The sequence below is a fragment of the Spea bombifrons genome, chromosome 11, assembly GCF_027358695.1.
Source record: "Spea bombifrons isolate aSpeBom1 chromosome 11, aSpeBom1.2.pri, whole genome shotgun sequence".
Taxonomy (NCBI): domain Eukaryota; kingdom Metazoa; phylum Chordata; class Amphibia; order Anura; family Pelobatidae; genus Spea; species Spea bombifrons.
Window position 1 is genome coordinate 5514909 of NC_071097.1, and position 68175 is coordinate 5583083.

General features: G+C 49.3%; 13 protein-coding genes across 13 annotated transcripts; 6 read left to right on the top strand and 7 right to left on the bottom strand.

Moving 5' to 3' along the window:
- Window positions 1–18056: 18056 nt before the first annotated feature.
- LOC128468935 (histone H2A type 2-B-like) lies at window positions 18057–18489 on the bottom strand. The gene has a single exon (XM_053450747.1). The coding sequence runs from the start codon at window positions 18447–18449 to the stop codon at window positions 18057–18059; it is 393 nt and encodes a 130-aa protein (XP_053306722.1). The 5' UTR covers window positions 18450–18489.
- A 245-nt stretch (window positions 18490–18734) lies between these two features.
- Window positions 18735–19191, top strand: LOC128468964 (histone H2B 1.1-like). The gene has a single exon (XM_053450771.1). The coding sequence runs from the start codon at window positions 18802–18804 to the stop codon at window positions 19180–19182; it is 381 nt and encodes a 126-aa protein (XP_053306746.1). The 5' UTR covers window positions 18735–18801; the 3' UTR covers window positions 19183–19191.
- A 1882-nt stretch (window positions 19192–21073) lies between these two features.
- Window positions 21074–21423, bottom strand: LOC128469022 (histone H4). The gene has a single exon (XM_053450821.1). The coding sequence runs from the start codon at window positions 21392–21394 to the stop codon at window positions 21083–21085; it is 312 nt and encodes a 103-aa protein (XP_053306796.1). The 5' UTR covers window positions 21395–21423; the 3' UTR covers window positions 21074–21082.
- Window positions 21424–22053: 630 nt separating this feature from the next.
- On the top strand, window positions 22054–22473 carry LOC128469048 (histone H3). The gene has a single exon (XM_053450844.1). It carries the CDS (start codon window positions 22063–22065, stop codon window positions 22471–22473), a length of 411 nt encoding a protein of 136 aa, XP_053306819.1. The 5' UTR covers window positions 22054–22062.
- Window positions 22474–22866: 393 nt separating this feature from the next.
- On the bottom strand, window positions 22867–23688 carry LOC128468850 (histone H1B-like). The gene has a single exon (XM_053450673.1). The coding sequence runs from the start codon at window positions 23643–23645 to the stop codon at window positions 22953–22955; it is 693 nt and encodes a 230-aa protein (XP_053306648.1). The 5' UTR covers window positions 23646–23688; the 3' UTR covers window positions 22867–22952.
- Window positions 23689–24756: 1068 nt separating this feature from the next.
- Window positions 24757–25100, top strand: LOC128469011 (histone H4). Its single transcript, XM_053450812.1, has one exon. It carries the CDS (start codon window positions 24789–24791, stop codon window positions 25098–25100), a length of 312 nt encoding a protein of 103 aa, XP_053306787.1. The 5' UTR covers window positions 24757–24788.
- Window positions 25101–25834: 734 nt separating this feature from the next.
- LOC128468874 (histone H2B 1.1-like) lies at window positions 25835–26319 on the bottom strand. The gene has a single exon (XM_053450693.1). It carries the CDS (start codon window positions 26282–26284, stop codon window positions 25847–25849), a length of 438 nt encoding a protein of 145 aa, XP_053306668.1. The 5' UTR covers window positions 26285–26319; the 3' UTR covers window positions 25835–25846.
- A 240-nt stretch (window positions 26320–26559) lies between these two features.
- Window positions 26560–27086, top strand: LOC128468932 (histone H2A type 2-B-like). The gene has a single exon (XM_053450744.1). The coding sequence runs from the start codon at window positions 26580–26582 to the stop codon at window positions 26970–26972; it is 393 nt and encodes a 130-aa protein (XP_053306719.1). The 5' UTR covers window positions 26560–26579; the 3' UTR covers window positions 26973–27086.
- A 32789-nt stretch (window positions 27087–59875) lies between these two features.
- On the bottom strand, window positions 59876–60395 carry LOC128468923 (histone H2A type 2-B-like). The gene has a single exon (XM_053450736.1). It carries the CDS (start codon window positions 60373–60375, stop codon window positions 59983–59985), a length of 393 nt encoding a protein of 130 aa, XP_053306711.1. The 5' UTR covers window positions 60376–60395; the 3' UTR covers window positions 59876–59982.
- A 286-nt stretch (window positions 60396–60681) lies between these two features.
- On the top strand, window positions 60682–61158 carry LOC128468960 (histone H2B 1.1-like). The gene has a single exon (XM_053450767.1). It carries the CDS (start codon window positions 60727–60729, stop codon window positions 61105–61107), a length of 381 nt encoding a protein of 126 aa, XP_053306742.1. The 5' UTR covers window positions 60682–60726; the 3' UTR covers window positions 61108–61158.
- Window positions 61159–62038: 880 nt separating this feature from the next.
- Window positions 62039–62382, bottom strand: LOC128469008 (histone H4). The gene has a single exon (XM_053450809.1). It carries the CDS (start codon window positions 62348–62350, stop codon window positions 62039–62041), a length of 312 nt encoding a protein of 103 aa, XP_053306784.1. The 5' UTR covers window positions 62351–62382.
- A 648-nt stretch (window positions 62383–63030) lies between these two features.
- LOC128468892 (histone H3) lies at window positions 63031–63441 on the top strand. The gene has a single exon (XM_053450708.1). The coding sequence runs from the start codon at window positions 63031–63033 to the stop codon at window positions 63439–63441; it is 411 nt and encodes a 136-aa protein (XP_053306683.1).
- Window positions 63442–63848: 407 nt separating this feature from the next.
- Window positions 63849–64627, bottom strand: LOC128468854 (histone H1B-like). The gene has a single exon (XM_053450676.1). It carries the CDS (start codon window positions 64625–64627, stop codon window positions 63935–63937), a length of 693 nt encoding a protein of 230 aa, XP_053306651.1. The 3' UTR covers window positions 63849–63934.
- Window positions 64628–68175: the final 3548 nt, after the last annotated feature.

A 68175-nucleotide genomic window follows, 5' to 3' on the forward strand; every position in this document is an offset into this window, starting at 1 on the left:
GTCTCTTCGGAGGGAGGTGGCTTGGTTTGTTGGGCTTGTAGCCGGGTGGTTACAGGGTATGCTTCCGCAGGCTTGGAAGGGCCAAATGTGGAGGTGAGATGGCCTAAGTCGTTGCCCAGTAGAATTTCCTCTGGAAGCCCAGTCATGAGTCCAGATGCACCTGAGCCGTGGGGATTTGATATACTTTGCCCCCTGTGACTTGTACTGCCACAAATTTTCCAGTTGTTACCGGGTACTGGTACCCTCTGGGGATCCACCATGGTTAAGGTGGCTCCGGAATCACGGAGCCCCCTGGCCGCTTTTCCATTGAGTAACACAGGCTGGCAGTGATGATGGCGGTTGACCCCCGCAATGGCTTGTACGATGTCAGCCTCGTGTAAAATTCCCCAGTCTTCTTCCTGACCAACACCTTGAACCACTTTGCGCCGGGGCCTTCCTCGATATGGTCCGGATGGCTGGGTGTGAGGTTCGTCTTACCAGGAGGAATCCGAAATGCATGACTGGAACACACTTGCTCAGAAACAGAACACACACAAGGGGCCTGGTGAGGTTAACAGGGCACTTGGCAGTGAACTGTAAGCACGAGTGGTCAGAGAGAAGCCGTTTAGCAGACCAGGGTCGGGACGTCAGAGATACACAGGAACCGTTTAGATAGCCAGGGTCAGGAAGCCAGAGGTACACGTAGTCGGTATGGATAGCCAGGGTCAGGATGCCAGAGGTACACAACGTTGCAGGGAGAGCCAGAGTCAGGAAGCCAGAGATAACACGAGAGCAGTTTAGCAGACCAGGGTCGGATACCGGGATAACGAGAGAAGTAAATATACACACTGGAGGAGCTCACGATATACAGAAGGGATCAGAATAACTGAGCACTGGACACACTGAGAGAGAAGTTTAAATAGCCCCGGGGGGGCGTTCCCCGATGTCTGGGACGTGATCGCGTCCTGCGTAGCCATAGCGACGCAGCGGAATCCAGTCGGCGGTCAGCATCATAAATATGCATGAAGTGGCCGCACGCGCGAGCGGCTGCTTCATACTCCAGCGAACGGTGCCGGCGTTTCAGCCGGGAGGGAGAAGAGGACGTCCGGGAGCCACTTAAGGTAGGTGCCTTACAAGATTCCCCCGCGAGACGCGACCTCCGGGTGCGTGGACGACCTGGCTTGAGGGGATGTAATTTGTGAAATCTTTGAACACACATCGGAGCGTGGACCTGACTCACAGGTTCCCAGGTATTCTCTTCCGGGCTATACCCCTTCCATTGTATCAGGTATTCGAGATGTCCTCGATGGATCCTGGAATCGACAATTCTTTGTACCACGTATTCTTCAACTCCATCGATGACAACTGGAGCCGGAGGAGGAGGTATCCGGTTAGGAAAAGGATTGGCTACCCAAGGTTTGATCAGTGACACATGGAATACCGGATGGACCCGACAGGTAGAGGGGAGTTTCAGCTGCACTGTCACTGGGTTGATGATCTTTGTGATGCTGTATGGGCCAATGAACTTAGGTCCCAGTTTCTTGGAGGGGATCTATAAGCGCAAATGACTTGTGGATAGCCAGACTTTATCGCCGCAGTGGTAAGTAGGGGGACTGGAACGATGGCGATCCGTATATAATTTGTAGGCTTTACGGGCTTTGATTAAATTTTGCTTCAGGACCCGAAATTGCCTTGTTAAAGTGGTGACTCGATCTGAAATTCCGGAAATCGTGGGTGCGGTTGGCAGACCTGGAATCATAATGGGGTGGTACCAATAGTTCGCATAGAATGGTGACATCTTTATAGATCGTTGTTTTTGATTGTTGTAGGTAAATTCTGCGGAAGGGAGGAACTGGAGCCAATCATTCTGAAGGTGCGTGGTGTAACATCTTAGATAATGTTCTAATATTTGATTTAGACGTTCAGTCTGACCGTTGGTTTGTGGATGAAACGCTGTGGACAAGGTGGGACGAATGTGTAGATTGCGGCAGAACACCTTCCAGAAACGAGACGTGAATTGTACTCCACGGTCTGAAGTGATGGTGTGTGGTAATCCATGAAGCCGGAACACAGTATCCAGGAACAAGGTGGCCGTGGTGGAAGCGGAAGGGATGCCAATGGTGGGAATAAAATGTGCCATTTTGGTGAATCTATCAATCACCACCATGATTGTGTCGTGTTTCTTTGAGGGTGGTAAATCTACAATAAAGTCCATAGAGATTTCAGACCAGGGAACCGAAGGAGTGGGTAATGGGCGGAGAAGGCCCATTGGCCTTCTGCGTAAGGTCTTGGTACGAGCGCAGGTGGTACATGAACGGACAAACAAGGTCACATCTTGATCCAGCAAAGGCCACCAGAATTGGCGACGAACAAGGTCTGTGGTCTTCTTAATGCCCCCATGTCCGGAGAGGAGAGAATCATGGCAGGTTTGTAGAACTTTTAAACGAGCCGGAGTCAGAACGAATATCTTATCACGGTAGTATAATAGGTTTTGGGTACGACGAATAGGGGGGTTTGTTCTTGGGACTATGGCTCTGCGGGATAAAGAGCGAATAAAGTCCATAAGAGATGGTTGAAGGGTGAGGAAGAGGCTGGAGGGAAGAATAGTGTCCGGTTGGGTCTCTGGACAACTCGATACAGGAGGTAACCGAGACAATGCATCTGCTTTGGTATTGCGAGACCCAGGGCGGTACGTGATATGTAGATTGAATCTTGTGAAGAAGAGAGCCCACCGAGCTTGTCTAGGACAGAGTCGCCGTGCGGAGCGAAGATATTCAAGATTCCGGTGGTCGGTATATACCGTTACTGGATGTTGAGTCCCTTCCAGCAGATGACGCCAGGTGTCCAGAGCCTGTTTTATGGCCAGTAATTCTCTGTCCCCCACGCCATAGTTCATCTCAGCTGGAGTGAGTTTACGCGAGTAGTAAGCCACCGGATGCAATCTTTGTTTCTCCCCATGTCTCTGGGACAGGACTGCTCCTACCGCTAGATCCGAAGCATCCACCTCCAAATGGAAAGGTTCAGCCACCTTGGGTTGAATGAGGATGGGAGCGGTGGTAAAATGTAGACTTGGGCACCAGGGGGCTCTTCGTGTTCGTCTTCGTGCTCGTCTTCGGGGGGAAAAAAACCTTCGTATTCCGCGAATATTCGCCCGTTCCTGTCTTCTCTTCGGGCGAATATTCGCGGACATTCTTCGTGCTCGTTTAATCTTCGTTTCCTTCCCGGTTGCCTAGCAGGGGTTAATACGGGGTTAACAACACATCGGAGCAGCAGCAGCTGCCGTGAAGGAACGTGTGTGCAACTCTATTGGTCGTTTCGGCAGGGGGCTGGTCTGGCATCAACTAGTGAATCGCAGAACGCACTTCATTCGTTGATGGCAGGCGAGCCCCCTGCCGAAACGACCAATAGAGTTGCACACACGTACTGAGGTGTACTGTACACAAAATGACCTAGAGACAAATGCTCCAAGGAACTTGGCCTCCGTTTATCATACACAGTCACACATCCATAGATGTTTAATAAAAGAATAGGGATTATTTTACATTTTTAAATCGATTTTGGACCACTTGTAATACATGCCTAACATTTGCTACCTATTTACAATGGCATACTTTGCAACAACCCAACTTTTACTGGACAGGACTGGAAAAAAGCAGGACTGTCCACCAAAATCTTGGGTGTGTTGGCAGGTATGCGGATGGAAAAATGTTGGACAAGAACTAAAAAATAGCTTAGGGTTAATGTACGGTTATGTTTAAGATTAGTAGCAGTGCACTGCTTTGGTTAAAGATGTATTATGTCTAAATAATAATTTAATTTTAATTTTAATGGGTTTTAAAAAAAAATTAGGGGTTTATTTAAATGTATTTTAAAGTTAGATTTATTATTTAGTACTTTATTATATTTATTTAATGTTTATACTAGTGCTACCTACCGAGCTATAACTACCAACTTGTATTTGCATACCTAGTTTAGCTAAATTAGATGGGACAGGACTGGAAAAAAGCAGGACTGTCCCTGAAAAAGTTGGGTCTGTTGGCAGGTATGTGGATGGAAAAATGTTATAGTATGAAGTGTGAGTTATAGTGTTAATGCTAGTGAGTGTAGAAATGAAGGCCAGGACAAATAACAAGAGGAAAGGTCCTTGTGATTTGTGCATTGTACGTGTGTGTGTTATGTGTGTTATGTGTGTTGTCACTGTGTTATATGTGTTATGTGTGTTGTCACTGTGTTATTTGTGTTATTGTGTGTGTTATGTTTGGTTGGTTGGTTGTGTATCAGAAGGAAAATAATGAAATGGAAATGGAAAAGGAAATGGGAAAGGCGAATGAGTGGGCAATTGGCGACCCGCTCACCTGTTTCACCCCAGGGCAAAGCACCCAAACACTGTCAGTCCTAGGCGTTTGGCAGCAGACTTCCAGAGCTCAGACACTAGGCCCTAGCGTAAGCTGGGCACTCCGGCGGAGGTAGCAGGTGTTGCCACACCGCAAATAGACGCAGCCAGGGGGGAGAAACTCCCCTTACCACTAGGGACATTTTGGGCATGACTCTAGCCAGGAAGCGAACTGGCACAGAAGAGATGCTGGCACCACCACCACCAGCAGCAGCATTGAAAAATGGGAAAGGCGAATGAGTGGGCAATTGGCGACCCACTCACCTGTTTCACCCCAGGGCAAAGCACCCAAACACTGTCAGTCTTAGACGTTTGGCAGCAGACTTCCAGAGATCAGACACAAGGCCCTAGCGTAAGCTGGCTACATTGGCGGAGGTAGCAGGCGTTGCCACACCGCAGCAAGTGCAACCATGGGGGAGAAACTGCCCTTACCACTAGGGACATTTGAGGCATGACACTAGCCAGGAAGCGAACTGGCAGAGAAGAGATGCTGGCACCACCACCAGCAGCAGCATTGGGAAAGGCGAATGAGTGGGCAATTGGCGACCCGCTCACCTGTTTCACCCCAGGGCAAAGCATCCAAACACTGTCAGTCCTTGGCGTTTGGGAGCAGACTTCCAGAACTCAGACACAAGGCCCTAGTGTAAATTGGCTACACCGGCGGAGGTAGCAGGCATTGCCACACCGCAATACAATTGTAACTGTGTTCTACAACAATGAATGAAAAAATATAAAAACAGGGTACTTAGCTTTTTAACCCTCTATTCATTCCTCGGAACACATATGTGGTAGCTTCCCCAAGGACTCTTCCTTCAAAAAGCCCCTTATAACAGGTATATGGATAAAACAGAACAAATTCTGGGGATACAGATTTTAAAAATACTCTGTAAAAAGAATAAAAACCACAAATGGTGCAATAACGTTTAAAAGGTTTAAAACAGCCCCCACTAGTTGTGCCACACTCACAAGATTGTAGTAGGAACTGCGCCTTAAAGATAGCCTGTATCTTAGGAATCCTGAAGATTTACTGGAACTTTTTAAAACCACCTCAAAGTTTTAAAAACCGGTCATCTGCTGGATACAAACGGATGATAGGCAGGCAAGGGTATCTTCCAAAAGCTCTTTATTTAAAATAGCCCATTAAAAATGCTTAATGTTTTAAGAAACTAAGTCCAACGCGTTTCGTCATACGTTGACTTCATCAGGGACTAGTTATAATACATCAAGAAGCATAAGTTAACAAAATATAAACTAAAAACCCTTGCCCGCCCTCTCCTTAAATCATCCAATCTGTTCTTCTATTGGTCTAAAGTCTTCACGCCTCCTTTGTTTCAATTAGATGAACACAAATTTTCTTGTTTCCAGGTAGTAACCCTTTGCGTTCCAAAATATGTTCCAAGGTAGTGTCCATTATTTCTGAATGCCGTCTTTTTTATTGCAAAGTCCAGTTTAAATAGTTAATTGTTTGCACAATACTAAAATCTAAAATAAAGGAGAAAGAAATAATAATATACATCCTATAATACATATGCATGTTATTTATAGCTTTTGCAAATATCCAGATGCGGAAATTTAACTGAATTACCTAACCATCCCTGGATATTTTAGGGTTAACCACTATTAGTTCTTGACATAGAAAATTCATTGCTTCATTCAGAAATAAGTATCTACACTATTATAATGTATATACATATATAAAAAATATAAACCAAGTTTGTATGTAGATGTTGCATATAGATGTTACATGTTAATATAGTCCTGTATTTAATAGTGAGTTACCAGTAAAGTAATTAGTGTGAGTGAAAATGTAAATAATGTGTTGTGTACAACTATATTAATATTATGTGTGTGAGTTACATTGTGGTTACCATTGGTGCGTGAATATATAATAATTAATTGTATATATTCTAAATTAATATAATATATATACTAATATATATACTATTTATAAATAATTATAAAAAAAAAAAAAGAGAATAAGTATGTATACCTATGTGTTAAATACGTGCTGTACTAAGTGTTAATGTATATGTTATATGTGAATTAAAAAATGTGAATAAATATTTTATTTGTATGTTGTATGATATATAAATACATAAATATAATTAAATAAATATAAATTGTGTATTGTGCTGGGTGTATATTATATCGTTTAAAATAAAATGTGATATTTCGTAACTATTTACATTACGTTTTATTAAACTAAATTATTTAGAACTATATAGATGTTGTATAACACAGTGTATATAATTACTATTGATATACAAAAAGTGTATGTTTGTTTATATTTATATGTGTATACTTAATTAAGTTTTTACAAAAAACTTACTATGTCAATCTCCGCGTTTAAACCCCTTGGTTCCATGGTCTCCAATTTATGGATCCAGTATGACTCTCGTTGTATTAATTTTTTATTCCTATCTCCTCCCCTCCAATGTGCCTTGACTATTTCAATACCAATAAAAACGAAGTCTTTAAAATTGAATTTGGGACAACTTGCACAATGTACTGGTACAGAGTGGTTATTAACTTTTTTTCTGATATTGTTAAGGTGTTCCAAAATTCTTACTTTTAACTTTCTTTTTGTTTTTCCTATATATTGTTTACCACAGGGGCATTGCAGTAAATACACTACAAATTCTGTATTGCAATCTATATGAGATTTTATCACACAATTCTCCCCTGTGGAAGTACTTGTAAAGCTTTTAATTATTTGGACACCTTTCAGATTACAAGCTTTACATCTACAACAATAGTTAAAACCATCTCGGTGCAAATTATTCTCCTTTTTTTCTCCTTTGTCACATAACTGGGTGCTAAAATATTTTTTAGGTTTCTTGTTTTCCTAAAAACAATTGGGGGTTTCTCTGGTAAAATGGTTCCTAAAATAGGATCCCTCAACAGGATTGGCCAATGTTTTTTTAAATTTTTTTCTACTTTGTTATATTCTGTGTTGAATTCAGTGATAAAGGCATAACCAAATTTAGAGTTATGGTCTTGTTTGATTTTATTTGAGGTTAAGAGTAAATTTCTATCTTTCTTTGCCATCCTTCTAATATCTTTATCGATTGAATTTTTATTGTAACCTTTTTCAATCAATTTTGTTTTAATATGATTGGCCTGTCTTCTATACCTCTGCCACACCGCAGCAAGTGCAACCAGGGGGAGAAACTACCCTCTCCATTAGGGACATTTGAGGCATGATTTCAGCCAGAACTGGCAAAAGATGCTGGCACCACCACCAGCAGCACCGTTGGAAAAGGAAAAAGGTGAATGAGTGGGCAATTGACGACCCGCTCACCTGTTTCACCCCAGGGCAAAGCATGAAAGTCTGTCAGTCCATGGCGTTTGGGAGCGGACTTCCAGAACTCAGACACTAGGCCCTAGCGTAAATTGGCTACACCGGCGGAGGTAGCAGACGTTGCCACACCACAAACACGTGCAACCAGGGGGAGAAACTACCTTAAACATTACAGAGAAAAAAAATTTACTTTCCAAGCTAAGAGCTGGGTAACCCAACTTGGGCAGATTGAATTTAAGGAAGGCAATCTGCTCCATCAGATGAGGTGCCATGCGTGAGCGCTGTGGACTCAGTATGTTTCCAGTCATAGAAAACACGCGCTCACTTTGAACAGTGGTTGGCGGACATGATAGTAGCTGTTGCACAACCCATGAGAGTGCAGGCCACACACTCTTCTTTTCATCCCAGTAGCTAAGAGGATCAACATTAGGCGCAGAAGGAACTTCACAGAGGTAAAGTTTGACCATTTCAGCAGCACTACTCTCCTTTCTGCTGCTAGCTCTGTCAGATGGTCCAACTATACTCCCAAGTGCCTCTTCCCAAAACGCAGCTGCTCCACTCAGCTGTATTGTGCTGCTTGTGGCACTGCTGCTGATGCTGCTGCTAGGAGTAACAGACCACATCATCTCTTCCTCCTCCTGCACCTCTCCCTCCTCGGACAGCATTCCCATTTTACGCTGCCAGTCACGCACCTTGTTGACCAATTGCTCCCGGTAGCTACTGAGAACATTAAATTTCAAAGCTAGCTTTCCCTTAATTCTTGGATCGAAAAGGCACGCAAGCATCATTTCGGGACTCTCTTCCATTCGTTTGCGAAGGTGTACTTTTAGCAGATCCTTCAGCTTCCTGACTATGGCTGCTACGTCAGGATGTAGAGTGCCACCTTGAACAGCCTCACGGTTTTCAAGGAACACATCCATCTTGCTGCCTAGCTGGGAGAACACTGGGGTTACCTGGGCCAGACTGGCAGTGTTTGAGCTTAAATTTTCTGTGGCATCCCTGAATGGTTTAAGGACTGCCACTAGCTGGGCGATCACTGTCCAATCCTCCCTATTCAATGGAGAGGTAATCCCAATATTGTGCTCTGAGGCAAGATTATGGATTGCCCTCTGCTGCTCCAAAATCCTCTCGAGCATGTCTAACGTGGAGTTCCACCGTGTACTGACATCCTGACGTAGGCAGTGTACGGGAAGACCCGACCTCTCTAGCTCTTCCCTCAAAAGTTGGCTAGCCTTAACACTATGGTGAAAGTGCCCAGCGATCTTTCTGCAGCGGGACAGAACTACTGCTGCCACATTAGTTCCTTCTGACATTGCTGCCTTCACTACAAGATGGATGATGTGGGCTGCACAGCGCACACCAACAATATGACCATCTCGCAGCGCTTTCACCATATTGGCACCTCCGTCAGTTACCACAAAACCAACTTCAACATTGGTGCCCGCCTCTGCTCCCACCCAAAGGCTAAACATTTTCCTCATCGCATGCAGAAAGTGTGCTTTTCATCCATCACTTCTGCATGGAGAAGGAAAGATCGGTAGCCTGCTGCAGCAGCTTCCTTAGACACACCGGGCTGCCACCAGTGTGCTGTCAAAGAAAGAAAGGCATGCTGGCCGCTAGGTGCACTCCACAAATCTGTAGTGAAATGAACAGACTGACCAGCAGCCTTGGAAAGCTCCTCTTTCACTGCTGCAACACAGGACCGATACAATGAGGGGACAATGTTCCTGCTGAAAGTGGAACGTGACGGAACTGTATATTGTGGAGCCACAGCCGCCATCAATTGTTTGAAAGGCTTCCCTTCGATCATAGAGAAGGATGCCCCTCCAACAGCAATGAACTGACCAATCAGTCGCGTTACTTTATTGGCCTGATGTTTGGGCATTGACCTTTTGGATTGGAATGCCACAAATTGTTCCAGGGTGGGCTGGACATGCAGTGCTCCAACCTGCCTTGGTCTCTGGCTGCCAGCACTAGCTGCTGCTGCTGCTGCTGCTGCTGCTATTGGCTCAGAAGAAGAAGCTGTTGGGGTTTTTCCACGGCCACCAGCTATGCTTCCTGCACTAAGTTTTGCTTCTGCATCTTTCCCCAATAGCACAGCGTTGTGTTGAGTGCTGAGGTGATGCTTCATGCTAGCACTGGTAAAATGGCCAGACACTTTCCCTCTGCTTATTAGCTTCCCACAATGTTTGCACTTTCCATAGCGCCCTTCTTCAACATTTTCAAAGTGCTCCCAAATTGGGGCGCGCATAGCCTTGGAGTGTGCCTTGGGTGCTGCTCCTACTGCTCGGGGTGGATGAACAGAGGCAGAACCAGTGGTGGTGGGACTGGTGGTAACAGTACTGGCCATAATTGTTTTAGCTTTAGATTTGCTAGGTTTTGCTGCTGCTGCTGGTGGTGGTGGTGGTGATGATCGTAGCAGAGAAGGTGGAGGCTCAGGGGAAAATTGTGCACTAGTCATTTGGACACTGCTCCCTGAGGAATCCGATTCCTGACCACTCATCTCCTCTACTTCCTCTGGCTCATAGTCTAGCTCTTCATTAGCCAGATCGAATGGAATTCCTGCTAGGCTGGAGCTAAGACTGATATCGTCGTGAGACTCGTGACTAGTAGTAGTGCGAGCAGGAAGAATAGACTCTGCACTTTGCCTCTCAGTCTCAGGCTCCTCTGCTACCTCGCTAGGTGGAGTTCCACTATGTGAAGCCCTCTCTCTAACTGTCTTTACAAAAATTTTGTAAGGACTTGGTGGCTTGCTAGAGGTACTAGGAGGACATGGCGTGGCGGTACCAGTGGGAACAGTAGGCGTAGCACTAGTGGTGGTAGAGGTGGGGGTGGGGGTGGTTTTCCCTACAAAGGAATGATATCGCTTTGGTTTGGGACCCCTCTGAGTCTTGCTGCTAATTTGGCTCTGCTTGGTACCTTGCATGCTGCTTGTGGATGGGGAAGATGCTGCTTGGGGCAAAAGGCACTTCTTTTTAGTCACTGGGCTGGTACTACTTGTGCTACCCTTTAACTGTGAACGTGCTTCTGGTGCTTTAGGCTTTCCGTAAAAAACCATAGAGCTTGTGGGCCTAGCCGCACTACTACTGCCTGCTTTTGGTGCCTTTCCTTTACTTGATGATCCTTCAAGCAATGCTTCCCCAAATGATAAGCGAGAGCTTGGCCTACTTGGCCGACTAGACTGACGCAAAGGCTGCATCTTAGAACTGGTGCTGGTGGTGGTGGTGGTGGTAGATGGAGCTTGTCCCTCCTTAGTCCCAAAAGGAGGATCCATTTCAAATTTTGTGTTGTGTGTGTAGTGTAGTGTAGTGTTTAAAAAAGTATAAAAAAAATAAATAAAAAAAAAAAAAAAAAAAAGGAAAAACGAATTAAAGACAAAAAAATTAGAGGAAGTTCTCTTCAGTGCTACTGCTTAAAAAGTAAAACTATGCACTACTGCACTGTGCTGTACTGTGCACTGGGTGCACTGTCAACTCAACAGCATTTACACTACAGTTGATGACAAATTAAACAAAAAAAAAATAATCAAATTATTATTATTAATTATATTAAGTAGCACTGAAGTGAGGATGAAGTACACTGTGAGAAATGGCAGGCTAAGGCTTACCAGTCTCACACAGAACAGAACAATCTCTCTGTAACGCTCGGATGCAGCACAGCAGTGTTGCCAAAGCAGTCACAGCGAAAAATGAATGGATCTCTCAGGCAAGCTCTGGTCTTATAAAGGTGCCTTCAGAATTCAAAAAACAGCAGCACAGGCATTGGACGAGACCCTTAGCGTGACATCACAAGAGTGAGCTGATTGGACAGACGAGACCAGCTCACTCCTGTTTGATATTTTGGCGGCTGCGCGGCAAAAATGAAGACGATCACGAAGAATCGAAGATGTTGTGAGTCTTCGTCTTCTCCTACGTTTTGCTGGCACTGTATTCTCTTCGGCGTGTCTTCGGAACGAACAAAAAAACGGCCTCTTCGTGCTCGTTTCATGTTCGCCCGAAGACGAATGCGCAAGTCTAGTAACCAGCTTGTTTACTTCTTCTGCTGGAAAGAAGAAGGATTCTGTCAGGACCCGGGCGAGCAGGTCTGGTAGGAGTCCATGTGCAGGGGATACGGGGAACTCTGTCTGTACCCCTTTATGCATGGTGACCGAGAGATAGGTACAGACAGAATAGCAGGACTGGAAAGGCAGAGAGACAGGAGCTAAGGCAGGTACAGGCTCGGGAGTTGAGGCAGAGAAACGGGAGCTGAGGCAGTGAGACGGGAGCTGAGGCAGGTACAGGCTCGGGAGCTGAGGCAGGTACAGGTAGGTACAGATACAGGCTCAGGTTCAGGCACAGGCGAGGCCCACTGGCAGGGCGGAGGAGAACGGAGGCCCACTGGCAGGGCGGACGAGAACGGAGGCCCACTGGCAGGGCGGACGGGAACGGAGTAGTACCGGGCCAGGCACGTGTACCGGTTCGTGCACAGGTACAGGCTTAAGCTCAGGTAGTGGATCATGCACGAGTACCGGCTCAGGCACTGAATTCTGAATTCGTCAGGGGCTAGGAATTCCCCCTGTACCCATAGTCCCTCTGACAAGTGTGGACTATTACCAGGACAGGACTGGATGGAGGCAGGAATGGGGAAAGGTGCAAAGGTCCTCTGATCGTGCAGCAGTTGCTCGTACCGCTTGAGGTTTCTCCTGTGCACGATCATCCCATCGGACGCCATGACGTCATCGGGAGCCCCAAGGGGGTGTCTTGCAGTTTTGGGTTTACTGTTCTTACTCCTGTGATTGATGGGAGTGGTAGTCCCAACCGCAAAAACAGCCGTGTTTTTAATCTCGGGTGTGTAAACCATATCAGCCTCAGATGAAGCGTAATCCATGCCTGACCAGATCAGGGTCGTCCGACATGGCCTGGAGATCCTCTGACATGGCTTCAGATGTCGTGGGTTCCTCTGGTGCTGTGACATAAGAAGTCTCTGGTTCACCGGGCTGAGGAGACGGGGTGTGCTCCAGCTGTGACAGGTTGCTGGTGTCATATACAGGTTCCTGGGCACGGGGATTGTCAGTGTGGGTTGCAGGTGGCTTAGCAGGTTTCCACGGACAATATGTTATCCTATGACCAGCCTCTCCACAATAATAGCATAGGTTGTCCTCTCGTCTTTTCTGTTTTTCCTCCTTGGTGAGTGGTTCACGCTTGAAGCTCTTCTTTGGAGCTTTCTTACTTGCGGTCACAGTCTTTGGCTTCGGTTTGGTGCCATCACATTCCAACACAGTCCGTACAGAATTACAGATCTGGAGAAGACACTCCGCCAGTACTTCCAGAACTGCGGTTATCCCCGCGGACTCCTTGGTATGGCCTTGGCATTGTGTCAGGACCCGGGCGAGCAGGTCTGGTAGGAGTCCATGTGCAGGGGATACGGGGAATAGCAGGACTGGAAAGGCAGAGAGACAGGAGCTGAGGCAGGTACAGGCTCGGGAGTTGAGGCAGAGAAACGGGAGCTGAGGCAGGTACAGGCTCGGGAGCTGAGGCAGGTACAGGTAGGTACAGATAAAGGCTCAGGTTCAGGCACAGGTTCAGGCACAGGCGAGGCCCACTGGCAGGGGGCGGACGAGAACGGAGGCCCACTGGCAGGGGGCGGACGAGAACGGAGGCCCACTGGCAGGGGGCGGACGAGAACGGAGGCCCACTGGCAGGGGGCGGACGAGAACGGAGGCCCACTGGCAGGGGGCGGACGAGAACGGAGGCCCACTGGCAGGGGGCGGACGAGAACGGAGGCCCACTAGCAGGGCGGACGGGAACGGAGTAGTACCGGGCCAGACACGTGTACAGGTTCGTGCACTGGTACAGGCTTAAGCTCAGGTAGTGGATCATGCACGAGTACCGGCTCAGGCACGGGCACAGGCACAAACGGGCACAGGCACGGGTTCAGGCTCAGGGCAAAGCAGTCCTTCAACGTTAATGCCAAGGCCCTGACGGAAGGGCAGGACAGGTCTTACAAAGACAGGGCTATACTCAGTCAATGAGGCGCAGCTGTACCGGTTAATGAGCTCCAGAGCACTCCAGAGGGAGGAGGGTGGCCACTAGAGGAAGCAGATGGAACAACCACCTGTATGATACAGCCAGGTTTCAGGCAGCAGAGAGTGGATCCTAACAGATTCTTCCTATATTTCCCCATCCTCTAGGGATTCGGGATCTTACATCTGCCATTCCTTTTCAGAATCTAAAGTGTAAGGATCCTGACCACAGGGCCGGAACCCAGGCCGAGGGTCGGGGCCCACAGATCTAGGCTGAGGTAAAGAAAACATAACAGAGGTTTTAATCTGCTGAAAAGTGGACTGAAGCTCAGCCTTCATCCATTCCTTGAATTCTGAAATGGACTCCTCTCTGGCTTTGAGACAGGATGAGCAAAATTTCCTAGAGGCGTCAGACATTGTTGCCTTGCAGTTTTTACAGGCAAAATGTTTCGTCTTAGATGCAGCCTTCCTAGGAGCTGGTGATTCTTCAGGGAGGTCTGGCTTATCTAGCGACATCCTAATAATAAAGGATAGGAGACGGTTAAAACAAAAAGAAAAAGCAAACGCAGACAAATTCCCATAGACTCATAACCTACTTGGGTTAAGAGGCAGAAAATACCAGAACAGAAAATCTCAGGAAGCCAGGACTCTTCATCAGAAGAAAACTGCAAACTAAAAGCAGTACAAGCTAATAAAAAACCTTACCAAACCGAGGGAAAAAGGTCCTGAAAACCACCAAAAAACCTTCTCGGACCTGAGAGCTGCTTACAGATCTGCCCCCTTCCTGATCTCAGATGCCTCCTGGCAGACTGAGATGAAACCGGAAGCACGCCACCGCAAAGATCAGACGCTTCCTGGCTGAAATCGTCGGCAGACTGAATCAAAGTCCCGGCGTTCTGCTTCTAGTTAGCCCGCCCAAGGGCTGCTAAACGTAAGTAGGCTAGAGTCCTGAGTGAAGGAGCCTTTCCCTGCTCAGGTAAACAGGTTCCTACCGAGGACCGGATCGGAGAGGGCTAAAACGGCCGAAAAACGCTTGCCCGCTACCCAAAGCAGGACTGCAGCGCTGGACAGGAGAGCTCTGCCACGAGCTATGAAAACAACAAATGGGGGATGTACCTACCCGGATAGGGCAGGAAAGAACTGTGGGTAAAGGGGGGGTTCTGGGGGTTTAAATCTTCCCTGCCCTATTCGGATAGGCGGAGCTATCTCCTATGCTACCAGGAGTAACAAGGGAAATATATCCTCACTGTCCTGGACTATACCACCCGTTACCCCCCTAGATTTGCTTAGAGAGCACTGGCAGGGACCGAAGGGCCGACCATAGTAGAGTACGTGTTGGCCTTCTGGGATAGATTGAAGAACCACACGGACATGGTCCGGGAAAACCTTCAAGTGGCGCAAGGTTGGCAGAAACGGTGGTACGACCGGACCGCCCCGGAGCCGCGCCTTTGAAGTAGGGCAGAAGGTCCTAGCGCTTAAACCATCCCGTCAGGATAAGCTGCAGGTGGTGTGGCAGGGATCGTATCGGGTGGTGAAGCAACTGTGCAACACCACCTACATGGTAGCTAAATGTGCAGACGGAAGGATCCAGCGAACCTTCCGTGTGAACATGTTGAAAGCCTACCAGGAGCGCCCCGAGGAAGTAGCAGTTATTTGCACCCCGGCGATAGATGACCCTGAGGGATTACCGTTGCCCCAGGTAGCGTCAGGGACGAGGGAACTTGGCGTGATATAGTTAGCAGTGCAGTTAGGGGAATCCCAGAAGGCCCAAGTTCGCCAGCTGTTAGACCAGAGAGGCGGCTTACTCTCTGCCCTCCCCGGATGCACCACCGCGTGGAGACTCCAGGGCAGACCCCGTTATGCCAAGCGGCGCACTGAGTTCCTGAGTCTGTACGAGAAATCCCTTCATCCCGTTAATGGAGATTAGGGAGATGCTCGATCTGAGAGTGATTGAGCCGTCTGAGAGCCCCTTGGGTTTTCTGGTAGTCCTAGTGGCTAAGAGAGATGGGACGACACGGTTCTGTGTAGTCTACCGCAGGCTCAATGACCGGACTGTGACTGACACGTACCCCATGCCCCGTGTAGATGATTTGTTACACCGCATCTCTCGTGGTAAGAGAGATCGGCCTTCATCACCCCATTGGGACTATACCAATTTAGGGTAATGCAGTTTGGGATGAAGAACGCTCCGGCGACGTTCCAAAGGATGGTAGATCGACTCGTCGATGGCCTCCAGGAATATGCTTGCGCGTTGCAATCGGAGTTAGCCACCTAACCAAAGAAACAGCCCTAAGCCGACCCGTTGGGGTCTAGCCGGGTCTGTCACTGGAAACAAAGGGGGGAGTAATGTGATGGTTCCTAGAGTCACCCTACCCCTCAGTTAATGTTATCCAGTGACATGAAACTCTTTAATGTGTTATTAATAAAAATGTATATTATTGCCTTATTTTGTAAAAGTTTGCACACGGCACACTAAGGTCTGAGAGATAATCTAATAAAGATAATGTGTGCTCTTTATCTCCCAGACATAGTGGTGCCGGTGTCCTGTTGTATTGCTCCTCCCCCCTCGTGGTGTCCCTACCTATAAAAGGCGACACCTGTCCCATAATAAACAGTTATTCCTTTTCTTGTACCTAAAGACTAGTCTTGCCTGGTTATTTGGGTACCGGATAGCGATATCCCTTTACTTTGCTTGGGGATATTGCCTACAGATTGCGGGGAATTATTGTCCTGAAGGGAGAAGTCACTCTTGGTGGAGAATGAGAACCTGAGGTCCCTGGTCGGTCCGTCACACCGACACTAGCGGAGCAGGGCTCACGAGCTGGTCCGGTGACCCTAGCTTCACGGCACCGCAGCCCGCCGAGGCGTAGCTGAGTACAGTGCCGTAATTGTCCTGAAAATGTCCTGAAAATGACAATTAGTGATCCAGCGGGTCCCTGAAGCATTAGACAAAACTAACGTTCCAGGGAAGTAATAGACTTTATTGGGGAAACACACAGGCTTATATACAGGTTAGGTGATAAAAAGGTCATAAATCAGGCACACATCTTCCCTCCCTGCCCAGACGGTCCGGCGCCACGCTTAGGCAACCAAGCCCCGCAATATCCGTAGGGACCCCGAGCGGCAGCAAATCGAAGTTTCCCCGGGACAGCCGGCGTTTGTACGATAGCTGCACGGCCTGATCGCCACGTCTCTAGCGGCTCCAGTGACAAGGGATCCCCAGTCTCTGCGGGGGTGTCTGGGCTACGAGAGCCGAAGTCCATGGGTAGGGCAGGTGATACATGGATGAGGTAGGACGGGAAGGGGAGCCAAGCGGCAGTAGGTTGAAGCTTCCCCCGGGATGGACCGCGGGACAGCCGGCGTGGGTCCGATAGCCGCGCTGGGGCAGTTATGGTTAATGAGGGTCTTTAGGGTTAATTTAGGGGCAGTAATGGTTAATGGGGTGTTTAGGGTTAATTTAATGCTGAGGACTGAGGGTTAATTTAATAAACTTAACTAAAGGTGCAGTTAGAGGTAAAGCAATCTAAAGGTGGACAATCTAAGGGGAGTCTAAATCCTGGGGGCAGTGAAGATTATTAATGTATTTATTTATAAAAGTATGGTGTCAGTGATATTCTCTGAATGGTTTGAATCTCTGAACGATTCTCTTCTTTCAGTGACATCGCTAGAGTAGGCAGCCAGGCAGGAGGGTTCATTGACCCTAATGAAAGGGGCGGGGCCAATCGTTAGTTTGACTGCAGGGAAGTACTGGGCAAAAGATTCGGATCATGAATCGGATCATTTCAATGACCGACTCGAAATGATCCGATTCACTTTACTGATCCGAACTTCGCATCACTACTTTGGGGTATATGAAGGGTTAATTCCTTCTTAGCAATTAAGCTTTCAGAGGCAAGGGAGATGTCTACAGTGGAGCTACTCACGGCTCTCTCTCAGTGATTATCAAATTCATTAATACGCTCCCCAGACCATTGCCAGCTACACGATCATCACACAGCTGAGAGATTCCCCGGCTTCTGCACATTAATTTGCGGTAAACCACAATTTCCTATGCAATGCTGCCACCGTGTGGTAGCACTTGCCCACCCACCTTTCTTGAGAACCATATTTATCCGTGTAAGTGCTGGCAGCTTTGCCTCGAATTTTAGCCCTGAAACGGGGTATGGTGTATAATGTAGTTTGTATGAATGGTGTTTAGCCACCGTGAAGCTCAGCAACTAAACATCGGGCTGAAAAACTGCAGTGGAAAGCAGTTGCCTTTAGGGAAGCTTGCAGCAAGTTTATAGCAAGACAGATATAGCTTGTTCCAGAGATTATGGGTGGCTCTGAAAAGAGCCTTTGATGGTGTTGGCTAATTGCCCTGCGATTACCGATTACCGCACTCACTTGCTCTTGGCAGGCTTGTGGCTCTCGGTCTTCTTGGGCAAGAGCACCGCCTGGATGTTGGGTAGAACACCTCCCTGAGCAATGGTGACCCCTCCGAGCAGCTTATTGAGCTCCTCGTCGTTACGAACGGCAAGTTGCAGGTGGCGAGGAATGATACGGGTCTTTTTGTTGTCGCGTGCAGCGTTACCAGCCAGCTCCAATATCTCAGCAGTCAGATACTCCAACACCGCTGCCAGATACACGGGTGCGCCGGCTCCTACTCTCTCGGCATAATTACCCTTGCGAAGAAGCCTATGCACACGGCCGACAGGAAACTGCAAACCGGCACGGGAAGACCGTGTCTTCGCCTTGGCACGAACCTTTCCACCTTGTTTTCCCCTGCCAGACATGCTTTCGCTCGACAAATAATCACGCGGATACTTGGCTAAGTAATACGCTACAAAGAAACGCCGCTCACTTACCCAGCTATTTGTAGCTTCCCCCCGTGACGCTATTCGTCACTGATTGGTTCCTTTTCAAAACAGCCAATCGGGTGGAAATAGTCTGAGACACCAATCGGTGTAGGCACTGCGGTTCATGGGCGGCCGCATCTGCACACGTGACAACCTCATCGAATCGGAAGCGAGACAGCAGAACGGCCTTATTTGCATGCGGTGCCTATAAAGGGAAGGGCCCGGCACAGTAACAGTTCAGTGTTCGTTACGTTCTCTTGTGTTCCGTGTTGAAAGGAAAGCAGACGCGATGCCTGATCCAGCGAAATCTGCCCCTGCTCCGAAGAAAGGCTCTAAGAAAGCCGTTACGAAGACCCAGAAAAAAGATGGGAAGAAGCGCAAGAAGAGCAGAAAGGAAAGCTACGCGATCTATGTCTACAAGGTACTAAAGCAGGTGCATCCAGACACTGGCATTTCCTCCAAGGCCATGGGCATCATGAACTCGTTTGTCAGTGATATCTTTGAGCGCATTGCCGGGGAAGCTTCACGCCTAGCCCATTACAACAAGCGCTCCACTATCACTTCTCGGGAGATTCAGACTGCTGTACGCCTCCTCCTTCCTGGAGAGCTGGCCAAGCACGCTGTGTCAGAGGGCACCAAGGCTGTTACCAAGTACACCAGCGCCAAGTAAAGTTCTTTGTTCTCTCTTTAAACAAAGGCTCTTTTGAGAGCCACCCACACGGTCTGTCTCAGAGCTATGTGAATGATCTAGCCCCTTTTGTCGGACTATTAGCTCTCCAGGTTATCTGTGGTATTGTGCCCATCAACCAGACTGCCTGGGAAGAGAAGCCCAAGGTGAAGGGGCTCCTGTGATGGCAACGACCTGTATCCCGACTGGGTATTCCAGCTAATCGCTGATTTCTCTTGCTGGGATCTAAGGGATTAACCCCTTCACCGCCAGACAAAACTAGCTTTGCAGAGAGAAGGGGCTGCTTTACCACTGCGGCTAGCCGAAGCTGAGCTACACAGTGGGGCTATTGCCCTGAAAAGGAAAATGCGTGATCCTAGCAGAGGACACAGCTCTTCAGAAACCTCGGTGGCGCTGTAGTATACGGAAGTATAGCAATGCAGCGCTCTACCGCCCTGAAAAGGGCAGCGCCGAGTCTTACCCCATGTTGTGGTCGTGGCCTGTTTTATGCAAAATTATGCTAATATTTAAATACACAATTTAGACAAAACACATCTAACAATACAACAATAAATTTGATTCAGGAATACAGTTAAATTATGTAAAGACGAATACCAACAGATGTTATGATATATAATGATATACTTTATTAATACCTCTAGCGGTAAAAACAATATATCGAAAAAAGGTTACCATAACATAGTTACAGACAGTCAACAATTATATTCTAATAACATTGTAATAACATATGTACTTAACTTCAGAGAGTATCAGCATATCAAATGACTCCTTTGGTGCTCAGTTTCCAAAATGGCTCTAGATACCAGGATCATATAGAAGACTTTAAAGGATTTTTTCAGTAGTAGTTTTCTAATTCTTAGTTACAATACTAGGCACTAAACTAGTCCTAGCTTCTTGGCGCTTAACTAGCCCAAGATGGAAGAGCAGCTTTCTATTTCATACTTTTCTCTGGCAAACTTTCACAGCTCCCTTAGCTTCTGCCATGCTGCTTCCTTCTTGTCCTTCCAGTCTCCTCTCCTCCTCCCCCGTCTTCCTGGAGTTCCTGATATCCCATTGTTCCTGGTATAGCCCACATGGCTTTTCATGTAGGTAGCCATTATCTATGGTCTTACATAAACAATAGATGTACACATCACTCACTCTCTAGTGCTACCTGCTGGTAGAGGCAATGCACTTCTTAAACAATAGAAGTATAAACAATAGAACTAATTGATATTGTAATATATGCCACAGTTAGGGGAGTGGTTTATCCAAAGGGAGATACAGATGTTGCGTCTGTGACGTGAATCACTAATAATGGACGACGCAATCCATGTCCACAACACCCCACTAAGACATGATTCGGTAGTGCGGACATGTGGCACACGGACAGGATAAGACATGAGGGGACGACAAAGTCATAATAAAAAACACACACATACTGAGACATACAGAGTAAGAGAACTACACCACAGATTGACCTTCTAACCCTGGGCCGGCCCCCCTTCAAGCCAGCCATGGGCCAGCCCCCCTTCAAGCCAGCCATGGGCCAGCCCCCCTTCAAGCCAGCCATGGGCCAGCCCCCCTTCAAGCCAGCCATGGGCCAGCCCCCCTTCAAGCCAGCCATGGGCCAGCCCCCCTTCAAGCCAGCCATGGGCCAGCCTTTGGAGGACACCAGCTGCTGATCCCAGCACATGTTCTGCAAACGGGCCCAACTCCCAGCACTCCGATCCTGCCAGTAGCTCAATTTATAGCCAGACCCAGCCACTGTTAAGCTGGTTATTTCAAGGCGTGCATAGAAAAACGCGGGCAGACACGGGGACAACATGATCATAGCCTAAAAGAGCGTGTGGGTGGCTCTGAAAAGAGCCGTTGGGTGTTTCAGTGTGACGAGTCAACAAGCTTAACCTCCGAAACCGTACAGAGTACGGCCTTGGCGTTTCAAGGCATACACCACGTCCATAGCGGTAACGGTTTTCCTCTTGGCATGCTCAGTATAAGTGACTGCGTCACGAATCACATTCTCCAAAAACACTTTGAGCACACCACGAGTCTCCTCATAGATGAGCCCAGAGATACGCTTTACACCTCCTCTGCGAGCCAAACGGCGGATAGCAGGCTTAGTGATCCCCTGGATGTTATCCCGAAGCACCTTCCTGTGCCTCTTTGCGCCACCTTTCCCGAGTCCCTTACCTCCTTTACCACGGCCAGACATGATCACGTTTACTCCACGAGTTCCACAGCACAATACTCGCCTACGGCCGGCCGGCTTTCTTTTATGCGTACTGGACGGACCTGATGGGGAACTGCACCATTCTGCCTTGCTTTTTTAATATATGCTTTTCGTTGGTTGGCTGGAGAAGCTTCCAAGCATGCCTCAGCCACCGATTGGCTATTTAGGAATATCAAAAACCTTAATGCTTTTGCCTCCCTCACCTCCACGTGATCGCTTTCGACGATCCCTCATTTACCACTAGGTGGCAGCATATCGCTGTAAATAAACGCCAAACGGAGACCAAGATAAAGGCGGGCTTTTAGCTTTTGCCGTATCGCTGTTAACGGTCAGCCAGTACACAGGTTCACTAGGTAGGAGGCTGACCAAAAGAGAGGAGAAGAAATAAATAAAAAAGAACGGCAGCTAACGAATAAATGAACGATTCGAGCATGTAATTAAAATAAATATATAAAAAGATAACGCTCCACACCGAAGTCTCTTGATCAAAGGCGGGCTTTTTCAAACCATCGTCCTAGCCTATGAAAAAGAGGGGCGTGATTAAGCGTATCCAATCACATTTACGGCTACTCTATAAAGGGGTTGAGTTGGCCACAGAATCGTTACAGTTCTGTTGTATTCGTCAGTGAATCAGTTCTGCACGCATCAGCATGGCTCGCACCAAGCAGACAGCCCGTAAGTCCACCGGAGGAAAAGCTCCTCGGAAGCAGCTTGCGACCAAAGCTGCGAGGAAAAGCGCTCCGGCTACCGGTGGTGTGAAGAAGCCGCATCGCTACCGCCCGGGCACCGTAGCTCTTAGGGAAATCCGCCGCTACCAGAAGTCCACTGAGTTGCTTATCCGAAAGCTGCCTTTCCAACGGCTGGTGCGTGAGATTGCTCAAGATTTCAAGACCGATCTACGTTTCCAAAGTTCTGCTGTTATGGCTCTCCAGGAAGCCAGCGAGGCTTACCTCGTGGGGCTTTTTGAAGACACCAACTTGTGCGCTATTCACGCTAAGCGGGTTACTATCATGCCAAAAGACATTCAGCTGGCTCGTAGGATCAGAGGTGAACGTGCCTAAGGAAACGTGGTGTGGGCGAACACTGTTTTCCCCCCTCACCCCTCGCAAAGGCTCTTTTAAGAGCCACCACATTGTCACTCAAACGAGCTTGTGTTTTGTGTCTCCCTTCGCATGCACGAAATTAACCCTGTTGCTCGCGCCCAAGCTTGAAATATCACACAGTTATCCCACTACCGAGCGAGCCCTTGAGCGGCCGAGTCCCCGGCTGGGCATAACGAGTAACGGCAAAGCCCGCCCCTTATCTCTATTATGTTACAGACAGGGCTCAGAGCGAGAGCGCTGGCCGAATATGTGAATCCATGCATAACACACAAGTATGGGGTTAGGCTTACAGCGGGTGGCCCACATAGCCGCGGCCGGGTGATTAAACGCTTTTTCTTTTTTCGGAGGATATGATGGTTCTGAAAAGAACCTTTTGTGTGAAGAATTAAGTGGGAAAGCACACACCAGAGGCGCTGCAAAACCCACGCCCCCCCTTCTCACTTTTTGGAGGCTGCCTTTTTAGCCTTGGGCTTAGCGGGGCTTTTGGCTGCCTTGGGCTTAGCGGGGCTTTTGGCAGGCTTGGGTTTAGCGGGGCTTTTGGCTGCCTTGGGCTTAGCGGTGCTTTTGGCTGCCTTGGGCTTTGTGGCCTTCTTAGCTGGGCTCTTGCCAGCTTTCTTCGCTTTAACAACCTTAGGCTTCTTGGGACTCTTGGCAGCGGCCGACGGTTTCTTGATCTTTTTCGGGCTTTTCTTCACTCCTGCAGGGGCTTTCTTGGGCGACTTCACAACCTTCTTAGGGGCTACTTTTTTAGGCTTTACGGGAATTTTCTTCTTCTTTGATGTCTTCTCTCTGCTCTCCAGCTGCTTCTTGTTCAGCTTGAAAGAGCCAGAGGCACCGCTTCCTTTCAGCTGGATCAGGGTCTCTTTAGACACCAGACCCTTGAGAGCGAGCTTCAGGCGGCTGTTATTCTTTTCTACGTCGTAGCCGCCAGCAGCGAGTGCTTTTTTAAGAGCTGCGAGAGACACTCCGCTGCGCTCCTTGGACGCAGAGACCGCTTTCACAATCAGCTCGGAGACACTGGGACCGGACTTCACAGGACGGCTTTTTGCAGCTGCCGGCTTTTTCGGCTGTTTCTTCTTGGAAGAGGTTTCTGCCGGGGGAGGCGCCGGGGAAGGAGCTGTCTCGGCCATCTCAATGCCTGGATCCCGCCAGAAAACAGTTGTAATCGCACGTAAACACGGAGTTAAACCTCCAGAAGTTTGGCTTTTATAGACGAGCTGCCGCACATTCATTGGTTCATGAGCAGTAGCCTGCGAGTCTATGATTGGACGCCGTTTCTGAAACCTCCCCATGCTGCCGATCGCCGGGGCATCGCTGGATTTGCAGTCAGGGAGAGGGGGGTTTGAAAGGAAAATATATTTACCGTTTGCGCGTAAACGTCTCATCACACTTCTAATTATAGAATCTAACTCCAAAGCAGTTGAATTTCTTTCACCGTGTAGTCCCCCCCCCCAAAAACTGCCAGGGAACAGCACCCAAGAGGTGTGAAATAATAAATAAATTAAATAATGAATACAGACAATTAATAAAATAAATTCTTTAATACGGTATCACCTATTAAAGATTAATTTACCCTTAAACTTAATCTATAAATTTATATAACCCAATCATTTATTATTATTTAAGAATAGCCTAATATTTATACAGGACTGCCGAAAGGTAAGTACAAGGGGGGGGGCGGCAGGGACGGAGGGAGAGGAAGGGTAGATAAGGGGGGGGCGGCATTTTGCCTTGGGCCGGCCCTGCGCGTGAGCATACGTTAGTGAGGAAAGGGTTAAGCGTGAGAATGTGTTTGTGTGCATGCACCACTGTGTATTAATGATGTATATACTATTTCTTTAACGTGAGTGCGAGTGTATAGAACTAGAAAGGCTGGTCCATGGCTGGCTTGAAGGGGGGCCGGCCCAGGGTTATTAGGTTCCGTCTGTGGTGTAGTTTTCTTAAAGCCCGCCTTTATCTTGGTCTCCGTTTAGCGTTTATTTACAGCGAAATGCTGCCACCTAGTGGTAAATGAGGGATCGTCGAAAGCGATCACGTGGCGGTGAGGGAGAAAAAGCATTAAGGTTTTTGATATTCCTAAATAGCCAATCGGTGGCTGAGGCACGCTTGGAAGCTTCTCCAGCCAACCAACGATAAGCATATATATCAAAAAGCAACACCCCCTTGAGGCAGCATGGTGCGGTTCCCCATCAGGTCCGTCCAGTACGCATAAAAGAAAGCGGGCCGGCCGTAGGCGAGTATTGTGCTGTGGAGCTCGTGGAGTAAACGTGATCATGTCTGGCCGTGGCAAAGGAGGTAAGGGACTCGGGAAAGGTGGCGCAAAGAGGCACAGGAAGGTGCTTCGGGATAATATTCAGGGCATCACCAAGCCTGCTATCCGCCGTTTGGCTCGCAGAGGAGGTGTAAAGCGTATCTCTGGGTTGATCTATGAGGAGACCCGTGGTGTGCTCAAAGTGTTTTTGGAGAACGTGATTCGTGACGCAGTCACTTATACTGAGCATGCCAAGAGGAAAACCGTTACCGCTATGGACGTGGTGTATGCCTTGAAACGCCAAGGCCGTACTCTGTACGGTTTCGGAGGTTAAACTTGTTGATTCGTCATCCGGAAACATCCAACGGCTCTTTTCAGAGCCACCCACACACTCTCTTAGGCTATGATCATGCTGTCCCAGAGTCTGTTCGCGCTTTTCTATGCACACCTTGAAATAACCAGCTTAACAGTGGCTGTGTCTGGCTATAGATTGAGCTACTGGCAGAACATGTGCTGAGATCGGCAGCTGGTGTCCTCCAAAGGCTGGCCTCGCTTGAATAGGGGCCGACACGTCCCAGGGTTAATAGGCGCCGTCTGTGGTAGTTATCTGAATTCTGTATGTCCCAGTATGTGTGTGATTTTTATTACGACTTTGTCGTCCCCTCATGTCTTATCCTGTTTTCAGGACAATAGACCCACGATGTAGCTCAGCTTGGGCTAGCCGCAGTGGTAAAGCAGCCCCTTCTCTCTGCAACGCTGGTTCTTTTTGACGGTGAAGGGGTTCATCTCTTGGGTCCCAGCAGGAGAAATCAGCCATTACCTGGAATACCCAATCAGAGTACAGATCGTTGCCATTACAGGAGCCCCTTCACCTTGGGCTTCTCGTGCCAGGCAGTCTGGTTGACAGGCACAATACCCCAGCAGATCTGGAGGAGTGAGGAGCACATTTCAATGCTCACAAATGCTCTTCCCAGAGCTAGCAGTCCAACAAAAGGGGCTACATGATTTACATAGCTCTGAGACAGACCGTGTGGGTGGCTCTCAAAAGAGCCTTTGTTTATAGAGAGAACAAAGAGAACTTTACTTGGCGCTGGTGTACTTGGTAACAGCCTTGGTGCCCTCTGACACAGCGTGCTTGGCCAGCTCTCCAGGAAGGAGGAGGCGTACAGCAGTCTGAATCTCCCGAGAAGTGATAGTGGAGCGCTTGTTGTAATGGGCTAGGCGTGAAGCTTCCCCGGCAATGCGCTCAAAGATATCATTGACAAACGAGTTCATGATGCCCATGGCCTTGGAGGAAATGCCAGTGTCTGGATGCACCTGCTTCAGTACCTTGTAGACATAGATCGCGTAGCTTTCCTTTCTGCTCTTCTTGCGCTTCTTCCCGTCTTTTTTCTGAGTCTTCGTAACAGCTTTCTTAGAGCCTTTCTTCGGAGCAGGCGCAGATTTCGCTGGATCAGGCATCGCGTCTGCTTCCTTTTCAACACGCAACGCAGGAAAAGGTGATGAACACTGAAGCATTGCTTCGCTGGGCCCTTCCCTTTATAGGCACCGCATGCAAATAAGGCCGTTCTGCTGTCTCGCGTCCGATTCGATGAGGTTGTCACGTGTGCAGATGTGGCCGCCCATGAACCGCAGTGCCTACACCGATTGGTGTCTCAGACTATGTCCACCCGATTGGATGTTTTGAAAAGGAACCAATCAGTGACGAAGAGCGTCACGGGGGGAAGCTACAAATAGCTGGGTAAGTGAGCGGCGTTTCATTTTAACGTGCTTTTTAGTCGGTTATCAGGGTGGTGGTTTGTCGAGAGATATCATGTCTGGCAGAGGAAAACAAGGTGGGAAAGTTCGTGCTAAGGCGAAGACACGTTCTTCCCGAGCTGGTCTGCAGTTCCCTGTCGGCCGTGTGCATAGGCTTCTTCGCAAGGGTAATTATGCCGAGAGAGTAGGAGCCGGCGCACCCGTGTATCTGGCAGCGGTGTTGGAGTATCTGACTGCTGAGATATTGGAGCTGGCTGGTAACGCTGCACGCGACAACAAAAAGACCCGTATCATTCCTCGCCATCTGCAACTCGCCGTTCGTAACGACGAGGAGCTCAATAAGCTGCTCGGAGGGGTCACCATTGCTCAGGGAGGTGTTCTACCCAACATCCAGGCGGTGCTCTTGCCCAAGAAGACCGAGAGCCACAAGCCTGCCAAGAGCAAGTGAGTGCGGTAATCGGTAACCGCAGGGCAATTAGCCAACACCACCAAAGGCTCTTTTCAGAGCCACCCATAATCTCTGGAACAAGCTATATCTGTCTTGCTATAAACTTGCTGCAAACTTCCCTAAAGGCAACTGCTTTCCACTGCAGTTTTTCAGCCCGATGTTTAGTTGCTGAGCTTCACGGTGGCTAAACACCATTCATACAAACTACATTATACACCATACCCCGTTTCAGGGCTAAAATTCGAGGCAAAGCTGCCAGCACTTACACGGATAAATATGGTTCTCAAGAAAGGTGGGTGGACAAGTGCTACCACACGGTGGCAGCATTGCATAGGAAATTGTGGTTTACCGCAAATTAATGTGGCAGAAGCCGGGGAATCCCTCAGCTGTGTGATGATCGTGTAGCTGGCAATGGTCTGGGGAGCGTATTAATGAATTTGATAATCACTGAGAGAGACCCGTGAGTAGCTCCACTGTAGACATCTCCCTTGCCTCTGAAAGCTTAATTGCTAAGAAGGGATTAACCCTTCCTATACCCCAAAGTAGTGATGCAAAGTTCGGATCAGTAAAGTGAATCGGATCATTTCGAGTCGGTCATTGAAATGATCCGATTCATGATCCGAATCTTCGGATCACTCAGTGTGACTCATAGGAGTTACTGTTTCCCCAGTCCCTCCCTGCAGTCAAACTAACGTTTGGCCCCGCCCCTTTCATTAGCGTCAATGAACCCTCCTGCCTGCCTACTCTAGCGATGTCACTGAAGGCAGAGAATCGTTCAGAGATTCGAACCATTCAGAGAATATCACTGACACCACACTTTAATAAATAAATACATTAATAATCTTCACTGCCCCCAGGATTTAGATTCCCCTTAGATTGTCCACCTTTAGATTGCTTTACCTCTAACTGCACCTTTAGTTAACTTTATTAAATTAACCCTCAGTCATGGGCTTAGGAACCCCTAAAAATCTGGGGGGGATAGCAGTTTTACTGGTAGGGTATATTCTTGTTCAGTAAACTGGGAATTTTTCATGGCAAATTTTATATAAATGTATGTGTGGTGTGTGTGTACAATTTCCGAACAAAAAAAGTATCATGTTCAGTTTTCACAGAGAAGCTCTTTATTAAACAAACATCCATCTCCCGGGTCCTCACTCAGCCGCTGGGGAGGAATGCCGCCTGCACCCCCTCCCTGGTGCTCCTTCTGCCGCTGGGGAGATGGGCCGGCTGCCGCATCTCCCGGGATATCTGCCAGCCGCTGGGGAGGAAGGACGATTCTTTCAGCTCCCATCATTGGGATCAGTTGCTGGGGAGCGAGGACCGGTTCCTCCGCTCCCGGGTCTGTGAGCTGCCGCTGGGGAGACTGACCAGCTGTGCCATCTCCCAGGTCCTAAATTATCCCTAAACACCCCATTAAGCATAACTGCCCCTAAATTAACACTAAAGACCCCATCAACCATACCAATTTATTAGGTAATTTATCTGGAGTACATGCAATTAATTTAGGGGCAGTTATGGTTGATGGGGTATAAGGGTTAATTTTATGCTGATGACTGAGGGTTAATTTAATTAATTTAATAAAGTTGACTGTAGGTGCAGTTATAGGTGAAGGGGGGGCAAACTCAGGGGAATCTAAATCCTGGGGGGCAGTGTGAACATTATTAATGTATTTATTTATAAAAGTATGGTATCAGTAATATTTTCTGAATGATTCGAATCTCTATAAGATTCGGATCCTTGTAAGATTCTGCAATACCCACCTTCATGTTCCCCACAATCAACTGGGGTTTTTTGCCCGCGCTCCTTGCCCCTCTCCCACCCGCCCCAGTGGTGTTCTAATATATAGACAGTTAAGTACCAGCTCTATTGGAACACGCCAGTAGAGGGCACCAAACTGTAGCTCCCTTTACTACCCACTACTCCCCATTAAAGCATTCAGGATCCTATCCCTCCCCATCTCTCTGCTGTCAAAGCTATCCCAGTACCTCTACACTAAACCTTTATATGTGAAACCTACCTATATTTGCTCTACTACTCCTGTCCCCCACACAGGGGCGGGCTGGGCCAGGGGGCAATTGCCCCCCAGGCCGCCCTAAATCCAGTGGGCCAGACGGACGACCGGCAGACGAGCATTCAATGCGGCTGCGGCCGCAAAGTTAAAAACTAAGCGGTCGCGAGCAGGATTGAATGCGGCTGTCATGCGTACCTGGCGGGGGGGGGGCGGTCCGCCCCGGCTGTCGCTCATCTGAGGGCTGCCACCATGCCGGGCACGCCTTCAGAAACGATGCGCGCAGCAACTGTGGCTGTGCGCCGGGACTTGATGTCAAATGCCGGCGCACAACACTGAAGCCACGCCCACCGTCTTCCGCGCTCAGTGCACAGGACAGGAAGAAGAAGAAGAAGAAGAGGAGGAAAAGTGATAGTGAAAGAAGAAAAGGTAGGAGAGAGTGGATTAGTAAGTGTGTGAGAGTGATGGGTGTTATGCTGAATGTAAGTGTGTGAGAGTGATGGGTGTTATGCTGAATGTAAGTGTGTGAGAGTGATGGGTGTTATGCTGAATGTAAGTGTGTGAGAGTGATGGGTGTTATGCTGAATGTAAGTGTGTGAGAGTGATGGGTGTTATGCTGAATATAAGTGTGTGAGAGTGATGGGTGTTATGCTGAATGTAAGTGTGTGAGAGTGATGGGTGTTATGCCTAATGTAAGTGTGTGAGAGTGATGGGTGTTATGCTGAATGTAAGTTTGTGAGAGTGATGGGTGTTATGCTGAATGTTTGTGAATGAGGGTTTCAGATTGCATGGATGTGTAAGTGTTGGGGGATAGCTTGGCATAGGGAGTCCGTAATCACATTCCTTTCATGCCCAGATTCCAGCATGTAGTGGCTGCCTAGGCATGATAGGAGTGTGATTGCTGTTATAAATAATTTTTTGGTCCAACTTTGGTGTGTTAACACTTTTATTGGACAAAATAATTCAATGACAGTATTAATATATATATATATATATATATATATATATATATATATATATATATATATATATAATTGCAAACAGCAATCACACTCCTATCATGCTAAGTCAGCCAGCACATGCTAGAACCTGGGCATGATAGGATCGTGATTGTTGTTATATATATGTGTGTGTGTATATATATATATATATATATATATATATATATATATATACCGTATTGGCTCGGATATAGGCCGCCCCCGTATATAGGCCGCACCCTAAAAGTTTGGTGCTTTTTTAAAGAAAAAGTTTTTTTTCTTTAAAAAAGCACCAAAAAAAACATGCTGCCACTGTCCTCCCCCCGAGATACGCTGCCGCTGTCCTCCCTCCCCGCGATACGCTGCCGCTGTCCTCCCTCCCCGAGATCCGCTGCCGCTGTCCTCCCTCACCGCGATCCGCTGCCGCTGTCCTCCCTCCCCGCGATCCGCTGCCGCTGTCCTCCCTCCCCGCGATCCGCTGCCGCTGTCCTCCCTCCCCGCGATCCGCTGCCGCTGTCCTCCTCTGCCCCCCCTCCTCGACTTACCGGAGCAGACTCCCGGGTGTCTTGCGGGGCCGGCGAGGGACATCTACGCAATACGCGTATGCAACTTCCGGTACCGGAAGTTGCATGCGCGTATTGCGTAAATGTCTCCCGCCGGCCCCGCAAGACACCCGGGAGTCTGCTCCGGTAAGTCGGGGGTGGGCAGAGGTAAAACGCTTAGATAACCTCCCGTGCCGGCACCCCCCCCCCGTGAGAAGTGCTGGCAGGGGAGGCTGTCTGAGCGTATCGGGGAGAAGGATGCAGGTCCCCTGCACCGCTGCGGGGGATCTGTATCTTAACCCCGCTGCCTGCCCGGCGCCCGGGACTGCATGTCCCGGGCGTCGGGCGCTAGAGCCCGAATATAGGCCGCACCCCCACTTTAAAAACTTAAAGTGGGGGAAAAAAGTGCGGCCTATATTCGAGCCAATACGGTATGTTAATATTGTTATTGATTTTTTTGTCTAATTTTGGTGTTACTTTTAATAAAGTACCGTATTTATCGGCATATAACACGCACTGGTGTATAACACGCACCCCCATTTTTGAATAAAAAAACTGAACAAAAAAAACTTCATCAGAATCACTGCTATCTGGGAAACCACACACACACACACAGTAAGACACACACTCACACACACACACACTCACACACTCACACAGTAAGACACACTCACACTCAGACACACACGCTAAGACACACACACTCAGACACACAGTAAGACACACACACACTCAGACACACACAAACTCAGACACACACACAGTAAGACACACTCACACTCAGACACACACACTAAGACACACACAGTAAAACACACACACTGACACACACACACACTAAGACATACACACACACTAAGACACACACTTAGACACACACTTAGACACAGAGACACACACAAACACACTCAGACACACACACACACACACTCAGACACACACACACCCAGACACACACACTCAGACACACACTCCCTAACCCCCCTTCTCAGGATCTCCCCTCTTCCTCCCTAACCCCCCTTCTCAGGATCTCCTCTCTCATTCCCTAACCCCCCTTCTCAGGATCTCCCCTCTCCCTCCCTAACCCCCTTTCTCAGGATCTCCTCTCTCATTCCCTAACCCCCCTTCTCAGGATCTCCCCTCTCTCTCCCTAACCCCACCCCGGTCACTTACCTTCAACTCCTGTGTTGGAAGCGTGAGGCGTTTGTCTCGGGTGCCGGCGCTTCACTGCTGAGCGCCGGCGTCTGACGTCATATGCCGGCGCCCAGCGTGAAGCGCCGGCACCCGAGACAAACGCCTCACGCTTCCAACACAGGAGTTGAAGCGCTGAGGCAGGCGGAGGCAGGCGGCGGCTGAGGCAGGCGGCGGCCAGCAGAGGAGTCCTGGATTTCTGTCAGTCAGGGGGGCCCGAGAGTTGCCGAGCGGTCGTCTTCAGCAACCGCTCGGCACCCCTTGGGCCCCCCCTGACTGGCAGAACTCCAGGGCCCGGTCGCAGTTGCGACCCCTGCGACCACTGGCTCTAGGATTTATCGGCGTATAACACGCAGGTAGGGTTTCAGCTTCATATTTTAGTTAAAAAAGTGCGTGTTATACGCCGATAAATACGGTATTTTAAAGTTGTTTTTTTTTTGTTTTTTTTTTCAGTTTTGGCCAAGTGAATGCTGAATTTTCAGTTTCAGTGCATCCCTACTATATACTATGCCAGTCACTAAAGTGGTAAGCCTACACCACATCAATGTTTGGCCTAGTATATAGTGATAGGGGTTGTCAGTGTCTGGCTCAATGTATAGGCACACATTGACGGTGGTACCGCGTAATCCCTAAGTATATAATGATAACAATTATGCTGTACCCCTGTCAATGTTTGCCTAACCATAGAAACTATGCAGTTTTAAAGTGTGTGTGTGTGTGGGGGGGTGCCACATACAGGGTCTGCCACAGGTGCCAAATACTCTCGGTACGCCCCTGCATCATGCGGCTGTCAGACCCAACGGCCACGCCTCAGCTCCTCTTCCCACGTCTTAAAAGGGGTGTGATGAAGAGCTGAGGCATGTGGTGTGTGCACGCCGGCCACTTTAATCTCATTAGGCGCTGGTGGAGTGACTGCCGCACGACGGCCGCTTTCAATGTCGCTCGCAGCCGCTTTGATGGTGCAATGGGCCAGTTGACTAGACTTGCCCCCCAGGCCTTAGGCTGCCAGCCCTCCCCTGCCCCCACATAGTCCCCCCTATTCCTATCACTCTAAACCAGCAAACTCAATCAACATGCGCAACCTAACCAATCTTATTCCTATCATCTCCAAACATAAGCTACCTCCCGTCTTTAACTGTGCCCTATGGAATGCCCGCTCGGTATGCAACAAACTTGCTTGTATACAGGACCTTTTTCTATCCCACGCTTTTAACCTCCTAGCTCTTACTGAAACCTGGATCCCCTCCCATGACACTAAAGCCTCTGCTGCACTCTCCTTCGGAGGACTACACTTCAGCCACACTCCTAGGCCTGATGGCAGAAAGGGTGGTGGTGTAGGCATCCTTCTCTCACCTCACTGCACCTTCCAGAATATACCAAGCCCTCCCTCCCTCTCATTCTGTTCCTTTGAAGCTCACACAATCCGTCTTTTCTCGCCACTCTCTCTTTATATATCGCCCTCCAGGTCTTACCTCGCAGTTCTTTGACCACCTTTCTGCCTGGCTCCCTTTCTTCCTCTCTCCTAATATCCCCTGTCTTATTCTGGGTGACTTTAACATTCCCCTAGATATATCTAACAACTCTGCTAGCTCCAAACTCCTCTCCCTGACATCCTCCTCTGGTCTCTCTCAATGGACTAATTCCCCTACGCACACCGAGGGACACTCACTTGATGTGGTTTTCTCCAGATCATGCTCCCTTTCAGACTTCTCCATCTACCCGTTCGCTCTGTCTGACCACCACCTTCTATCCTTTTCTCCAGTGCTAACCCCTAACAGGACAAACTTACAGCGCTCACCTCATACTTGTAGGCCATTACCAGACAATACCATTACCCAACTGTCAGACTCACTTGAACCTCTCTTACCTTCCATGTTAACCCTTTCCTGCCCAGACACAGCAGCCTCTTTTTATAACAACACACTTGCTTCATCCCTCGACACCATAGCTCCAATTGCTACAAGTTACCCCCCACAATTTAAACGCCAACCATGGCATACCAAAACCACACGGTTTCTTCAGAAGTGCTGCCACACGGCTGAGCGCTACTTCAGAAAATCCAAATCCAGCGAAGACTTTACTCACTATAAATTCATGCTCCACACCTACACCTCTGCCCTCTCTCTCACCAAACAGCTCTACTTCTCCACTCTCATATCCTCTCTTTCTTCCAACCCACGACGCCTTTTTTCTACTTTCAACTCCCTTCTCTGTCCCTCCACACCCCGCACCACAAACCTCTCTCACTGCCCAAGATCTTGCTACCCACTTCAAAGAGAAGATCGAGACTATTAGAAAAGACCTCTCTTCCTTACAACTCCCTCCTACACCACTCTCTCCACTCCTACTATACTAACTGCCTTTTCCCCTACAACCGAAGAAGAGATAGTCACTCTTCTTTCTTCCTCTCACCCAACAACCTGTCCCCTCGACCCCATCCCTTCACACCTCACAAAGTCTCTATGTCCATCCCTTGGTCCATCACTTACCCACCTATTTAATCTTTCTCTATCATCTGGATCTGTACCATCTGCCTTCAAGCATGTTCTAATCACACCAATTCTAAAGAATCCTTCCTCAGATCCCGTCTGTTTGACTAACTACCGCCCTATCTCTCTGCTTCCTTTTACCTCTAAGCTGCTTGAACGGATTGTGTACAATTGCCTCACTAACTTCCTCTCCTCTAATTCCCTCCTTGACCCTCTACAGTCTGGTTTCAAACCCCTTCACTCTACTGAAACAGCTCTAACAAAAGTCTCTAATGACTTGCTCTCTGCCAAAGCAAAAGGTCACTACTCTATTCTAATTCTACTGGATCTCTCTGCTGCTTTCGATACTGTCGATCACCTTCTTCTAGACTCACTTGCTTCTATAGGCATTCGAGATACAGCTCTCTCCTTGATCTCTTCATATCTGTCTAGCCGTTCCTTCTCTGTCAACTTCTCTGGCAAGACATCATCACCCCTTCCACTTTCGGTTGGTGTCCCCCAAGGTTCAGTCCTTGGCCCTCTGCTGTTCTCTCTTTATACTTCCTCTCTTGGCAAACTAATCAACTCATTTGGCCTCCAGTATCACCTATATGCAGATGATACCAAAATCTACCTGTCTTCTCCTGATCTCTCTCCATCTCTCCTGTCCTGTATTACCAATTGCTTGTCTGCTGTTTCTTCATGGATGTCACAACACTACCTGAAACTTAATCTTTCCAAAACTGAACTCATTATCTTCCCTCGCTCCATCTCCACTCCACTACCTGAATTCTCTATCACCATTAACAACACAACTATCTCTACTACCAGGCCCGGACTGGCCATCGGGCACACCGGGCATTTGCCCGGTGGGCCAGGACAGGGCCACGGCCGGGCTGGGACAGAGCCACGGCCGGGCCGGATTGACTTAGGGGCTAATGGAGCTGCAGCTCCAGGCCCCTACCTTAAAATAGGCCCAGTCAGGACCGGACTGACTGGACCTATGTGGCCGTCCTTAACGCAGGGCAAAAGGGGCACCTGCCCCTTAAGCCCGCAGCAACCGCGACCGGGTCCGCTACTTACCTGGCAGACGCGCGCGAGCAGCGTCCCTTCCACGGCCAGGGGGACGCAGGAATCCAACTGAACGGAGCCATGTGACGTACGTATGTCACGTACGCCACATGACCCTGCTGTGCGTCTGCTTCCCCTGTACAGATCCGCGGAAGTCTGCGAGCGGCGCGTACATCATGAGTCCAGGTAAGGGGGTGAGGGAGGCTGTATGGAGTATGTGAGATTGAATGAAAGAGAGAATTAATGAGTATCTGTGAAGGAGTGAGTGAATGAATGTTTGTGAATGAGTATATGTAAATGAGTACCTGAATGAGGGAATTAATGAGTATCAATGTATGAATGAATATCTGAATGAGTGAATGATTATCTGTGAATTAGTGAATAAATATTTGTGAACGAGTGAATGAATATGTGTGTGTGATAGCATGGATGTGTAGGGGGGGCAAAGATGCCACAGGCAGGCTGTTTTGGTGGCAAAGATGCCACGGGCAGGCTGTTTTGGTGGCAAAGTTGCCACGGGCAGGCTGTTTTGGTGGCAAAGTTGCCACGGGCAGGCTGTTTTGGTGGCAAAGTTGCCACGGGCAGGCTGTTTTGGTGGCAAAGTTGCCACGGGCAGGCTGTTTTGGTGGCAAAGATGCCACAGGCAGGCTGTTTTGGTGGCAAAGTTGCCACAGGCAGGCTGTTATGGGGGCAAAGTTGCCACAGGCAGGCTGTTTTGGTGGCAAAGTTGCCACAGGCAGGCTGTTTCGGTGGCAAAGATGCCACAGGCAGGCTGTTTTGGTGGCAAACTTGCCACAGGCAGGCTGTTTTGGTGGCAAACTTGCCACAGGCAGGCTGTTTTGGTGGCAAAGTTGCCACAGGCAGGCTGTTTTGGTGGCAAAGTTGCCACAGGCAGGCTGTTTTGGTGGCAAAGTTGCCACAGGCAGGCTGTTTTGGTGGCAAAGTTGCCACGGGCAGGCTGTTTTGATGGCAAAGTTGCCACAGGCAGGCTGTTTTGGTGGCAAAGTTGCCACGGGCAGGCTGTTTTGATGGCAAAGTTGCCACAGGCAGGCTGTTTTGGTGGCAAAGATGCCACAGGCAGGCTGTTTTGGTGGCAAAGTTACCACAGGCAGGCTGTTGTGGGGGCAAAGATGCCACAGGCACGCTGAGTGAAACCGTCCGTGGAAACCCTCCGGATGCGGGTGTCAGTGTGGCATAGCCTGTCCTGTTGTTTGTGATTGGGTGTCAGTGTGGCAGAGCCTGTCCTCTGCCAGTGTGGCAGAGCCTGTCCTGATGTGTGTGTTCGGGTGTCAGTGTGGCAGAGCCTGTCCTAGTGTATGTGTGTGTGTGTGTGTGTTTGGGTGTTTGTGTGGCAGAGCCTGTCCTGGTGTGTGTACGAACACAGAAAAGAACCCCAGCACTCCAATCAGCTTCCAATCCTTAGGTTACTTTATTCAAAGAAAGCAAAACAAAAAGGTAACGTTTCGGCCAAACAGGGCCTTTGTCAAGCTCAAATGGCCCTGTTTGGCCGAAACGTTGCTATTTTTGTTATGCTTCCTGTTTTTGTTTTGCCCTTTTTCCTGCTAGCTCCCAGCTTCCTGGGAGTTGAGTGCTGAACCATTTCTTCTTTCTTTAACTGTCCTGGTGTGTGTGTTTGGATGTCGGTGTGGCAGAGCCTGTCTTGGTGTGTGTTTGTTTGGAAGTCAGTGTGGCAGAGCCTGTCCTGGTGTGTGTTTGGGTGTCGGTGTGGCAGAGCCTGTCCTGGTGTGTGTGTCTGGGTGTCGGTGTGGAAAAGCCTGTCCTGGTGTGTGTGTTTGCTTATCTGTGTCCTTAATTTACAGTAGGAACTATTTCATTTTTACTTATCCAGAGATAAAACACCCTCCTGAATTTGAAGTGACTTCAGGGAACAAAACATTCAAGGCCCTGAAATAATTTAGTGGAAAAGATAAGGTATTGTGTTATTTACTCTATAATATTTATTTCAAGGATTAGTCGCACTAAATTGTGGCTTCAGGCTTCCCATGTTGAATGACCAAGTATTATGTATGTGTATGTACATATATGTTTTTTCATAAAAAATGGGCTGCTCAGTCTGAAATGCCCGGGCCTATTTTTTGTCCCAGTCCGGGCCTGTCTACTACTAACCAGGCCCAATGCCTTGGGGTCATCCTTGACTCAAACCTCTCCTTCATCCCTCACATTCAGTCCCTCGCCAGATCCTGCCGCTTGCACCTAAAAAACATCTCTCGTATCCGCCCATTCCTCACCCAAGAATCCACAAAAGCCCTGGTTCATTCCCTTATCATTTCCCGTCTTGACTACTGCAACACTCTTCTGGTTGGCACTCCACTGTCTCGACTCTCTCCTCTACAGTCTATCCTAAATGCCACTGCTAGGCTCATCTTCCTTGCACGTCGCTCCTCTTCTGCTTCCCCCCTCTGTGAATCCCTCCACTGGCTCAAAATTACCTTTAGAATTAAATTTAAGATCCTGGTACTGACATATAAGGCCATCCATAATACTGCTCCTCCGTACATTTCTGACCTCATTAGCAAATACTCTCCTACTCGATCCCTACGTTCCTCCCATGGGCTAAGGCTCTCCTCCTCACTCATCACCTCTTCCTTTTCCCGTCTACAAGATTTCACTCGAGCTGCCCCATATCTCTGGAATCTACTCCCAAAGAACCTTCAGCATTCACCCTCCCTCCCAACATTCAAGAAACATCTAAAAACCCACTTCTTCAGAGAAGCAGCGCCATCTTAGCTGCTAGAACTTCCTTGCCATCGATACAACCACCACAATACCCCTCACCCTTTCTCTGTGCCTTATGTTTGTCACACCATTTCCCTCTAGACTGTAAGCTTGCGAGCAGGGCTCTCTCCACCAAATGTATCGGTTTGTCTTAGTCTGTCAATTCTTGTCTTGTCATACCCCTTGAATTTATGTATTGTATTAAGCGCTGCGTAAACTGTTGGCGCTATATAAATAAAGGATAATAATAATAATAATAATAATAATAATAATAATAATAATAATAATATATATTCTCTAGAACTTAATAACAATACGGTAACGTGTTATCCTCTCTTAGGGTTTGTGGATATCTATACTAGAGCCCAAAAACAGACTTGGATTATGAATATTTTAATAACAAAAAGACAAAGATTACACAGTACCACAATTACAAAAAAACAAGACGTACAAAAGAAAAACAAAATGGCAAACAGTTCTTAAAACGATGGGACTTAAACACAGGACCCTCACTCACGAGTTTCTTCAATAAGCCGGCCTATTAAGTTAAGGCCAGACGGTTTCTGATGATGTTGTTCTGATCAGAGTATATTGTGAAGTTCTGCTTTGAGGTCGCTGCATTGCCCCTAAATCAGATTCTGTTTCAAGAAAACCCCTCCACTTAAAATACCGTATTTGCTCGATTATAAGACGAGGTTTTTTTCAGAGCAAATGCTCTGAAAAATACCCCTCGTCTTCTAATCGGGGTCGTCTTCTAATCAGACCTCAAATAGAGGTCTGATTAGGAGACTAAGATCCAGATCCCCCGCACCGCTGCAGGGGACCTGGATCCTCCTGTCTCACCCCCCCCCATCATACACACACTTACCGGTGCTTCCTGCTGTGTTGGCGGGGCAGCGGGTTGACGTCTACGCGATCCGCGTAGACAACGTCCGCTGCAGCCGGAAGGAGGTGTGGCTAGCAGCGGGGGTTGTCTGCGTCCGTCGCATAGACCTTCCCCGACTGTCAGAGATCAGAGTTCCCCGCACCGGTGCGGGGAACTCTGATCTCTGACAGCCGGGGAAAGTATACGCGACGGACGCATACAAACCCCCGCTGCTAGCCACACCTCCTTCTGGCTGCAGCAGAAGGCGACGTCAACCCGCTGCACCGGTAGGAGAGGGGGGAGAGCGGGGGAAGGGGGGTGAGAGAGGGGGGGAGAGAGAGTGTGTGTGTGTGTGTTAGTTAAATGGGGGTATAGGGTGTGTGTGTGTGTTAAATGGGGGCATAGGGCATTTCTGGAGTGGCGTTAAGGGGGCATTTAATAGAGCACTCTGCCTCCTGAAATGCCTTATACCTCCCTATATGCCACTCTGCCCCATAATATGCCTGTGACGGATCGTCCTGTGCCCCAGACTGGACACATCCGCCCGTCAGCTCCTTCCCTCTCCCAGTAAGCGGACACGCTGTGGCTGTCCGAAGAAAGCAGTCACAGACCAGCACTTCCCTCAATCATGAGACAGAACTTCATGCTTTGAGGTTAAAACAGAACTCTCTTTATTACAAACACACAGAACTTATATACAATCTCCATTCCAAAATGGAAACGAATCAGGGACCAGGTGAATGGGAGGCTCTACTTGTTCGGGGGACCTGCGTCTCCAGGTGAGGTTGCAGAGCTTGAGAGGCTGGTCCGACAGGAGATTGGGCTCGAAGAGGAGTACCGAGCCATATACTGGGAAGCCCGAGGCCCGCAGCGAAAATCCAGAAAGCCCCATTCTCCGGAAGGGATGGATGTTGGCGGGCCAGGCCTGTTGTGGGAGGCATTCGAGGAAAGGGGTGTCTTTGGCAATGGCAACATGGACCGATGGTGGGACATTAGTGACAAGCGACGGAGAGCCGTGCCGCCCACTGCAACAAGTGAACTCAGCCAAGACCTTGAGAGACTAGTAGACAGAGAATGGTGCCTCGAGGCAGAATACTTGGCGCTGTTCGAGGGGAGCTACGCCCTGCAGTGCGAGCCGACTGATGTCACAGAGCAAGCTCCGGAGGCCGCTCACTGTAATTGGCAAGCCTCTGGACTTGAAGGTTCAGCCACTCTGCCTCTGGTATTGCAGCCAGAGCCCGAAGAGGTGAAAGTGGGCAATCACTTTTGGGAGGAAGTCTTCCGGGCGATTATGGACCGCATGCAGTCGCCGGAATTTGAGGCAGCGGTCTATGGGTTTCCACTAGAGGCGTCAGAAGCGCCGACAACAGGGCAGAGGGACGCTGTCCTCTGCCCAGCACCATGCGCCCCTCCTCCCCCGGCTGAAGTGCCGGCAGCGGGGCAGAGTGCCGCTTGCCTCTGCCCGCCCCACAGTGAAAGGTCCCTTCCTGCTAGCAGGGACCCACCAGGGCAGTGCGACGCGATCCTCTGCTCAGCACTGCAAAATGCCAGACTGGCAGAAGAGCCGACCACGGGGCAGAGTGCTGCTGGCCTCTGCTCATCCCCCAGCACAGTGTTCCCACCGGCTAACGAGGACCAACCAGAAGTGCTGGCACCCGGAGAGAGAGTCGCTGACCTCTGTCCTGCACCAGCAATCCTCGCGCTGGCTGAAACGCCGGCAACAGGGCAGAGGGACACTGTTCTCTGCCCAGCACCATGCGCCCCTCCTACTCCGGCTGAAGCGCCGGCACCGGGGCAGAGTGCCGCTGGCCTCTGCCCTCACGAAAATGAAAGGTCCCTGCCTGCTAGCAGGGACCCACCAGGGCAGTGCGACGCGATCCTCTGCCCAGCACTGCAAAATGCCAGACCGGCAGAAGAGCCGGCCACGGGGCAGAGTGCTGCTGGCCTCTGCTCATCCCCCAGCACAGTGTTCCTGCCGGCTAACGAGGACCAACCAGCAGTGCTGACACCCGGAGAGAGAGTCGCTGCACCAGCAATCCTCGCGCTGACTGAAACGCCGGCAACAGGGCAGAGTGCTGCTGGTCTCTGCCCGCCCCACAGCGAAGGGTCCCCACCTGCTAGCAGGGAACCACCAGCGGAAGAGCTAGCCACAGGGCAGAGTGACGCTGTTCTCTACCCAGCACCATTCCCTGCACCAGCAGAAGCACTGGCAACCGGGCAGAGAGTCGCTGACCTCTGCCCTGCACTGCTTACACCCCCATTATCTGGCTCTCCCCAGCACGAGCATCCGGGAGGGGGCGCAGGCGGCGACCCTCCCCAGCGGCCGTCACCAATTATGGGAGGAAGGGCAACCGGCACTCCTCCCCAGCGGCATGGTCCAGTGGGCAAAACGAGCCCTAGCTCGGAGAGCCAGGTAGGGGTAAGTGAAACTGCTGCTGCTTTGGAGTGGGCTCTTGTTGTTTGGGTGGGGGAATGTGGAGCTGACTCGGGACAAGCCCGTAGTCAGGGTAACCATGGGAAGGTTCCATCAGGTTGGGAGGGAGCCGAGTCTGGGCTGAGGGCCCAGAGGGGAAAGGAAGCCCTGGAGAAAGGTCTCCCATGCCTGCAGAGGAGACTAAAGAGGGCTGCCCACTGGAGAGGCTTCTGGGCTGGCCTCTTACCCTTTGACTACGGGCCAGGCCTAGGAGCCTGGGTGACTGACATGGGGCTGCCAGGGTGCCCCAGAGGCCGCACGCCCGCTCTCCCTACCCCGCAGGACTAGAGACAGTAGAGGCCCGGTCATCCCCAAGCCGATCCGTTAGGGATCTGGCTGTGTCTGCCGGACGTTTGCACAAGAGGGGAGTAATGTGACGAACCCTGTCTGATCTTCACTGTTATTATTATTATTATTATATTTATGTGTACCCGGTTTGAATGTGGCTGCAGCTCCAGCCTTCAAAGAGACGATCCTATAATCTGGCTGGAGCTCTTAATCAGCCAGCACAGTCCTGTCTGCCCAGACGGCACCCGCACTACAGGGGGGATAACACAGGTGGGGGAACCCATTTTATCCCTTAATCCCCTCACTTGATACATCCCCTGTATACTGATGGGATTTGTGAGGGGATGTGGCTGATGGGATTTGTGATGGGATGTGGCTGATGGGATTTGCGATGGGATGTGGCTGATGGGATTGGGGGTTGGGTTCGGTGCACAGTGAATGGAGATTGTATATAAGTTCTGTGTGTTTGTAATAAAGAGAGTTCTGTTTTTAACCTCAAAGCATGAAGTTCTGTCTCATGACTGAGGGAAGTGCTGGTCTGTGACTGCTTTCTTCGGACAGCCACAGCGTGTCCGCTTACTGGGAGAGGGAAGGAGCTGACGGGCGGATGTGTCCAGTCTGGGGCACAGGACGATCCGTCACAGATGGCGCTCGTGGTTGGACCAAAAACCTTGACGGAATTCTTTGTCCATCGTAGCTCCACAACCGGATAAACTGGCGTCCGTGGAAACGACTGTCCAAGAGGGCTCGGTCCAGACCAGACCTGAACCCAGCCTTTTCGCCTGAAGCCACCATCTGAGGGAAGAACGGACGCTGGGAGGAAGAGAGACCTTCCTTGAAAGTGCCGGAACAGATCGATTCCATGACTTCAGGATGAGACATTGTAGAGGACGGATATGCAGAAGCGCCTATGCCACGGCAGCCTTGTAGAAACCATCAGTCCAAGAAGTCACATGAGAAGCCGTAGACTGGAAAGACATCTGGAAAGAATCAAGCTGGTAAGGCTGATAATATTCTTTTGACACGTAGTGTACAGGATAAAACCCCAGGAAGGGAATTATTCTGTTGGGAAGCAGGTGGGATTTTCGAAAATTGACAATCCATCCCAAATCCTGAAGCATGGAAACAGTCCTGTGAATCTGTTGAGACTCAGCTGATAGAAGCCAGTCGTCTAGGTATGGGACTACCCTGATTATTTCCTGAGGAAAGCCACGATCCCTGATAGTAGTTTCATAAAAATTCTCGGTGCTGAAGCGAGACCGAAAGGAAGGGTCTGGAACTGGAAATGACGAATCCCTGATGTAGACGGAATGGCCACCCGAAGGAACCTCTGAGAATCTTGCTTGTTGGGAACATGGAGATAGGCGTCTTGAAGATCGAGAGTAGCCAGGAAATCCTCTTCGGAAAGAAGTTCCACGGTGGATTTGATAGATTCCATCCTGAACTTCCTGGAACTCACTAATTGATTTAGAAACTAGACTTGTGCATTCGTCTTCGGGCGAACATGAAAACGAGCACGAAGAGGCCGTTTTTTTGTTCGTTCCGAAGGAACGTAGAACAGAATACAGTGCCGGCAAACCGTAGGCGAAGACGAAGACTCACAATCACGAAGAATCGAAGATTCTTCGTGATCGTCTTCGTTTTTGCCGCGCAACCGCCAAAATTTCAAACAGGAGTGAGCTGATCCTCGTCTGTCCAATCAGCTCACTCTTGTGACGTAACGCTAAGGGTCTCGTCCAATGCCTGTGCTGCTGTTTTTTGAATTCTGAAGGCGCCTTTATAAGACCAGAGCTTGCCTGAGAGATCCATTCATTTTTCGCTGTGACTGCTTTGGCAACACTGCTGTGCTGCATCCGAGCGTTACAGAGAGAGATTGTTCTGTTCTGTGTGAGACTGGTAAGCCTTAGCCTGCCATTTCTCACTGTGTACTTCATCCTCACTTCAGTGCTACTTAATTAATATATTTAATAATAATAATTTGATTAATTTAATTTTTTTAAAATTAATTTGTCATCAACTTTAGTGTAAGTGCTGTTGAGTTGACAGTGCACCCAGTGCCTCAGTGGCACTGGGGTGCCCTTGCCCTGGGCTGGCACTAGTGCCTATTGCCTGTCCTGCTTAAATAAATTAAATAGAATTTATAAATTACAATTTAATAGAATCTATAATTTAATAGTTCATTATAATATTATATATATATATATATATATTTGTCAGTCATATATATATATATACTATAGTATACTAGTGTAGAGTGTACTGTAGACATTCATCTACTAGTGTCTAATTTAAAATCAGTAATATTAATTAATATAATTAATAATTGAATTCATTATAAAATATATATATTTGTCAGTTATAGTTAGTAATAGTATACTAGTGTAGAGTGTACTGTAGACATTCAGAACATCTACTAGTGTCTAATCTAAAATCAGTAATATCAATAATTCTCTAATTCTTTCTTATCTTAATACTTAATTAAATTAGCTATAAATAAAAGTAATAATATTAATTAATTACTACTAGCGTATAGTTCAGCTAATCTTATTAGTACTGGTGCTGCAGCTCTATAGTTTGTGCTTTGTTTTAGCAACAGTAAGAGACCAAGTCAATTTTTCTTAATTAATCTTTCATTTTATTTCATTTGTTTTGCTCACCTCAGTCCATCAGTGAAGTGAACTTGTTGGGCTAGTGAGTGCAGCCGCATAAGTGCTGTGTTTTTTTTTGATCAGCAAGCAGTGACGTTAACTGTTTTGCAAAGATTTTCTCATTTATTTTACATTTTATTTCAATTTTATTAAAAGTACCCTTAGTGTTTTGCTCACCTCAGTCCATCAGTGAAGTGAACTTGTTGGGCTAGTGAGTGCAGCAAGCAGTGAAGATAACTGTTTTGCTGTGACATTTTATTTTATTTCTAATTCTTTTCAAGAAAAATTGACTGTGACGAGCTGTACTAAGCAAAGCTTCAAGCTACTAGCTGTAGTACTAAAATAATTCTAATCTTCTTTAATCTTAATCTATAATATATTATAAATAATAATATTCTAATTCATAATCTATAATATAAGTAATTCTAATTCTAAATTCTAATTCATAATCTATATTCTTCTATCTATAATACATAATATATAAGTAAATTAGTTCTAATCTATTAATATTATATAACTTAATATTAATTAATAAATCATATACTGAATCTGATTTAACCTCACTTTAGCTTAGTGGGTTTGAGAGCGTCTGCCTAGAGGTAGACTTATAGTAAGGAAATATAGCTTTAGGCTAGCATAGTAGTAGGCTAAGCTCTTAGGCCCGTGTAAATTCAAATTAAAAATAAAATACTGCTAGTTATTAAATAGTTAATCTTGAGTTAATAATTTAAATAACTTTAGGATTTTGGCAGATTGCACACAGCACAGTGCAGTAGTGCATAGTTTTACTTTTTAAGCAGTAGCACTGAAGAGAACTTCCTCTAATTTTTTTGTCTTTAATTCGTTTTTCCTTTTTTTTATTTTTATTTTTTTATTTTTTTTTATAGTTTTTTAAACACTACACTACACTACACTACACTACACTACACACACAACACAAAATTTGAAATGGATCCTCCTTTTGGGACTAAGGAGGGACAAGCTCCATCTACCACCACCACCACCACCACCACCAGCACCACCACCAGCACCACCACCAGTTCTAAGATGCAGCCTTTGCGTCAGTCTAGTCGGCCAAGTAGGCCAAGCTCTCGCTTATCATTTGGGGAAGCATTGCTTGAAGGATCATCAAGTAAAGGAAAGGCACCAAAAGCAGGCAGTAGTAGTGCGGCTAGGCCCACAAGCTCTATGGTTTTTTACGGAAAGCCTAAAGCACCAGAAGCACGTTCAAAGTTAAAGGGTAGCACAAGTAGTACCAGCCCAGTGACTAAAAAGAAGTGCCTTTTGCCCCAAGCAGCATCTTCCCCATCCACCAGCAGCATGCAAGGTACCAAGCAGAGCCAAATTAGCAGCAAGACTCAGAGGGGTCCCAAACCAAAGCGATCTCATTCCTTTGTAGGGAAAACCACCACCACCACCCCCACCTCTACCGCCTCTACCACCACTAGTGCTGCGCCTACTGTTCCCACTGGTACCGCCACGCCATGTCCTCCTAGTACCTCTAGCAAGCCACCAAGTCCTTACAAAATTTTTGTAAAGACAGTTAGAGAGAGGGCTACACATAGTGGAACTCCACCTAGCGAGGTAGCAGAGGAGCCTGAGACTGAGAGGCCAAGTGCAGAGTCTATTCTTCCTGCTCGCACTACTACTAGTCACGAGTCTCACGACGATATCAGTCTTAGCTCCAGCCTAGCAGGAATTCCATTCGATCTGGCTAATGAAGAGCTAGACTATGAGCCAGAGGAAGTAGAGGAGATGAGTGGTCAGGAATCAGATTCCTCAGGGAGCAGTGTCCAAATGACTAGTGCACAATTTTCCCCTGAGCCTCCACCTTCTCCGCTACGATCATCACCATCACCACCACCAGCAGCAGCAGCAAAACCTAGCAAATCTAAAGCAATTAGCAGTCCCACTATGGCCAGTACTGTTACCACCAGTCCCACCACCACTAGTTCTGCCTCTGTTCATCCACCCCGAGCAGTAAGAGCAGCACCCAAGGCACACTCCAAGGCTATGCGCGCCCCAATTTGGGAGCACTTTGAAAATGTTGAAGAAGGGCGCTATGGAAAGTGCAAACATTGTGGGAAGCTAATAAGCAGAGGGAAAGTGTCTGGCCATTTTACCAGTGCTAGCATGAAGCATCACCTCAGCACTCAACACAACGCTGTGCTATTGGGGAAAGATGCAGAGGTAAAACTTAGTGCAGGCAGCATAGCTGGTGGCCGTGGAAAAACCCCAACAGCTTCTTCTTCTGAGCCAATAGCAGCAGCAGCAGCAGCAGCAGCAACTAGTGCTGGCAGCCAGAGACCAAGGCAGGTTGGAGCACTGCATGCCCAGCCCACCCTGGAAGAATTTGGGGCATTCCACTCCAAGAGAACGATGCCCAAACAGCAGGCCAATAAAGTAACGCGACTTATTGGTCAGTTCATTGCTGTTGGAGGGGCATCCTTCTCCATGATTGAAGGGGAGCCTTTCAAACAATTGATGGCGGCTGTGGCTCCACAATACACAGTTCCGTCACGTTCCACTTTCAGCAGGAACATTGTCCCCTCGCTGTATCGGTCCTGTGTTGCAGCAGTGAAAGAGGAGCTTTCCAAGGCTGCTGGTCAGTGTGTTCATTTCACTACAGATTTGTGGAGTGCACCTAGCGCCCAGCATGCCTTTCTTTCTTTGACAGCACACTGGTGGCAGCCCGGTGTGTCTAAGGAAGTTGCTGCAGCAGGCTACCGATCTTTCCTTCTCCATGCAGAAGTGATGGATGAAAAGCACACTTCCCAAAATATTCTGCATGCGATTAGGAAAATGTTTAGCCTTTGGGTGGGAGCAGAGGCGGGCACCAATGTTGAAGTTGGTTTTGTGGTAACTGACGGAGGTGCCAATATGGTGAAAGCGCTGCGAGATGGTCATATTGTTGGTGTGCGCTGTGCAGCCCACATCATCCATCTTGTAGTGAAGGCAGCAATGTCAGAAGGAACTAATGTGGCAGCAGTAGTTCTGTCCCGCTGCAGAAAGATCGCTGGGCACTTTCACCATAGTGTTAAGGCTAGCCAACTTTTGAGGGAAGAGCAAGAGAGGTCAGGTCTTCCCGTACACTGCCTACGTCAGGATGTCAGTACACGGTGGAACTCCACGTTAGACATGCTAGAGAGGATTTTGGAGCAGCAGAGGGCAATCCATAATCTTGCCTCAGAGCACAATATAGGGATTACCTCTCCATTGAATAGGGAGGATTGGACAGTGATCGCCCAGCTAGTGGCAGTCCTTAAACCATTCAGGGATGCCACAGAAAATTTAAGCTCAAACACTGCCAGTCTGGCCCAGGTAATCCCAGTGTTCTCCCATCTAGGCAGCAAGATGGATGTGTTCCTTGGAAACCGTGAGGCTGTTCAAGGTGGCACTCTACATCCTGACGTAGCAGCCATAGTCAGGAAGCTGAAGGATCTGCTAAAAGTACACCTTCGCAAGCGAATGGAAGAGAGTCCCGAAATGATGCTAGCGTGCCTTTGTGATCCAAGAATTAAGGGAAAGCTAGCTTTGAAATTCAATGTTCTCAGTAGCTACCGGGAGCAATTGGTCAACAAGGTGCGTGACTGGCAGCGTAAAATGGGAATGCTGTACGAGGAGGGTGAGGTGCAGGAGGAGGAAGAGATGATGTGGTCTGCTACCCCTAGCAGCAGCATCAGCAGCAGTGCCACAAGCAGCACAACACAGCTGAGTGGAGCAGCTGCGTTTTGGGAAGAGGCACTTGGCAGTATAGTTGGACCATCTGACAGAGCTAGCGGCAGAAAGGAGAGTAGTGCTGCTGAAATGGTCAAACTTTACCTCTGTGAAGTTCCTTCTGCTCCTAATGTTGATCCTCTTAGCTACTGGGATGAAAAGAAGAGTGTGTGGCCTGCACTCTCATGGGTTGCGCAGCAGCTTCTATCATGTCCGCCAACCACTGTTCAAAGTGAGCGCGTGTTTTCTATGACTGGAAACATACTGAGTCCACAGCGCTCACGCATGGCACCTCATCTCATGGAGCAGATTGCCTTTCTTAAATTCAATCTGCCCAAATTGGGTTACCCAGCTCTTAGCTTGGAAAGTTAAATTTTTTCTCTCTAATGTTTAAGGTAGTTTCTCCCCCTGGTTGCACTTGCTGCGGTGTGGCAATGCCTGCTACCTCCGCTGGTGTAGCCAATTTACGCTAGGGCCTAGTGTCTGAGCTCTGTAAGTCCGCTCCCAAACGCCTAGGACTGACAGTCTTTGGATGCTTTGCCCTGGGGTGAAACAGGTGAGTGGGTCGTCAATTGCCCACGCATTCACCTTTTTCCGTTTCCAACGCTGCTGCTGGTGGTGGTGCCAGTATCTTTTGCCAGTTCGCTTCCTGGCTGAAATCATGCCTCAGATGTCCCTAATGGAAAGGGTAGTTTCTCCCCCTGGTTGCACTTGCTGCGGTGTGGCAACGCCTGCTACCTCCGCCGGTGTAGCCAGCTTACGCTAGGGCCTTGTGTCTGAGCTCTGGAAGTCTGCTGCCAAACTTTTAAGACTGACAGTGTTTGGGTGCTTTGCCCTGGGGTGAAACAGGTGAGTGGGTCGCCAATTGCCCACTCATTCGCCTTTCCCAATTCTGCTGCTGCTGCTGCTGCTGGTGGTGCCAGTGTCTCTTCGATGCCAGTTCGCTTCCTGGCTAGTGTCATGAATCAAATGTCCCTAATGGTAAGGGCAGTTTCTCCCCCCTGGCTGCCTCTGTCTGCGGTGTGGCAACGCCTGCTACCTCCGCCGGAGTGGCCAGCTTACGCTAGGGCCTAGTGTCTGAGCTCTGGAAGTCTGCTGCCAAACGTTTAAGACTGACAGTGTTTGGGTGCTTTGCCCTGGGGTGAAACAGGTGAGTGGGTCGCCAATTGCCCACTCATTCGCCTTTCCCAATTCTGCTGCTGCTGCTGCTGGTGGTGCCAGTGTCTCTTCGATGCCAGTTCGCTTCCTGGCTAGTGTCATGAATCAAATGTCCCTAATGGTAAGGGCAGTTTCTCCCCCCTGGCTGCCTCTGTCTGCGGTGTGGCAACGCCTGCTACCTCCGCCGGAGTGGCCAGCTTACGCTAGGGCCTTGTGTCTGAGCTCTGGAAGTCTGCTGCCAAACGTTTAAGACTGACAGTGTTTGGGTGCTTTGCCCTGGGGTGAAACAGGTGAGTGGGTCGCCAATTGCCCACTCATTCGCCTTTCCCAATTCTGCTGCTGCTGCTGCTGCTGGTGGTGCCAGTGTCTCTTCGATGCCAGTTCGCTTCCTGGCTAGTGTCATGAATCAAATGTCCCTAATGGTAAGGGCAGTTTCTCCCCCCTGGCTGCCTCTGTCTGCGGTGTGGCAACGCCTGCTACCTCCGCCGGAGTGGCCAGCTTACGCTAGGGCCTTGTGTCTGAGCTCTGGAAGTCTGCTGCCAAACGTCTAAGACTGACAGTGTTTGGGTGCTTTGCCCTGGGGTGAAACAGGTGAGTGGGTCGCCAATTGCCCACTCATTCGCCTTTTCAATGCTGCTGCTGGTGGTGGTGCCAGCATCTCTTCTCTGCCAGTTCGCTTCCTGGCTAGAGTCATGCCCAAAATGTCCCTAATGGTAAGGGCAGTTTCTCCCCCCTGGCTGCCTCTGTTTGCGGTGTGGCAACGCCTGCTACCTCCGCCGGAGTGGCCAGCTTACGCTAGGGCCTTGTGTCTGAGCTCTGGAAGTCTGCTGCCAAACGTCTAAGACTGACAGTGTTTGGATGCTTTGCCCTGGGGTGAAACAGGTGAGCGGGTCGCCAATTGCCCACTCATTTGCCTTTCCCATTTCCTTTTCCATTTCATTATTTTCCTTCTGATACACAACCAACCAAACATAACACACACAATAACACATATAACACATATAACACACAGTGACATCACACATAACACACATACACACACACTTACAATGCACAAAACACAAGGACGTTTTCCTTGTTATTTGCCCTGGCCTTCACTCACTAATAGCATTACATTAACACTATAACTCACACTTCACCCTATAACATTTTTCCATCCACATACCTGCCAACAGACCCAACTTTTTCAGGGACAGTCCTGCTTTTTTCCAGTCCTGTCCCATCTAATTTAGCTAAACTAGGTATGCAAAATGCAAATACACATAGGTAGTTATAGCTCGGTAGGTAACGCTACTATAAACATTTAATAAATATAATCAAGTACTAAATAATAAATCTAACTTTAAAATACATTTAAATAAACCCCTATTTTTTTTTTAAAAAAAAACATTAAAATTAAATTATTATTATTTAGACATAATCCATCTTTAACCAAACCAGTGCACTGCTACTAATCTTAAACATAACCGTACATTAACCCTAAGCTATTTTTTAGTTCTTGTCCAACATTTTTCCATCAGCATACCTGCCAACACACCCAAGATTTTGGTGGACAGTCCTGCTATTTTCCAGTCCTGTCCAATAAGTAAGTTGGGTTGTTGCAAAGTATGCCATTGTAAATAGGTAGCAAATGTTAGGCATGTAAAGTGGTCCAAAATCAATTTAAAAATGTAAAATATTCCCTATTCTTTTATTAAACATCTATGGACAGTACACCTCGGTATGTGTGTGCAACTCTATTGGTCGTTTCGGCAGGGGGCTCGCCTGCCATCAACGAATGAAGTGCATTCTGCAGTTCTGCAATTCACTCGTTGATGCCAGACCAGCCCCCTGCCGAAACGACCAATAGAGCTGCACACACGTACCTTCACGGCAGCTGCTGCTGCTGTGATGTGTTATTAACCCCGTATTAACCCCTGCTAGGCAACCAGGAGGAAAACGAAGATTAAACGAGCACGAAGAATGTCCGCGAATATTCGCCCGAAGAGAAGACAGGAACGGGCGAATATTCGCGGAATACGAAGATTTTTTTTTCCCCGAAGACGAGCACGAAGACGAACACGAAGAGCCCCCTGGTGCCCAAGTCTATTAGAAACTTGAGGTCTATGATAAGCCTGAAGTCTCCTGATGGTTTGGGAACCACGAAGATGTGGGAGTAAACACCTCTTCCTCTTTGGGCAGCAGGCACTGGGATAAGTACTTGTTTCTTGACAAAATCCTGCACCAGATCCAAAAGCGCCTTTCTCCTGGAAGGATCCGCGGGAGGTGTAGACATCATAAAACGCTCTGGGGGAGTGCTGACAAGCTCCAGACCGTACCCTCTGGAAATGATCCCCAGGGTCCAAAGGTCTGGACAAACAAGAGCCCAAAGGTGGAAAAAAAATTCTCAGCCTGCCCCCTACCGCACAACTCCTGGCGTCAAGGTCTCTTAGCGGCTCCATCTTCATGTTTAGATGGGAAGGGTCTGCCCCTGCCACAAAACCGAGCCTGGGGTCGGAATCTTGACCTCTGGAGGACCTGAACGAACAATTTGGACGAAAACGAGGTAAGGGTTTACGTTTAGGCAAGAAGTACTTATCCCCAGTAGCCTTTTCCAATAAAGTTTCCAGCTCTTTCCCAAACAGATCTTTGCCAGAAAAGGGAATCCCGCACAAATGTTGCTTGGAAGCGGAGTCTGCTGACCAGGCTTTGAGCCATAGAGCCCTTCTAGACACAACCGACAATGCAGAGGCCCTAGCAGCCATGCGTACGGATTCCATAGCTGAGTCACATAAAAAAATCAGCAGCGCTCTTCACATCTGAGATGCCACGGAGGATATCCTCTTCTCGGCACCGCTTAGGATATCATCTTCAATTTGTTGAAGCCATAAGCGCATAGCCCTAGCTACTGAGGCTGCTGCAATGCCTGGCTTAAAGATAGCTGCTGAGGCTTCAAAAGATCTCTTAGCTGCCCCTTCTGCTTTCCAATCCATGGGATCCGAAAAATGAGAGGAATCTTCTAAAGGTATAGCAGATCTTCCGGTGGCTCTGGCCACTGGAGCATCAACTTTGGGAGTTGAACAGAGCTCAGAGAAATCGTCTGGAAAAGGAAAGAGTCTGGACACCCTTTTACAGGTAGTTAGCCTTCTTTCCGGAGCCTTCCACTGGTCAGTGATTATGGATTTTAAGGTTTCATGAATAGGAAAAACCTTAGGTTTCTTAAAGGAGCCCTGGTTTGTCTTTTGGCTGCTCTTCTTCCAGATCCGGAGCAGCCCTTACGGCAATAACCAGCTTGTTTACGTCTTCTGCTGGAAAGAAGAAGGATTCTTCCGATAGTTCCCCATCCTCTAGGGATTCGGGATCTTCCATCTGCCATTTCTTTTCAGAATCTGAAGTGTAAGGTTCCTGACCAGAGGGCTGGAACCCAGGCCGAGGGTCGGGGCCCACAGATCTAGGCTGAGGTAAAGAATCCATAACAGAGGTTTTAATCTGCTGAAAAGTGGACTGAAGCTCAGCTTTCATCCATTCCTTGAATTCTGAAATGGACTCCTCTCTGGCTTTGAGGCAGGATGAGCAAAATTTCCTAGAGGCGTCAGACATTGTAGCCTTGCAGTTTTTACAGGCAAAATGTTTCGTCTTGGATGCAGCCTTCCTAGGAGCTGGTGACTCTTCAGGGAAGTCTGGCTTATCTAGCGACATCCTAATAATAAAGGATAGGAGACAGTTAAAACAAAAAGAAAACACAAACGCAGACAAATTCCCATAGACTCATAACCTACTTGGGTTAAGAGGCAGAAAACACCAGAACAGAAAATCTCAGGAAGCCAGGACTCTTCATCAGAAGAAAACTGCAAACTAAAAGCAGTACAAGCTAATAAAAAACCTTACCAAACCGAGGGACAAAGGTCCAAAAAACCACCAAAAAGCCTTCTCGGACCTGAGAGCTGCTTACAGATCTGCCCCCTTCTTGACCTCAGATGCCTCCTGGCAGACTGAGATGAAACCGGAAGCACGCCACCGCAAAGATCAGACGCTTCCTGGCTGATATCGTCGGCAGACTGAAGCAGAGTCCCGATGTTCTGCTTACAGCTAGCTCGCCCAAGGGCTGCTAAAGGTAAGTAGGCTAGAGTCCTTCCGAGGACCCTGCGTGAAGGAGCCTTTCCCTGTTCCGGTAAACAGGTTCCTACCGAGGACCGGACCGGAGAGGGTTAAAACGGGCGAAAAACCCTTGCCCACTACCCAAATCGGGACTGCAGCGCTGGCAGGGCCGGACTGGCCCACCGGGATACCGGGAAATTTCCCGGTGGGCCGGAAGGTCCGTGGGCTGGGCGGCCATGAAGACAGCCACTGGGCTGCCCCCCAGGCTGCCCGAAATCTAATCAAAGCGGCCGCTGGGTGCTGATGCGGCCGGCCCGCATCAGCACCCAGCGGCCGTGTGCGATGGCCGTCTAGTGATGGGAGCAGTGTGAGGGGTGAAAGCTCCGCCCCCTCGCACTGACCTTTCACCCCTCACGCTGCTCCCATCACTATGCGGCCATCAGATTGCTGGGAATGTAATCTGAACGGCCGATGCATGCTGATGCCGCCGGCCGCCTCTGCTTTAATACTTTTTTTTTTACTTTATATGGCAAGCCGATCCAGCTTACCATATAAATAATAAAAAAAAAGTGTTAAAGTAGCTCCGGCCGGCGGCATCAGCACGCATCGGCCGTTTAGATTACATTCCCAGCAGTCTGATGGCTGCATAGTGATGGGAGCAGCGTGAGGTGGAAGCTCCGCCCCCTCGCACTCAGACTGCTGCAGCACCGGATGTCAGGTCAGTGGTATCCTGTCAGCATAGAGGAGAACAGTGTGCAGCTACCAGGAAGTCAAGAGAAGTAGAAGGTGAGTAAAATAATGTATTGTTTGTACTGTATAATGTTTTTTGTATTTGTTAAAAACAAAAAAAATCGGCATGTGTGTGTATGTAAGTGTGTCCCCCTATATGCCACTCTGCCTCCAGAAATGCCTTATATCCCCCTATATGCCACTCTGCCCCATGATATGCCTTTTAACCCCCTATATGCCAGAGTTGCATATAGGGGTATAAGGCATTTCTGGATGCAGAGTGACATATAGGGGGTCAAAAGGCATATCTGGAGGCAGAGTGGCATAAAGGGAGTTAAAAGGTATATCATGGGGCAGAGGAGCATATAGGAGGGTATAAAGCATATCGGGGAGGCAGAGTGGCATATAGGGGGCATAAGGCTTTCCTGGAGGCAGAGTGCCCCATGATATGCCTTTTAACCCCCTTCATGCCACTCTGCCTCCAGGAATGCCTTATACCCACTATATGCCACTCTGTCCCATGATATGTGTGACGGATCGTCCTGTGCCCCAGACTGGACACATCCGCCCGTCAGCTCCTTCCCTCTCCCAGTAAGCGGACACGCTGTGGCTGTCCGAAGAAAGCAGTCACAGACCAGCACTTCCCTCGATCATGAGACAGAACTTCAGGCTTTGAGGTTAAAACAGAACTCTCTTTATTACAAACACACAGAACTTATATACAATCTCCATTCACTGTGCACCGAACCCAACCCCCAATCCTATCAGCTACATCCCCTCACCAATCCCATCAGCCACATCCCCTCACAAATCCCATCAGCCACATCCCCTCACAAATCCCATCAGTATACAGGGGATGCATCAGGTGAGGGGATTAAGGGATACAATGGGTTCCCCCACCTGTGTTATCCCCCCTGTAGTGCGGGTGCCGTCTGGGCAGACAGGGCTGTGCTGGCTGATTAAGAGCTCCAGCCAGATTATAGGATCGTCTCTTTGAAGGCTGGAGCTGCAGCCACATTCAAACAGGGTACACATAAATATAATAATAATAATAACAGTGAAGATCAGACAGGGTTCGTCACAATATGCCTTTTAACCCCCTATATGGCAGAGTTGCATATAGGGGGTTAGAAGGCATATCATGGGACAGAGTGGCATATAGGGGGTATAAGGCATTTCTGGAGGCAGAGTGGCATATAGGGGGTTAGAAGGCATATCATGGGACAGAGTGGCATATAGGGGGTATAAGGCATTTCTGGAGGCAGAGTGGCATATAGGGGTTTAGAAGGCATATCAGGGGGGCAGAGTGGCAAGCCTGGGGGCAGAGGTGCATAACTCGGGGGTAGGTTGTCAAATGAAAGGAAATAAAAACCAAACATGTCTCAATCATAGCTTTTATTAAATATGGAAAAAAATAGTCTACATGAATTAATAAAGAAATAAAAGTTTCTTACCAGAATATGGTGAAGAATAATGCGATCAGTGTTTTGTTCCACTGAATAAAATGGAACTCTTTCATCTAAAAATGTTCGCAGTAGTAAATGTTTTGATCCCATTTTGTGTAATGTATTTCATTTATTAGGGCCTTTTAACACTTTTGCTTTCTGGCATTTTCATACAAATAATGAGATAAAAATAATGGCACATAGTGTGACTCGGGTGTGTATAAGGGGTGCGTGTGGGTATAAGAGCTTCACCGTGAGATAAACTATATGGGGCTGGTCTCCAAATTTTTCCAGGGCTGCTTTTCAGTCCCAGTCCGGCCCTGAGCGCTGGACAGGAGAGCTCTCCCACGAGCTCTGAAAACAACAAACGGGGGATGTACCTACCCGGATAGGGCAGGAAAGAACTGTGGGTAAAGGGGAGGTTCTGGGGGTTTAAATCTTCCCTGCCCTATTCGGATAGGTGGCACTATCTCCTATGCTACCGGGAGTAACAAGGGAAATATATCCTCACTGTCGTGGACTATGCCACCCGTTACCCCCTAGATTTGCTTAGAGAGCACTGGCAGGGACCGAAGGGCCGACCATAGTAGAGTACGTGTTGGCCTTCTGGTATAGATTGAAGGACCACACGGACATGGTCCGGGAAAACCTTCAAGTGGCGCAAGGTTGGCAGAAACGGTGGTACGAGCGGACCGCCCCGGAGCCGCGCCTTTGAAGTAGGGCAGAAGGTCCTAGCGCTTAAACCATCCCGTCAGGATAAGCTGCAGGCGGTGTGGCAGGGACCGTATCGGGTGGTGAAGCAACTGTGCAACACCACCTACATGGTAGCTAAATGTGCAGACGGAAGGATCCAGCGAACCTTCCGTGTGAACATGTTGAAAGCCTACCAGGAGCGTCCCGAGGAAGTAGCAGTTATTTGCGCCCTGGCGATAGATGACCCTGAGGTATTACGCTGCTAAAATTGCCCCAGGTAGTGTCAGGGATGAGGGAACTTGGCGCGATACAGTTAGCGGCGCAGTAAGGGAAATCCCAGAAGGCCCAAGTTCGCCAGCTGTTAGACCAGAGAGGCGGCTTACTCTCTGCCCTCCCCGGATGCACCACCGCGTGGAGACTCCAGGGCAGACCCCGTTACGCCAAGCTGCGTACCGAGTTCCTGAGTATGTCCGAGAAGGGATGTTAAGGGAGTTTAGGGAGATGCTCGATCTGGGAGTGATTGAGCCGTCCGAGAGCCCCTTGGCTTTTCCGGTAGTCCTAGTGCTTAAGAGAGACTACCGCAGGCTCAATGACCGGACTGTGACTGACACGTACCCCATGCCCCGAGATGATTTGTTACACCGCATCTCTCGTGGTAAGTTCCTATCCACCCTCCACCTATGCAAGGGGTACTGGCAGATTCCTCTTGTGACGGGCCTCGGGTACCCTGGCTGGGTACACCCGTCAATTCTTAGTTGCTTCCTCCCGGAACCACAAGGGTTAACCACTTCCAGCTGTAGCCTATACTAGCAGGGAAGGGAGTAGGAATGCGGCTTGGATTCTTGGGTGAAGGAGCACCGTAGCTCGCCGAAGCGTAGCTGAATCCGGTGCTGTAACTGTCCTGAGAAGGACAGTGAGTGATCCAGCAAGCCCCTGAAGCATTAGACAAGACTAATGTCCAGGGAAGTGACACACTTTATTGGGAAACACACAGGCTTATATACAGGTTAGGTGATAAAAAGGTCATAAATCAGGACACATCTTCCCGCCCTGCCCAGACAGTCCGGCGCCGTGCTTAGGCTACCGAGCCCCGCAATGTCCGTATACACTTGTTCATCGTTCTCGGGGTGATCCCGATGGCGCAGCGGCGATCTTAGGGGTGCCGAGGGGGCGGTCGGGGACCAGGAAGATCTGGTCCAAAAAGGGACGTGATCGGTCAACGGGGTCCCGAGCGACAACAGTTTAAAGTTTCCCTGGGACGGACCGCGAGATAGCCGGCACGCGTTCGGCAGCCGCGCCGGCCGTTTTCCGCTCATCCGGAAGTCCCGGCGACCAGGCATCCAGGGGAGGCTTTTCCCCCGAATTGGTCTTGCTCCGTACCCCACCCCCGGTGGGTTAATAGCAAGGTATATGGTGCGGTAGGTGAGGACTGATGGCGTCCGGGATACGAGGGGTTAATGTATGGGGGCAGGGCATGTGGGACATGGACAGGGGCAGCACGGGAGGGAGAACAAAGGCACAGAAGACAGACACACAGATAGATATACATAACTATCACAACAACGATATTAAACTGCATTTTTCAACCCAGGTTTGTGACACCTCTGGCGGCGGAGGCAATTCCGAAGTCGGACTATACCAATTTAGGATTATGCCTTTTGGGATGAAGAACGCTCCGGCGACGTTCCAGAGGATGGTAGACTCCTCGATGGCCTCCAGGACTATGCTTGCGCGTTGTCTCGGCAATCGGAGTTAGCCACCTAACCAAAGAAACAGCCCTAAGCCGACCCCGTTGGGAAACAAAGGGGGGAGTAATGTGATGGTTCCTAGAGTCACCCTACCCCTCAGATAATGTTATCCAGTGACATGAAACTCTTTAATGTGTTATTAATAAAAATGTATATTATTGCCTTATTTTGTAAAAGTTTGCACACGGCACACTAAGGTCTGAGAGATAATCTAATAAAGATAATGTGTGCTCTTTATCTCCCAGACTTAGTGGTACCGGTGTCCTGTTGTATTGCTCCTCCTCCCCTCGTGGTGTCCCTACCTATAAAAGGCGACACCTGTCCCATAATAAACAGTTATTCCTTTTCTTGTACCTAAAGACTAGTCTTGCCTGGTTATTTGGGTACCGGATAGCGATATCCCTTTACTTTGCTTGGGGATATTGCCTACAGATTGCGGGGAATTATTGTCCTGAAGGGAGAAGTTGCTCTTGGCGGAGAGGGACAACCTGAGGTCCCTGGTCGGTCCGTCACACCGACACTAGCGGAGCAGGGCTCACGAGCTGGTCCGGTGACCCTAGCTTCACGGCACCGCAGCCCGCCGAGGCGTAGCTGAGTACAGTGCCGTAAATGTCCTGAAAAGGACAATTAGTGATCCAGCGGGTCCCTGAAGCATTAGACGAAACTAACGTTCCAGGGAAGTAACAGACTTTATTGGGGAAACACACAGGCTTATATACAGGTTAGGTGATAAAAAGGTCATAAATCAAGCACACATCTTCCCTCACTGCCCAGACGGTCCGACGCCACGCTTAGGCAACCGAGCCCCGCAATATCCGTAGGGACCCCAAGCGGCAGCAAATCGAAGTTTCCCCGGGACAGCCGGCGTTTGTACGATAGCCGCACCGCCTGATCGCCACCTCTCTAGCGGCTCCAGTGACAAGGGATTCCCAGTCTCTGCGAGGGTGTCTGGGCTACGAGAGCCGAAGTCCATGGGTAGAGCAGGTGATACATGGATGAGGTAGGACGGGAAGGGGAGCCAAGCGGCAGTAGGTTGAAGCTTCCCCCGAGATGGACCGCGAGAGCCGGCATGGGTCCACAATAGCCGCGCCGGGGCAGTTATGGTTAATGGGGGTCTTTAGGGTTAATTTAGGGGCAGTAATGGTTAATGGGGTGTTTAGGGTTAATTTAGGGGCAGTAATGGTTAATGGGGTGTTTAGGGTTAATTTAATACTGAGGACTGAGGGTTAATTTAACAAAGTTAACTAAAGGTGCAGTTAGAGGTAAAGCAATCTAAAAGCAATCTTAAGGTGGGTAATCTAAGAGGAATCTAAATCCTGGGGGCAGTGAAGATTATTAATGTATTTATTTATAAAAGTGTGGTGTCAGTGATATTCTCTGAATGGTTCGAATCTCTGAACGATTCTCTGCCTTCAGTGACATCGCTAGAGTAGGCAGGCAGGAGGGTTCATTGACGCTAATGAAAGGGGCGGGGCCAAACGTTAGTTTGACTGCAGGGAGGGACTGGGGAAACAGTAACTCCTATGAGTCACACTGAGTGATCCGAAGATTCGGATCATGAATCGGATCATTTCAATGACCGACTCGAAATGATCCGATTCACTTTACTGATCCGAACTTCGCATCACTACTTTGGGGTATATGAAGGGTTAATCCCTTCTTAGCAATTAAGCTTTCAGAGGCAAGGGAGATGTCTACAGTGGAGCTACTCACGGCTCTCTCTCAGTGATTATCAAATTCATTAATACGCTCCCCAGACCATTGCCAGCTACACGATCATCACACAGCTGAGGGATTCCCCGGCTTCTGTCACTTTAATTTGCGGTAAACCACAATTTCCTATGCAATGCTGCCACCGTGTGGTAACACTTCTCCACCCACCTTTCTTGAGAACCATATTTATCCGTGTAAGTGCTGGCAGCTTTGCCTCGAATTTTAGCCCTGAAACGGGGTATGGTGTATAATGTAGTTTGTATGAATGGTGTTTAGCCACCGTGAAGCTCAGCAACTAAACATCGGGCTGAAAAACTGTAGCGGAAAGCAGTTGCCTTTAGGGAAGCTTGCAGCAAGTTTATAGCAAGACAGATATAGCTTGTTCCAGAGATTATGGGTGGCTCTGAAAAGAGCCTTTGGTGGTGTTGGCTAATTGCCCTGCGGTTACCGATTACCGCACTCACTTGCCCTTGGCAGGCTTGTGGCTCTCGGTCTTCTTGGGCAAGAGCACCGCCTGGATGTTGGGTAGAACACCTCCCTGAGCAATGGTGACCCCTCCGAGCAACTTATTGAGCTCCTCGTCGTTACGAACGGCAAGTTGCAGATGGCGTGGAATTATACGGGTCTTTTTGTTGTCGCGTGCAGCGTTACCAGCCAACTCCAATATCTCAGCAGTCAGATACTCCAACACCGCTGCCAGATACACGGGTGCGCCGGCTCCTACTCTCTCGGCATAATTACCCTTGCGAAGAAGCCTATGCACACGGCCGACAGGGAACTGCAGACCAGCTCGGGAAGAACGTGTCTTCGCCTTGGCACGAACTTTTCCGCCTTGTTTGCCTCTGCCAGACATGATATCTCTCGACAAACCACCACCCTGATAACAGACTAAGAAGCACGTTTAAATGAAACGCCGCACACTTACCCAACTATTTATAGCTTCCCCCGTGACGCTATTCGTCACTGATTGGTTCCTTTTCAAAACATCCAATCGGGTGGACACAGTCTGAGACACCAATCGGTGTAGGCACTGCGGTTCATGGGCGGCCGCATCTGCACACGTGACAACCTCATCGAATCGGACGCGAGACAGCAGAACGGCCTTATTTGCATGCGGTGCCTATAAAGGGAAGGGCCCAGCGAAGCAACACTTCAGTATTCCTCACTTTCTCCTGCGTTGCGTGTTGAAAAGAAAGCAGACGCGATGCCTGATCCAGCGAAATCTGCGCCTGCTCCGAAGAAAGGCTCTAAGAAAGCTGTTACGAAGACTCAGAAAAAAGACGGGAAGAAACGCAGGAAGAGCAGAAAGGAAAGCTACGCGATCTATGTCTACAAGGTACTAAAGCAGGTGCACCCAGACACTGGCATTTCCTCCAAGGCCATGGGCATCATGAACTCGTTTGTCAGTGATATCTTTGAGCGCATTGCCGGGGAAGCTTCACGCCTAGCCCATTACAACAAGCGCTCCACTATCACTTCTCGGGAGATTCAGACTGCTGTACGCCTCCTCCTTCCTGGAGAGCTGGCCAAGCACGCTGTGTCAGAGGGCACCAAGGCTGTTACCAAGTACACCAGCGCCAAGTAAAGTTCTCTTTGTTCTCTCTCTTTAAACAAAGGCTCTTTTGAGAGCCACCCACACGGTCTGTCTCAGAGCTATGTGAATGATCTAGCCCTTTTGTCGGACTGTTAGCTCTCCAGGTTAGCTGGGGTGTTGTGCCCATCGACCACACTGCCTGGGAAGAGAAGCCCAAGGTGAAGGGGCTCCTGTGATGGCAACGACCTGTATCCCGACTGGGTATTCCAGCTAATCGCTGATTTCTCCTGCTGGGACCCAAGGGATTAACCCCTTCACCGCCAGACAAAACTAGCTTTGCAGACAGAAGGGGCTGCTTTACCACTGCGGCTAGCCGAAGCTGAGCTACACAGTGGGGCTATTGTCCTGAAAAGGACAATACGTGATCCTAGCAGAGGACACGGCTCTTCAGAAACCTCGGTGGCGCTGTAGTATACGGAAGTATAGCAATACAGCGCTCTACCGCCCTGAAAAGGGCAGCGCCGAGTCTTACCCCACTAAGACATGACTCGGTAGTGCGGACATGTGGCACACGAACAGGATAAGACACGAGGGGACGACAAAGGCATAATAAAAATCACACACATACTGTGACATACAGAATAAGAGAACTACACCACAGACGGAACCTACTAACCCTGGGCCGGCCCCCCTTTAAGCCAGCCATGGGCCAGCCCCCCTTCAAGCCAGCCATGGGCCAGCCTTTGGAGGACACCAGCTGCTGATCCCAGCACATGTTGTGCAAACGGGCCCAACTCCCAGCACTCCGATCCTGTCAGCAGCTCAATCTATAGCCAGACCCAGCCACTGTTAAGCTGGTTATTTCAAGGCATGCATAGAAAAACGCGGGCAGACACGGGGACAACATGATCATAGCCTAAGAGAGTGTGTGGGTGGCTCTGAAAAGAGCCGTTGGATGTTTCCGGGTGACGAGTCAAGAAGCTTAACCTCCGAAACCGTAGAGAGTACGGCCTTGGCGTTTCAAGGCATACACCACGTCCATAGCGGTAACGGTTTTTCTCTTGGCATGCTCAGTATAAGTGACTGCGTCACGAATCACATTCTCCAAAAACACTTTGAGCACACCACGGGTCTCCTCATAGATGAGCCCAGAGATACGCTTTACACCTCCTCGGCGAGCCAAACGGCGGATAGCAGGCTTAGTGATACCCTGGATGTTATCCCGAAGCACCTTCCTGTGCCTCTTTGCGCCACCTTTCCCGAGTCCCTTACCTCCTTTGCCACGGCCAGACATGCTCACGCTTACTCCACGAGTTCCACAGCACAATACTCGCGTACGGCCGTCCCGCTTTCTTTTATGCGTACTGGACGGACCTGATGGGGAACTGCAACATTCTGCCTCAAGGGGGCGTTGCTTTTTTAATATATGCTTCTCGTTGGTTGGCTGGAGAAGCTTCCAAGCGTACCTCAGCCACCGATTGGCTATTTATGAATATCAAAAACCTTAATGCTTTTGCCTCCCTCACCTCCACGTGATCGCTTTCGACGATCCCTCATTTACCACTAGGTGGCAGCATATCGCTGTAAATAAACGCCAAACGGAGACCAATATAAAGGCGGGCTTTTAGCTTTTGCCGTATCGCTGTTAACGGTCAGCCAGTACACAGGTTCACTAGGTAGGAGGCTGACCAAAAGATAGGAGAAGAAATAAATAAAAAAAGAACCGCAGCTAACGAATAAATGAACGATTCGAGCATGTAATTAAAATAAATATATAAAAAGATAACGCTCCACACCGAAGTCTCTTGATCAAAGGCGGGCTTTTTCAAACCATCGTCCTAGCCTATGAAAAAGAGGGGCGTGATTAAGCGTATCCAATCACATTTACGGCTACTCTATAAAGGGGTTGAGTTGGCCACAGAATCGTTACAGTTCTGTTGTATTTGTCAGTGAATCAGATCTGCAGGCAGCAGCATGGCTCGCACCAAACAGACAGCACGTAAGTCCACCGGAGGAAAAGCTCCTCGGAAGCAGTTGGCGACCAAAGCTGCGAGGAAAAGCGCTCCGGCTACCGGTGGTGTGAAGAAGCCCCATCGCTACCGCCCGGGCACCGTAGCTCTTAGGGAAATCCGCCGTTACCAGAAGTCCACGGAGTTGCTTATCCGAAAGCTGCCTTTCCAACGGCTGGTCCGTGAGATTGCTCAAGACTTCAAGACCGATCTACGTTTCCAAAGTTCTGCTGTTATGGCTCTCCAGGAAGCCAGCGAGGCATACCTGGTGGGGCTTTTCGAAGACACCAACTTGTGCGCTATTCACGCTAAGCGGGTTACTATCATGCCAAAAGACATTCAGCTGGCTCGTAGGATCAGAGGTGAACGTGCCTAAGTAAACGTGGTGTGGGTGAACACTGTTTCCCCCTCACCCCTTGCAAAGGCTCTTTTAAGAGCCACCACATTGTCACTCAAACGAGCTTGTGTTTTGTTTCTCCCTTCGCATGCACGAAATTAACCCTGTTGCTCGCGCCCAAACTTGAAATATCTCTACACCGTTATCCCACTACCGAGCGAGCCCTTGAGCGGCCGAGTCCCCGGCTGGGCATAACGATTAACGGCAAAGCACAATCTTTAAGACCGCCCCTATCTCTTATGTTACGGACAGGGCTCCGAGCGAGAGTGCTGGCCGAATATGTCAATCCATGCACAACACACAAGTATGGGGCTAGGCTTTCAGCGGGTGGCCCACATAGCCGCGGTCGGGTGATTAAACGCCTGTTTTCTCTTTTTCGGAGGATATGATGGTTCTGAAAAGAACCTTTTGTGTGAGGAATTAAGTGGGAAAGCACACACCAGAGGCGCTCCAAAACCCACGCCCCCCCTTCTCACTTTTTGGGGGCTGCCTTTTTAGCCTGTGGCTTTGCGGGGCTTTTGGCAGCCTTGGGCTTTGCGGGGCTTTTGGCAGCCTTGGGCTTTGCGGGGCTTTTGACTGCCTTGGGCTTTGCGGGGCTTTTGACTGCCTTGGGCTTTGTGACCTTTTTAGCTGGGCTCTTGCCAGCTTTCTTCACCTTAACAACCTTAGGCTTCTTGGGACTCTTGGCAGCGGCCGACGGTTTCTTAATCTTTTTTGGGCTTTTCTTCACTCCTGCAGGGGCTTTCTTGGGCGACTTCACAACCTTCTTAGGGGCTACTTTTTTAGGCTTTACAGGAGTTTCCTTCTTCTTTGATGTCTTCTCTTTGCTCTCCAGCTGCTTCTTGTTCAGCTTGAAAGAACCAGAAGCACCGCTTCCTTTCAGCTGGATCAGGGTCTCTTTAGACACCAGACCCTTGAGAGCGAGCTTCAGGCGGCTGTTATTCTTTTCTACGTCGTAGCCGCCAGCAGCGAGTGCTTTTTTAAGAGCTGCGAGAGACACTCCGCTGCGCTCCTTGGACGCAGAGACTGCTTTCACAATCAGCTCGGAGACACTGGGACCGGACTTCACAGGACGGCTTTTTGCAGCTGCCGGCTTCTTCGGCTGTTTCTTCTTGGCAGAGGTTTCTGCCGGGGGAGGCGCCGGGGAAGGAGCTGTCTCGGTCATCTCACTGCCTTTTTTTTTTTGTATTTAAGTTTATTATACAAAACTGGTTATGATAAAACAGACATCAACCTGTTTTAGCAGGAATACATAGAACAGTAATGTTAGCACAGATAGACGATAAGCAGTACTGCGACGCAGCGCAGGGCAATACACGTTACAGTACGACTTCAGTTTACGGAAAGCTCAGTAGAAGCAGTGTACAATTACATTCCCAGACGTGACACATATGGTTAGCACTTAGTGGAACATAACCTGGGGAAATGGGGGGGAAAGGGGGCCGAGGAGAACGGGGCTAGTCTTCAGCCTCTAGACTGTCCTTGAGAGAGTAGTCTCTCAGCAGGCTGTGGATAAGCCTGCGGCAGTCACGGACTGTGACCTGCTCCCTCCTCAGCACCAGGCGTTTCCTGGCAAACCCTAAAGCGTCCTTTACGCAGCACATGAGGCGCCAAGCATCCTCAATGGCGCTCTCCGTGTGTGTCCCTGGGAAAAGTCCGTAAAGTACCGAATGGTAGGACAGGTATTTTCTCTCGATAGAGTCATTGAGATCCAGCTCCAGGGCTCTGAACAAGGCCTGTGCAAACGGGCACTGCCAGAACAAGTGGAGGGAAGTCTCCTCCTCCACAATGCACTGTGGGCAGTGTCTATATCTGCACAGCCCCCTGGCATGCATAAATGTCCTTAGGGGGAGGCCTCCCTGAATGGCCATCCATGCAATGTCTTTGTGCCTGTTGGTTAGCCTGCTCGACGACACGTTAGCCCAGACAGTCTTGGCTGTGGCGTCGGGGAGCCCTGGGATGTTCTCGATAGTGTCCTTGGCTCTGATGAGCTTGTGGATCACACGGGGTAACCACAAGTCTGGTTTAACTCCCTCCAGTTGGTGCTCCCTTACAAATTTGCCCACGTCCGAGTAGAACCAGGGCATGGTCCAATTGTAAGGGATGGAGCTGTCCCACTTTTCCCACTTGAGCTGCCTCCACAGGGGCAGCAGGAAGAAGCGAGACATGGAGTTTCCAGCAGAGCCTTTCACTACGTCTCTGAGAGTCCTGCGCACGCAGTTGCACACAAAGAAGGTCCTCAGCATGGTAGGGATGTCAGGCACTCCTTTGCCTCCCTTGCCGGGTTCCTTGTACATCACTGCGCGCTTTACTCTGTCCATTTTGGAGCCCCAGATGAAGTGGAAAACTGCTCGGTTGATGGCTCGGTGAATGGTGACCAGCAGGGGCCACGTACTGCAGCACGGGAAGAATCTCGTTGCGCAGCACCAGCACTTTCCCTTCGATGGTAAGGTCTCTGAGGCTCCACAGCCCAAATTTCTGCTTTACCTTGTTGAGTCTCTCCTCCCAGCTTTTCAGGGCCGCGCCGTCTCTGCCGAACCAGACTCCCAGGATCTTTAGGAAGTCGGTTTTGACGGGAAACGGGATCGGCTCAGAAGTCAGGTCCCACTGCCCGAACAGCATGGTCTCCGACTTCCCGCAGTTGACCTTTGCGCCTGAAGCTCGGCTGAAGTCCTCGCACGTCTGGACGAGCGCTCTCACCGACCGGCGATCCGCGCAGAAGATGGTCACGTCGTCCATGTAGAGCGAGCACTTTATCTCTTTCTTGTCTCTGCCCGGCGCGGTGATCCCTCTGATCTCTGGATTTCGTCTGATGCACTCGGCGAAGAGCTCTATACAACAGACAAAAAGAAGAGGTGAAAGAGGGCAGCCTTGTCTGACCCCAGAGAGGACCGGGAAGGGGTCAGTCTTCCAGCCGTTCACCAGCACCGAGCTGCGGATATCAAGGTACATCAGGTTAGCATAAGAACAGAACATCTCCCCCAGCCCAAACCTCCGCAGTACCTGACCCATAAAACCATGAGACAGCCGATCAAATGCCTTCTCTTGGTCTAGGGTGACCAGAGCGGCACGGACGTTGCGGTCCTTGATGTAGTAGATCGTGTCCCTGATGAGGGCCAGGCTGTCCGCGATCCGGCGCCCTGGGATGCCGCAGGTCTGGTCGGGGTGGACGATCTGCCCGATGACTTTCTTTAACCTGGTGGCTAGCACCTTGGCGAGGATATTGTAGTCCACGTTCAGGAGAGAGATGGGACGCCAATTTTTCAGGTCGCATCTCTCCCCCTTCCGCTTATACAGGATCGTGATCATTCCCTCTCTCAGCGTGGGGGGCATCCTGCCCTCCACCACCATCTCCTCGTACAGGTCGAGGAGGTCCGGGCCAATGAGGTCCCACAGCGTTGTGTACAACTCGGCTGGGAGACCGTCACTGCCCGGTGTCCTGCCCTTCCTGAAGGATTTGGCGGCAGAGTGCAGCTCCTCCAGCGTCAAGGGGGCGTCCATGGCTGCACGACCTGCGGGATCAATGGTGTTAGTGATACCTGACAGGAACCGTTCAGCAGCCTCCGGGTCTGTGTCTTTGGGGGAGTAGAGATCTCGGTAGTAGGGACGACCACTTTCTGGACCTCCTCCTTCCCCTGTCGTACCACACCTTCGCTGTCTCTCATTTCCGTCAGGGGCGTGTGGGCGGAGTGGAGCTTCCTGAAAAAGAAAGAGTTACATTTCTCACCCTTCTCCAGGTTCTCCACCTTGGAACGGAAGACGATTTGCTTGGATTCCTCCTCAAAGTGCCTTTTCAGGCCCTCCTTGGTCTCCTCCAGCTCCTCGTCCACGTCCCATCCGCACTGTTGGAGGTCCAACAGGGACTGCAGCTTGCGTTGCAGCCGTCTGAATTTCCTCTTCCTCTCACACGCCTGGAGTCTTCCTTTAGCCTGAAAGAAAGAGCGCAGCTTTACTTTAGTAAACTCCCACCACTGGGCTACAGTGGGGAACAGATACTTGGTACTGACACAATCAGAATATACATTACGCAGCTCATCCACGATTTCCTGCCTCTCTAACAGGGCACAGTTCAGCTTCCAGGAGCCTGGACCGGGAGGAAACCCTTTGCCCAGGGCACACTGGAGCCGAACGGCCCTGTGGTCTGAGAAGTAGCAGGGCACCATGGAGCACTGCTGATGCTCTACCGCTCGAGAGGTGAACACAAAGTCTATCCGGGAACGCACAGAGCCATCCGGCCGGCTCCAAGAATAGTTCACGGAGCCGGTCCCGATGGAGCCCATAGCGTCCTTTAAGGATGCCTCTGTGACAATCTCTCTGAGCAGTTTCGAAGTCACGTCCAGGTTTGTTGCGTGGGTGGAAGTGCGCCCTCCCTCCTCGATCGGGCAGTTGAAGTCCCCGCCCATCACTATGGCCCTGGTGGTTGTCAGCTGGGTCCGCAGGTTCTGGAGAAGCTCCAGGCGTTGCTTCTTCTCCGGGGAGGCGTACACGGCGATGAGCCTGACAGGCTCCCCCGCCCAGGATCCGTCCACGACCAGAAGTCTGCCGCAGACCATCTCCTGGACAGCGTCCACCGTGAAGTTGCCTCCTTGGATCAGGATAGCAACCCCCGCCGACTTGCAGCCGTTCCCACCGGACCAAAAGGACGGGCCGTGGGACCATTCCCTGCATAGATGGCGATAAGAACGAGAGAAGGGTAAAGCACATTCCTGCAAC

Excerpts from the sequence above, each read along its gene's own strand:
- LOC128469008 (XM_053450809.1), bottom strand. The coding sequence starts at position 62,350 with ATGTCTGGCCGTGGCAAAGGAGGTAAGGGACTCGGGAAAGGTGGCGCA.
- LOC128469048 (XM_053450844.1), top strand. The coding sequence starts at position 22,063 with ATGGCTCGCACCAAGCAGACAGCCCGTAAGTCCACCGGAGGAAAAGCT.
- LOC128469022 (XM_053450821.1), bottom strand. The coding sequence starts at position 21,394 with ATGTCTGGCCGTGGTAAAGGAGGTAAGGGACTCGGGAAAGGTGGCGCA.
- LOC128468932 (XM_053450744.1), top strand. The coding sequence starts at position 26,580 with ATGTCTGGCAGAGGAAAACAAGGTGGGAAAGTTCGTGCTAAGGCGAAG.
- LOC128468854 (XM_053450676.1), bottom strand. The coding sequence starts at position 64,627 with ATGACCGAGACAGCTCCTTCCCCGGCGCCTCCCCCGGCAGAAACCTCT.
- LOC128469011 (XM_053450812.1), top strand. The coding sequence starts at position 24,789 with ATGTCTGGCCGTGGCAAAGGAGGTAAGGGACTCGGGAAAGGTGGCGCA.
- LOC128468850 (XM_053450673.1), bottom strand. The coding sequence starts at position 23,645 with ATGGCCGAGACAGCTCCTTCCCCGGCGCCTCCCCCGGCAGAAACCTCT.
- LOC128468923 (XM_053450736.1), bottom strand. The coding sequence starts at position 60,375 with ATGTCTGGCAGAGGCAAACAAGGCGGAAAAGTTCGTGCCAAGGCGAAG.
- LOC128468892 (XM_053450708.1), top strand. The coding sequence starts at position 63,031 with ATGGCTCGCACCAAACAGACAGCACGTAAGTCCACCGGAGGAAAAGCT.
- LOC128468960 (XM_053450767.1), top strand. The coding sequence starts at position 60,727 with ATGCCTGATCCAGCGAAATCTGCGCCTGCTCCGAAGAAAGGCTCTAAG.
- LOC128468874 (XM_053450693.1), bottom strand. The coding sequence starts at position 26,284 with ATGCTTCAGTGTTCATCACCTTTTCCTGCGTTGCGTGTTGAAAAGGAA.
- LOC128468935 (XM_053450747.1), bottom strand. The coding sequence starts at position 18,449 with ATGTCTGGCAGGGGAAAACAAGGTGGAAAGGTTCGTGCCAAGGCGAAG.
- LOC128468964 (XM_053450771.1), top strand. The coding sequence starts at position 18,802 with ATGCCTGATCCAGCGAAATCTGCCCCTGCTCCGAAGAAAGGCTCTAAG.